Below are 64,843 nucleotides of genomic sequence, written 5' to 3' on the forward strand. Positions count from 1 at the left end.
GAGGTCTGATCTGAAGGTCTGAAAGGAGAAGATGAGGAAAGAGAACATCTACGTCAAAGAGACATCACTGGATGTAAGAGGTATGTGCGCTGTATTACCCTGTATTTCCATTTTTTTTCGAATACAAATCCGATTACTTTGTTAAAAAAGTAAGGACTCTTTATTTTTTCATATTAAAAGAATATTGAGTTTGGATCACTTTGTTTCTTACACCGTTCACACAATTCTTATGTACAGGATTCGTAGGATTCGAGATTCAAAAGATTTGAGAGATTCGAGAACCTTTTCAAAATTCGGATTTGGATTCTAAAAAAATTGGATTCGTCCCACCTCTAGAAAAAACTGTAAAGTTACCCATAGTGTAGCTCCGTCCAGGATGGCACCAACCCCTGGTTCAGCTTGGGCTCCCCTTCCCTCAGTACTTTCTGGCCAGAGGCAAAAATTAAATGGTACCCCCCCCTCATGCCAAATTCTTGACCTAACCCCTTCCCTCCAGCCAGAGGTGTAACTTGACCAGCATGCACTTTCTATAATACCAGTGTTTTCTTATGTGGCACAAGGGTATTTGGGACCCCTCAGGTTACTGGGACTTATCTTTTGCTCTAATCAAATGATGCAATGTATGCGCATTATAGTACATAAAGCTTAAATTGTAAGATTTTGACACTGTATTTGTACTGTTGTATGTATCATCTGCAGGTATGTTCCATAATGGAAACTCATAATGCTAAGAACATCACTGAATTCATCCTAATCGGCTTCCCGACACGTCCAGAGTTGCAGCATGTTCTTTTTGCAGTGTTCCTAATAATATATCTTTTAACTGTCATGGAAAATGTGGTCATCATCATAACTATTAAATGTAATGTAAAACTCCATAAGCCCATGTACTATCTTCTAGCTAGCCTGTCCTTCTTAGAAATCTGGTATGTTACCATTACTGTCCCCAATCTTCTAAACAACTTCTTGACTCAGAACAATAAGATCTCTTTCTTTGCCTGCATGCTTCAATTGTATATTTTTATATCATTGGCCTGTACTGAATGTGTGCTTTTAGCAGCTATGGCATTTGACAGATACATTGCTATATGTTTCCCTCTACTCTATCCAGTCATCATGAACAACACCTTCTGTTTGCAGTTGACCATTGGCACCTGGGTACTGGGATTCTCCACTGCCCTGATTAAAGCTATTTTTATTTTTAGGTTGAATTTTTGTGGCCCCAATGTCATCAACCACTTTTTTTGTGATATTTCTCCAGTGCTAAACTTAGCTTGCACAGACATGTCTTTTACGGAGTTGGTTGATTTCATCCTCGCTATGGTAATTATTATGATTCCTCTTGTAATGATAATCATAACCTACATATGCATTCTCTGGGCAGTAGTCACAATACCTAATAACATGGGGCGTCAAAAGGCCTTTTCTACCTGTGCATCCCATTTAACTGTTGTTATCATATTTTATACAGCAACACTGTTCATATACGCCAGGCCTAAAAGGGCTAGCCCATATAATAGGAATAAACTGGTCACTCTTTTGTATTCTATTTTGACGCCATTTCTAAACCCAATCATTTATTGCCTAAGAAATGAAGAAGTGAAACAGACAATAAAGAAATCATTTGTGACATTATGTAGCATAGTCCTAGGGTAGTTGGCATACTCTCCAGCCAGCTGAAACATGCTTTTACTATTGGAAAATTGTTTTATTAGCATACTGCACTATACATTTAAATCACAGCATAGTTATGGTATATTTATGTTTACTGTATATTTACGGTATGATTGTTGTATAGTGATTGTATGTTTATGGTCATTATATAATTAATATTCACATTCTGTCAAGCTACACAATTCATGACCTGATAAAACATCCTCAAAATACAGTTCACAGTGAATAAAAATCATGTTCTGACCATTTCAGGAAACATTCAAATCGCTTTATGTCTTTCTATGTTTAAGTTAACCTTTGCAACATGACATCTAATATTTGGTATAATAAAATACCAGGGCTGTAAAACTACAAAACTAAACTTTACAGTTTATATCGAACTTTGCAACCATTTTATTATAATGCATATAAAAGGAAATAGAAGCAACTTTGCACAAAGTCTAAAAAGGTTGCAATTGTTTTTGTTGTTATTGTGGTTGTTTTATGTCTATAATACATCTCTTGTACTAACCTATACAGTGAGGAACAGAAGTATTTGAACACCCTGCGATTTTGCAAGTTCTCCCACTTAGAAATCATGGAGGGGTCTCAAATTCACATTGTAGGTGCATTCCCACTCTGAGAGACAGAATAAAAAATATATATAAATCAGGAAATCACATTGTATGATTTTTAAAGAATTTATTTGTCTTGCACTGCTGAACATAAGTATTTGAACACCTGAGAAAATCAGTGTTAATATTTGGTACAGAAGCATTTGTTTGCAATTACAGAGGTCAAACGTTTCCTGTAGTTCTTGACCAGGTTTGCACACACTGCAACAGGGATTTTGGCCCACTCCTCCACACAGATCTCCTCTAGATTTGTCAGGTTCAGGGCTGTCGCTGAGCAACACAGCGTTTCAGCTCCCTCCAAAGATGTTCTATTGGATTTCGGTTTGGAGACTGGCTAGGCCACTCAATGAAGCTTGATATGCTTCTTATGGAGCCACTCCTTGGTTATCCTGGCTGTGTGCTTCGGGTCGCTGTCATGTTGGAAGACCCAGTTACGACCCATCTTCAATGCTCTGACTGAGGGAAGGAGGTTGTTGCTCAAAAACTCACAATAAATGGCCCCATTCATCCTCTCCTTAATACAGTGCAGTCGTCCTGTCCCCTTCGCAGAAAAGCACCCCCAAAGCATGATGTTACCGCCCCCATGCTTCACAGTAGGAATGGTGTTCTTGGGATGCAACTCATTCTTCTTTTTCCTCCAAACACGATGAGTGAAGTTTAGACCACAAAGTTCTACTTTGGTCTCATCTGACCACATGACTTTCTCCCATGCCTCCTCTGGATCATTGCCATCATGATTTGAAACCATGACAGCGTAGTGTTCTACCGACAGTGACCTTTGAAACTGTGGTCCCAGCTCTCTTCATGTAATTGATCAGTTCCTCCCTTGTAGTTCTGGGCTGATTCCTCACCTTTCTTATCATCAGTGATACCCCACGAGGTGAGATCTTGCATGGAGCCCCAGTCCAAGGGAGAATGACAGTCATCTTTAGCCTCTTCCATTTTCTAACAATTGCTCCAACAGTTGATCTATTTTCACCAAGCTGCTTTGAAATTGCCCCGTAGCCCTTTCCAGCCTTGTGGAGGTTCACAATTTTGTCTCTGGTGTCTTTTGACAGCTCTTTGGTCTTGCCCATGGTAGTAGTTGGCGTCTGACTGACTATGGGGTGGACAGGTGTCTTTAAAGAGCTCAGACAGGTGCTACTAAGTTAGATTAAAAAGTGGAGTAGAGGTGGACTTTTTAAAGGCACATTAACAGGTCTTTGAGAGCCAAAATTCTTACTGTTTCTCAGGTATTCTAATACTTATGTTCAGCAGTGCAAGACAAATAAATTCTTTAAAAATCATACAATGTGATTTCCTGATTATTATTTTTTTATTCTGTCTCTCAGAGTGGGAATGCACCTACAATGTGAATTTCAGACCCCTCCATGATTTCTAAGTAAGAGAACTTGCAAAATCGCAGGGTGTTCAAATACTTCTGTTCCTCACTGTGTGTATTCATGGTAACAGGATTTACATGGGACAAATGTCGGGCTGATTTTCGGGAACTGACGTTAGTATAAATACTCGTTCTGAATAATTGTCTGCTGATTATCTGATAAACAAGAAAATGTTCATTCATTGGGTGAAATCATCATTTATGTGGACACTTCATCACTTGTCCCCATACAACAGAGGTGATTGCTGCATGTAAATGCAGTTGCAGTTCTTCATCTTTACTGACAAGGATTGGTTCCTTCCTGATAATTGCCTGCTCAGTCAGCGTGTGCAAATGCTCCTTAACACGTATTGGTTAGGTAGGAAAGAAGTAGGGGACAGATGACTAAACAATCTGTTACTGTAGAACCTCATGGGCCAATATAATAACTGTAGGCACACATTTATTTACTATTTGCAAAGTTTCTCCATTTTTTCATTTTTGATGCACTGAAAGAATGAAACTAAAGTCTCCCCTAGCCCGCCCCAGTGAATACACTACGGATCCATTAAGCTCTATGGGACTGCCGTAGTCCGTCAAGCACTGTTCTAGGGCATTTATTTTGGCAGTGCCATTGCAAACAGTTGCATCACTTTATTCACTCTGGGACTAAGGGACCCTATTCTCATAACCATAGAAGGTCCCAGTGGTCAGACCAACATTGGTTGCTTAGCACTTATCCTGTTGATAGATGATAAATTTATATGGTAGGCAACCCCTTCAATGATGGGGTAAGTAACACTCCTCAGCAAAAAAATCCTTGTTTTGTGGGTTCCCGCTAATTTAGCTAGTACATAAAATCTGACAATTCCTGGACAGTTTCTGACATTCCATGCACAGTTGCCCTCCATTCATTTCTTTGGGACTGCTGAGAATAGCTGAGCGCTGGTTTGGCTATTTTCATAACCCCATAGAAGTGAATGGAGCGATGGCTGCGCTTGCATGGTGTGTTTCCCATTCTAAGTATAGGTGTGGGTCTCAGAAGTGGGACCCATACCTATCAGACATTGGGGGTATATCCTAGTGATATGCCCCCAATATCCAAGATGAGTATACCCCTTTAAAATATAATTGCATCTATTACACAGGCTCCATCAGTTTGCATGCCACCAGGGGACTAAGAGTACATTGCAACTCTTATGCATTTTTTTGAAAAAAGTTGCAATGAGCTGGGTTAACACCATGTGGAGCTATAACAGGTACTGTGCAATAATAAATGTACCAAGGTCAGCCCCCTCCTCACTCATAAATAGTGTCATAGGTAGGTCGAATTGCCTTTCGCGGTTATGGAAAGCTGGGTTAAAACCATGTGGAGCTGTTATAGACTGCAGAATACTAAATATACCATGTCAAATACATCCCCTGCTCTCTGACATGATGCAAAATATGGAAAGATTTTCCTTTCAAAGTCCTGTGAAAGCTGGGTTACCACCATGTGTCATCAGTATCCTGGTACTGTATAGTATACCTGCACACAGGTTGAAGCTCTTTCACAGTGCTCTGAGTGTCCTTTAAAGTGTTTTGGAGATAAGCCCCACCCTGTTCCCAAACTTCAGTTTGGACTGTGAGGTTGTGAGATTGTGGAACAGCTCTTCCTGTATAAGGTTTGTGCATAATTGTATTGGAACTGTCATTTGGCATTTTGGGCACTAGTGGCCGCTGTTTCCCCACACAGCTAAAGTGACTGCTGGATTTGAATATGCAAAGGAGCTGATGACTCATGCTTATGACTCATGCAGGCTGTTTTCTGAGAAGAACAGGAAGGAGAGAGTCAGACATCTTGGGAGGATGGTGTGTGTGAGACAAGCCGGTCTCATCACAGCGTTGGAGTGTCCTGCAGTGATCAGGGTAATATTAGAGAGGGACTGTCACCCGTTCCGTACCCAGATCCTATCCTTAGGAGAAGGGATTGTCTCCAGCAGAGCTGATTGGAGCTTTGAAAGAAAAGGACATCTACTCAGCAAGACCGGAGGTGTGCTTACAGGCCTGGAACTATCCTGATTCGAGACATCCTCTGTTACCAGATGGTATCAGGTCAGTGAACCTGGGTTTTGTTGTGTTCATCGCGCTGTTTTAGTGGTACCCGCAGAATCTGAAACTAAGCTTGTACCTGCCATTAATTAGATAGGTAGGATCTGTATTCGGCAGGCTGCCCTGGATTGTTTGCAGCACAGTATCGACTTTTCAGGCTCTGCTGTGCACGCCACCGAGTTAGGGTCGGCTAGCTATATAGAAAGTATATTATTGGTATATAACACCCCTGCTTCAATTAGTTTTTTTGGGGAGCAACTGGTATATCACACCAGTAGAAATTATTTATTCCAATTGCGTTTGTCACTCTGTGAGCTGAGGTAATGCAGCAAAACCGCAAACAAATGCTGCACTACCTAAATGCACTATATAGAAAGTATATTATTGGTATATCACACCCCTGCTTCAATCAGTTTTTTGGGGGGGCAACTGGTATATCACACCAGTAGAAATTATTTGTTCCAGTAGTGTTTGTTACGCTGTGAACTGAGGTAACACCGCTAATTCGCAAAAAAATGCTGCACTACCCAAATGCACTATATAGAAAGTATATAATTGGCATATAACACCCCTGCTTCAATCAGTTTTTTTTGGGGGGGCAACTGGTATATCACACCAGTAGAAATTATTTGTTCCAATGTCGTTTGTCACTATCTGTAGCTGAGGTAATGCAGCAAAACAGCAAACAAATGCTGCACTGCCCAAATGCACTATATAAAAAGGATATAATTTGTATATAACACCCCTGCTTCAATAATTTTTTTGGGGGGGCAACTGGTATATCACACCAGTAGAAATTATTTGTTCCAAGTGCGTTTGTCACTCTGTGTAGCTTAGGTAACGCAGCAAAACCCCAAAGAAATGCTGCACTACCCAAATGCACTATATAGAAAGTATATAATTGGTATTTCACACCCCTGCTTCAATCAATTTTTTGGGCAGGCAACTGGTATATTACACCAGTAAAAATTATTTGTTCCAATGGTGTTTGTCACTCTGTGTAGCTGCGGTAAGTCCAACAAATCATATAACCCTTAAAATTCATATATTTAATTTCAATCCTTTAAAATCAAAAGACGGTAATCACTGAGGATCCACTCAGATAAGTCCACAATAAGCACTTCTTAAGGTACCAGGGGATATAGGGAAACTGTCCCTATTGTCTCTCCCTGGTCTATTCCTCAGCCCAGGGACGACCCCTAATGGTGGGGACTCCCTGTCCTCGAACCTGGGCTAGTCTAATCCTCACACAACCCTAACAAGGTGGTACTAGAAGGTAAGGAAAAAATATATAATAACTTGAATAGGTGCTTAGAGATGGACAGATACTATACATACAAATAACAACAACAATAACACATACACCCTACCCTATAAATATAGGGCCTATTGGTGAGCTGTGTATACATCCCTAGTGCTGAGATAATACAACTATCTAGGTACACAGTACACCCTCAGATATACAAATATACGTCATTTATAGTACCCTGACGCGTTTCCCCCACTTTGTGGGATCATCAGGGAGTCAGTAGGATTTGGGTGCCGGGTATCAGTATGGATAGTAAGATATCCGTTGTTATGCATAAGATACCCAGAAGATAATCAAGGGGACCATTTCTTAGTAGCTGGAGGAGTCAATCACTCGGACTAAGTACAGACAGTTTAGTAAAAAACACGCCAGGACCGTTATATAGTGTAGCCGGGGTTCATTGCAGGCATAGTCTCTGTACAAACATCAAGGGTCCAGTGGTTAAATGGGTGGCCTCAATAAACATAGATGACCCATAATTCTGTTGTCTGTTTTAGGATCCGATCGTCCCAGCTCCTCGTTTAGCCCATCAATATTATTGGTATATAACACCCCTGCTTCAATCAGTTTTTTGGGGGGGCAACTGGTATATCACACCAGTAGAAATTATTTGTTCCAATGTCGTTTGTCACTATCTGTAGCTGAGGTAATGCAGCTAAACCACAAACAAATGCTGCACTACCCAACTGCACTATATAGAAAGTATATAAGGTATACAGTGGGGCAAAAAAGTATTTAGTCAGCCACCAATTGTGCAAGTTCTCCCACTTAAAAAGATGAGAGAGGCGTGTAATTTTCATCATAGGTACACTTCAACTATGAAAGACACAATGAGAAAAAAAAATACAGAAAATCACATTGTCAGATTTTTTAAGAATGTATTTGCAAATTATGGTGGAAAATAGGTATTTGGTCAATAACAAAAGTTCATCTCAATACTTTCATATATACCCTTTGTTGGCAATGACAGAGGGCAAACGTTTTCTGCAAGTCTTCACAAGGTTTTCACACACTGTTGCTGGTATTTTGGCCCATTCCTCCATGCAGATCTCCTTTAGAACAGTGATGTTTTGGGGCTGTCGCTGGGCAACACAGACTTTCAACTCCCCCAAAGGTTTTCTATGGGGAAGAGATCTGGAGACTGGCTAGGCCACTCCAGGACCTTTTAAAGCTTCTTACAAAGCCACTCCTTCGTTGCCCTGGTGGTGCGTTTGGGATCTTTGTCATGCTGAAAGACCCAGCCACGTTTCATCTTCAATGCCCTTGCTGAGGGAAGGAGGTTTTCACTCAAAATCTCACGATACATGGCCAAATTCATTCTTTCCTTTACGCGGATCAGTCGTCCTGGTCTCTTTGCAGAAAAACAGCCCCAAAGCATGATGTTTCCACCCCCATGCTTCACAGTAGGTATGGTGTTCTTTGGATGAAACTCAGCATTCTTTCTCCTCCAAACATGACGAGTTGAGTTTTTACCAGAAAGTTCTACTTTGGCTTCATCTGACCATATGACATTCTCCCATTCCTCTTCTGGATCATCTAAATGCTCTCTAGCAAACTTCAGATGGGCCCGGACATATACTGACTTAAGCAGGGGGACACGTCTGGCACTGCATTTGAGTCCCTGGCGGCGTAGTGTGTTACTGATGGCAGCCTTTGTTACTTTGGTCCCAGCTCTCTGCAGGTTATTCACTAGGTCCCCCCATGTGGTTCTGGGATTTTTGCTCACCGTTCTTGTGATCATTTTGACCCCACGAGTTGAGATCTTGCGTGGAGCCCCAGATCGAGGGAGATTATCAGTGGTCTTGTATGTCTTCCATTTTCTAATAATTGCTCCCACAGTTGATTTCTTCACACCAAGCTGCTTGCCTATTGCAGATTCAGTCTTCCCAGCCTGGTGCAGGTCTACAATTTTGTTTCTGTTGTCTTTCGACAGCTCTTTGGTCTTGGCGATAGTTGAGTTTGGAGTGTGACTGTTTGAGGTTGTGGACAGGTGTCTTTTATAGTGATAACAAGTTCAAACAGGTGCCATTAATACAGGTAACGAGTGGAGGACAGAGGAGCCTCTTAAATAAGAAGTTACAGGTCTGTGAGAGCCAGAAATATTGCTTGTTTGTAGGTGACCAAATACTTATTTTACCGAGGAATTTACCAATGAATTCATTAGAAATCCTACAATGTGATTTCCTGTATTCTTTCCCCCCATTCTGTCTCTCATAGTTGAAGTGTACCCATGATTAAAATTACAGGCCTCTCTCATCATTTTAAGTGGAAGAACTTGCACAATTGATGGCTGACTAAATACCTTTTTGCCCCACTGTATAACACCCCTGCTTCAATCAGTTATTTTGGGGGGGAACTGGTATATCACACCAGCAGAAATTATTTGTTCCAATGGCGTTTGTCACTATCTGTAGCTGAGGTAACGCAGCTAAACCGCAAACAAATGCTGCACTACCCAAATGCACTATATAGAAAGTACAGTGGATATAAAAAGTTTATACACCCCTGTTAAAATGTCAGGTTTCTATGATGTAAAAAAATTAGACAAAGATAAATCATTTCAGAACTTTTTCCACCTTTAATGTGACCTATAAACTGTACAACTCAATTGAAAAACAAACTGAAATCTTTTAGGTAGAGGGAAGAAAAAATATAAAAATAAAATAATATGGTTGCATAAGTGTGCACACCCTTAAACTAATACTTTGTTGAAGCACCTTTTGATTTTATTACAGCACTCAGTCTTTTTGGGTATAAGTCTATCAGCATGGCACATTTTGACTTGGCAAGATTTGCCCACTCTTCTTTGCAAAAACACTCCAAATCTGTCAGATTGCGAGGGCATCTTCTGTGCACAGCCCTCTTCAGATCACCCCACAGATTTTCAATCGGATTCAGGTCTGGGCTCTGGCTGGGCCATTCCAAAACTTTAATCTTCTTTTTGTGAAGCCATTCCTTTGTTGATTTGGATGTATGCTTTGGGTCGTTGTCATGTTGAAAGATGAAGTTCCTCTTCATGTTCAGCTTTCTAGAAGAAGCCTGAAGGTTTTGTGCCAATATTGACTGGTATTTGGAACTGTTCATAATTCCCTCCAGTTCTTTTGGTGATGTGCAGTGTTGTTTTTGCACCAAACATATCTTTTGGAATTATGGCCAAAAAGTTCAACCTTGGTTTCATCAGACCATAACACCTTTTCCCACATGCTTTTGGGAGACTTCAGATGTGTTTTTGCAAAATGTAGCCTGGCTTGGATGTTTTTCTTCGTAAGAAAAGGCTTTCGTCTTGCCACTCTACCCCATAGCCCAAACATATGAAGAATACGGGAGATTGTTGTCACATGTACCACACAGCCAGTACTTGCCAGATATTCCTGCAGCTCCTTTAATGTTGCTGTAGGCCTCTTGGTAGCCTCTGTGAGAGAATGTGTATGTGGTGTGAACATTCTGTAGTACACATTTTTGTCCACAAGATGGCCGCAAACCAAATGTTTGATCCATGTGTGCATTCTTTTGTTTAAGATCAATAAGGGAGGGGGAAAATGGGGATTACATTACAGTTTTCAAATATACCTATGAACTCAGTTAAAGATGCTGAAACCACTCCTATCAGGTTAAGGAGCCAATAGTCTCTTCTTAAGGAACACCCCTTTTGTGATGTCATGTCTGCTATTTAAGTCAATGTAATGTGAATAAAGTGCGCCTCTGCTACCATGGCTCAGAGAAGAGAGAAGATGCTTTCATGAAACCACCTAGTGTGTCTGGTTTTATTATAAAGCAGTATGGTGTACATATACTTGTACTTCTAATTGATTTGGCACCACACAAAGAAGAAAGAGAAGCGCATGAATTGCGCTGACACCTCCCAGACCAGTTTTCTTCTCGTCTTTTCATCAATTTTGGAGGGACGTCTAGTTCTTGGTAATGTCAATGTTGTGCCATATTTTCTCCACTTGATGATGACTGTCTTCACTGTGTTCCATGGTATATCTAATGCCTTGGAAATTCTTTTGTACCCTTCTCCTGACTGATACCTTTTAACAATGAGATCCCTCTGATGCTTTGGAAGCTCTCTGTGCACCATGGCTTTTGCTGTAGGATGCGACTAAGAAAATTTCAGGAAAGACCAACTAGAGCAGCTGAACTTCATTTGGGGTTAATCAGAGGCACTTTAAATGGTGGCAGGTGTATGCTGACTCCTATTTAACATGATTTTGAATGTGATTGCTTAATTCTGAACACAGCTACATCCCCAGTTATAAGAGGGTGTGCACACTTATGCAACCACATTATATTTTTTGGGTTTTTTGTTTTCTTCCCTCCACTTAAAAGATTTCAGTTTGTTTTTCAATTGAGTGGTACAGTTTATAGGTCACATTAAAGGGATTCTGTCACCAGGATTAACAATATGTAGATATTTATATGTGCCTATCAGTCTTAATCTAGTGTTTACAATGATCCCTTTGTTTATGCTCTGTGTGCCTTATATTCTTATGTAAATAACCTCTGTCAGGAGCCCAAGGGGTTGTCCCACGATCTCCTGTAGCCCAGCCGCGCCAATCGATCCGGAGCCCAGCACCGCCTACTACTTAATTTATTCACTGCACTATCCTGACGTCATGGAATCTCTGCTCCGTAGTCTCGCGCAGGCACAGTGGACACTGTAGTCTGCGCACATGCGGACTGCTGGCACCGGCTTCGACGAGTCAACTGCGCATGTGCCGCTCCCTCTGCGCGAGATTACAGCACTGAGAAGAACTGACGTCAGGGATAGTGGAGTGAATAAATTAAGTAGTAGGCGGTGCTGAGCTCTGGATCGATGGGCGCGGCTGGGCTCCAGGAGATCGTGGGACAACTGAATAGATGTCTTGGAAATAGCTCACCGACCCCACAACGATCGTGGGACAACCCCTTGGGCTCCTGACAGAGGTGATTTATATATGAATAAGATAGCTTTTTATAAGAATATAAGGCACACAGAGCATAAACAGAGGGATCATTGTAAACACTGCATGAAGACTAATGGGCACATATAAATATCTACATATCATTAATCCTGGTGACAGAATCCCTTTAAAGGTGGAAAAAGTTCTGAAATGATTTATCTTTGTCTAATTTTTTTACATCACAGAAACCTGACATTTTAACAGGGGTGTGTAGACTTTTTATATCCACTGTATATAATTGGTATATAACACCCCTGCTCCAATCACTTTTTTTGGGGGGCAACTGGTCTATCACACCAGTAGAAATTATTTGTTCCAATGTCATTTGTCACTATCTGTAGCTGAGGTAACGCAGCAAATCACAAAGAAATGCTGCACTACCTAAATGCAATAACAAAAACAAAGACAGGTGCACACTGCGGTCTTATTAACCCTCATACTGGTGCAAAATTGAGAGATTAGCCATGTCTGAGCCCGAGCACCGCGCCAAGGTTTCTCAAGTAGCTCGGGACCTAACGCTAAACCTGCCTGGGCCGTGTGGGCAATACCAGGAGCCAGTGGGAGAATTACAGGGGCACAAGGTCCGACTCAAAGCAATCTCCCAGTAACCTCCAGCATGTGACCATGCATACAATGGGAGGAGGCAGAGAGCTCTGAGCCCCACCCAAGACTGGCTGATATAGTCCGGGCCTCACATGTGCACCAGAATGCTGCCTGTGGATGGAAATGAAGGCACATTCAGACTAGGAGTTTCTACACCTCCAAAAAATTCAAAATACAAACTACAAATTGGCGTGGTATTAAAAAGCAGGAAGTGCTCAACCCCATATGCAGTGGTGCATCTATACAGGGGGGCAGATCCTGCACTTGTGGTCCGCTGCTAATGGCAATCCCCAGCAAAAATGCATACAATGGAGGATGCCTGCAGCGGACCACATGTACCACAATGGACATCCTACACAGGATAGCAAATGTGTGGATGTGATAAACAGTAAAAATACTATAACAAAAACAGGTGCACACTGCACTCTTAATAACCCTCGTACTGGTGTAAGATTAAGAGATTGCTGCACAAATGCACTATAGTATATTTTCTATGTTAGAAAGTATATTATAAGTATATTACACCCCCCGGTAAGTCACACCTATCAATAGCACACCTATACCAGTCTTTGAAAGCTAGCTAGCGATTGGTGTCCCTAACAGTCTGTCCCTGCTCCACACAGCAACCTCTCCCTACACTGGCAAAAGACTGAATGTAAAATGGCGGCCAGATCAGGTTTATTTATAAGGTAGGCGGTATGTCCATGTGCTGAAACGTCTCAAATGGCTGTCCTGCACCACCTGATGGATGTGTCATGGGTCAAAGTTCTTTACAATGTAAAAGGATATTGCGCCGGCGGACATCTCCATATGTTCGCCTGTTTGGCGAACCCCGAAAGATCAAAGTTCGCCGCGAAACGATCGCCGGGCGAACCGCAAGACCATCTCTTATCGTCACCATTAGTGATCAAAAGAGACGTTCAGGCCACCTGCACATGTTGCGGAATACGTGCAGTTATTCTGCCGAATTCCCGTGTCGAAAAACCGCAGCGTGTTACAATACCAGCAAAGATTGTTTCCGTGCGGAAATTGACCTGCATTGCGGATTTCTAAATCTGCAGCATGTCAATAATGCTTGCAATTTTAGCTGTGGATTTCACCCTTTTTAACTGAAGGGTGAGATCTGCAGCAAAACTGCATCTAATCCGCACCAATATCCTCAATTAGACATTGCAGAATTTAGTGCGGATATGCTATTGAAACGCACATAAATACACATATAAAACACGATAAATGGTGTGTAGTTCTGTGCATTTTTTGTAAGGTTTTAATGCAGACACCCTAAATATCTGCTGCGTTTTTTTTTTTGCATTTCCACAAAAAAAAAAAAAACACAACAAAACTGCGCATATTACATACAGTTTTTGTTGGGAAAAACCAGCAAATTTTACCCTCTCCATTGATTTGCTGCATGAAAATCTGCGACATAAAAGCCACAGCTAGTTAGCAGTGGCGTAGCGCGGGGGGGGGGGGGGGGGGGGGTTTGCGCCAAATTGGAGGCGGCTCCAGGCAGCAGTAGACAGTAGATTACTGTCTCCCTGCAGTTTAGCCTCATAGGCTTCAGGCCACTAGGCCAGAAAGCTATGAGGCAGTAGAAGGGCACAGGCAGGGTAAAGGTTAAACCACATGCACGGTAGGGACCTGCGACTCACAATATCATGTGACATTCCTAGGTCACGTGGGTCAGAAGCTGGCACACAGCACAGAGAAGGAGATTGGGTCACGGATGAGTGCCCAGGAACGTCAGCGCAGGGTGGGAGAAAGAAAGGAGGAGGCACATGTAAATACTGTGGATCTGCTGAGGGCAGGGGGAACTGTGAATTAAGGAGGTTTCTGTGTAAGATTTGAGGGAGATGTACAAGATTGTATGGATGGAGGCAGTGTAGGATTGTATGAAGAGGGGCTGTGTAAGATTGTATGGAGGGAGACAGTGTAGGATTGTATGGAGGGGGGGGGGCTGTGCATTGTATGGAGGGAGGCAGTGTAGGATTGTAAGGAGGGGGGCCGTGTAAGATTGTATGCTGAGGGGGGTACCTCATGTGACCTCCTGCGCCCGGTCTTGCGGGATGACGTGGCACAGGAGGGCACAGTGTGACTTCCTGCGCCAGGATGCTGGAACTCAGGCCATAGGCAACGACAAAGAGAGGATTACAGGTGAGTATATATATATTTTTAAATGTATGTATATGTTAATGCATGCAGTATTGGGGGCACAACGGGAACAGGGGAGAGCATTTTATATACTGTGGATAGGGAATTATATATATTAATAAACAGGGGGCCATTATGTACTAATAAGACAGAAGGGGAACTATATAAACTAACAATACAGAGGAGCCATTATATATATTATCAATACAGAGGGCATTATACATATAGACACTATGGGGTGAGGGGACGTTATAATACAGGGGGCACTGCAGTGGGGCTTTATGAATACTGGGGCTACTACAGGGGTGTCTTATAAATCAGCCTTATTACTTCTGTGGGCTCTATAGGGGCCTTATTGAGGGGTCTTTTTACTGCTGGTAACACTATAGGGTGCCTTATTTCTACTAGGGTTCCTATGAGGGCATTATTAATATTAGGGGTTCTGTGGGTGCATTATTATTGAGCACAATATGGAGGGCATTGCTACAGGGGTTGCTATTAGGGGTCCTGTAGGGGCACTATTACTATTCAGGACAGTCTGGAAGTACTATTACTATTGGTGGGATTATCTGCATGGTACTGTTGTCTGCAGTATAGTATTGGGGAGCACAGTGGGCACAGTATTGCTGGTAGAAGCAGGATGACAATGTTGGGGCACAAGAAGGGGGAGAAGTATAGAAAAGTGAGGAAACTAAGATGCCTGTGTGTTAAACTCTGCAGAAACGAGATACGGCTGGAAGAAATAATCATGGTGGTCTGATCTCCGAAAGGAGAAGATGAGGAAAGAGAACATCTACAGTGAGGTCCATAAATATTGGGACATCGACACAATTTCGAAATTTTTGGCTCCATACACCACCACAAAGGATTTGAAATGTAATGAACAAGATGTTCTTTAACTGCAGACTGTCAGCTTTAATGTGAGGGTATTTATATCCAAATCAGGTGAACGGTGTAGGAATTACAACAGTTTGCATATGTGCCTCCCACTTGTTAACAGGTACAGTATAAGCCATGGTGTGCACAATGCCCTTGTCTTAACATCCTGAGTCTAGCCAGCATCAGGATGTTCTGTGCGAGGGTCTCAAAGCTGGTTCTGCCTCCTTTGGGCTTGTTCACACGGCCGTTGTGGTTCCGTGGCCGTATTGTCCACTGGCCCTTGTGCACTCCGCATCACTTGAATGGTTCCGCAATCACGGATCATGGACCCATTCAAGTTGGGTCTCGATCCGTCCCGGCCACTGCATGGACGTTGCCCGTGCATTGCACGGAATGGAACCACAACGGCCGTGTGAATAAGACCCTCCTCTTATAGCGCTGCTGCTGTGTCTTGCTTAAAGAGGACCTTTCATCGGTCCAAACATTGTAAGATAACTATCAGGCTGTGTAGAGCGGTGCCCCAGGATCTCACTGCACTTACTATTGTTCCGGGGCGCCGCACCGTTCTCCCGTATTTTCGCTGATTTGGTTATACTGGGAGGAACCTGCCCTTTTTCTCCTGGGCGTCTCCTTCTCCCAATCACAGCGCAGAGCTCACGGCCTGGGAGAAAAAAAACTCCCAAGCTGTGAGCTCTGCTCTGTGATTAGCCAGTTTACACAGCTTGATTGTTATCTTACAATGTTTGGACCGATGAATGGTCCTCTTTAAAGAGAAGTACAATTCAGATGACATCTATTATCTGTACTCAGAGCATTATCACTGTTTTATCTGCGGTGTTACATAGGATTGCAGGTTGGTAAAAAGAGGCGTGTCCACTGTTTGGGGGGGCTCAATACTTGGCTTGCCCCAGTCGCTGGCAACCCATGCTACTCCATTGCTAGTCAGTCATGTGTGGCCGAGGCCTAAAACAGCTTAGAGTTATTCCATTATTCCACATGCACACGGTGCATATTACATACAGATTTTCTCACAGAAAGTCCACAGTGTAAGGTCTCCTGCACATGACTGGATCTGTTTTGCAGTCCACAAATGCAAAATACAGATGTGGTCCATGTGCATCCTGCAATTTTCATGGGATCAATTGTAAAAAAAACCTATTCTTGTCCGCAAAACAGAAAAGAATAGGACAGGTTCTGTCATTTGTAGCTTGGCTGCACATATGTCATCCGTGAGCTGTCCATTTGTTTTTAATGGACCCACGGAAATGATAATTTTTTGCACACGGTGGAGAAATTTACCATATAGTAAATGACCTGTAATAATGATTTTGTAATCTGTGGTATGTCAATTGTTTCAAATTTTTAATAAAGAAATCTGGAACATCCTAAAACATTTAATGTGAAAATGGCTTAATGTAGCTTAATGTGCCATACTGTGCCTAAATCTCAATCAATTGCCTTGAAACTTTGCACAACCTAAGTTCCCAGCTTCCCAAACCTATCCTGGAAGTTTCATGGATTTTGGCTGCTCACAAGGCAAATGAGTGACATTAAGCTTGTTTTTTTGGGGAGATTAATGTGGCTTAACGTACAAAAAACAACTTAGATGTTAACCGATTTCCCCCAAACTTCCTATACTACAAGACTCTATGCCAACATATTCTGAAGATTTGGGGTCATTTGAGAAACCATACCAAAAGTTATTCACATTAAACAATTTTATTCCCATCCTAAAACATTTAATGTGAACAACTTAAAGGGACACTGACAGGCCATATAAACATATTTAGTTATTCCTATGCAGTCATAGGTCTATTAAAGTGTATTCCAAAGATATAAGAGTACCCCCTGTCCGCATTGTAAACCATGTAAAAACAACTTTATATTGATCTGTCAATCACATTTCTTTATGCCCAAAAGGCGTTATTTCACAATTCTTTATGCCCAAGGGGCGTTTTTTCTCCTACCTTCGTGCCCAGCCGCGCCTCAACTGTCGATTCCTAGCACCGCCCAACTCATTATTATTCACTGCGCTGGGCGGCTCTTACATTCCCCGATCCTGTCAGTTGCCGCGCATGCCCGATAGATACTTATGGGCATCGGCCTCAATCGGACCATCTGCGCATGCGCCGGCACCCTCCCAAGCCTGTAATTGAATCCAGCGCTCTTCTCTCGGGCGCTGGATTCAATTACAGGCTTGGGAGGGTGCCGACGCATGCGCAGATGGTCCGATTGAGGCCGATGCCCATAAGTATCTATCGGGCATGTGCGGCAACTGACAGGATCGGGGAATGTAAGAGCCGCCCAGCGCAGTGAATAATAATGAGCTGGGCGGCGCTAGGAAGCGACAGTTGAGGCGCGGCTGGGCACGAAGGTAGGAGAAAAAACGCCCCTTGGGCATAAAGAAATGTGATTGACAGATCAATATAAAGTTGTTTTTACATGGTTTACAATGCGGACAGTAGGTACTCTTATATCGTTGGAATACACTTTAATAGATCTATGACTGCATAGGAATAACTAAATATGTTTATAGGGCCTGTCAGTGTCCCTTTAATGTAAAAAGAGCTTAATGTACCATAATGTATGTTAGCGGTTTTCTTCAGGCAGGTTTATGCTGGTATAAGATGAGGCATCAGACCTCCAACCCGTGAATATTTCCCTGTGCAACGAATATCCCATTTGCTTCTGATCAGAGAGATAAGACAGCCCAGACTCAACTTAGGTTGTCAAATATCTCTGATCAGAAGCAAATGGGATATTCGTTGCACAGGGAAATATTCACGGGTTGGAGGTCTGATGCCTCATCTTATACCAGCATAAACCTGCCTGAAGAAAACCGCTAACAGTTTGGTGTCAGAAGTGGGATCCACCAAAATACAGTATTGGGTAAGTGATTCTATATTTAAGATATATATTATTACTGCCCTATACTGTAAGAGTGGATTATTTGAACCCGGTAAGCGCTTCTGATAAGCGTCTCCCAGGAATCTGATATTCCTAAAGAAATAGAGGGATCTGAAGTCCCCCAGGAATCTGATATTCCTGAAGAAAAAATGGGGTCTGTAGTCCCCTAATCTGAAAAACAGTGTTGTGTGCAACGAATATCCTTTGCTAAAACCTGTATATAGCTGTATAGTTGCTTAAGCATTTTTAGTCGTTATATATATAAGGTTGAATTTTACTGTATAGACTGTGTATAGATTATGTATAGATTGTATGTGAGTTCATGCTGAAATTGAAGGTATAAAATTGGCCATCAATAGTTTAAAATCTGCCATAAATTCAGGAGTAGTATGAGCCTGAATTAGAAGTAATACCATCTAGAATAGTTTAAAATTTGCCATAAATTCAGGAGTAGTTATGAACCTGAATTAGAAGAAATAGGATAAAAAAAAACCACATAAACTGATAAGCATAAGGTTTATCAGTAAGTATTTTTGCACTGAACACAATCATCCTTTGATAAACCTCCAAATTCAGCTGATCTCACTGTATATTTTAGCTAAGTAAAAATGGGCAATTCTTATGGTAAGGAGGATCCCAAAAAGAAACTGAATTTTAAATTTAGAACTGAAAATCATGTCCCTAAGTCTGCTGCGAATCACTCTATGGTAAAACTGTCTCCTAAAAATGAATTGGGGGAAAGTCCAAAAATGTTTGTCCAGAGGTGTTTAGGTCCATTTTGTACTGATCCTTGGGTTGATAATATGTGTAAATGGACAGAAGGAATGAAATGTACTGACCCGTTCCCAAAAGAAGGGTCTTTTTCAGACTTTCATATGGCCATGATCAAGGGCCTATGTCTGAATGACATAGACACTTTTCCATGGTACAAAGGAGACCCTCATTGGAATAAAATGTATATGAAAACTTGTGGCCAAGCATGGCTATCTGTGCAAAAGTTTTGGACTGACTTGTGCAGTTCAAACACAAGACAACAGAGTAAACCCCCATTGTAACTCCACCTCCTGTCCCACCCCCATATCTGCCATTGTACAATTAGATGATGGGATATGCGCACACTTGACACTACCACAGGTTCCTGGCTTTACAGAACCTGTGGAACAAGTTTTTTCTGAGCATGCTAATCAGCCTATTGTACAGTCTGCACAGCCCAGTAGAACAATATATGCAAGGGCATTAAAGATTCAAGGCCTGACCAAAGACTCTTAACGGTCTATGGTCAAAGGGAGGAGTAGTAAATTGGATGGGAAGACCCTTCCCAACCCCATGGACAATGAGTCCATTAATTCTGATGCCTAGAGACTTGCAGCAGATATAAGAGGAATATTTGGCAAAACTGATTAAGAAATTAAACATTGACTATGATGATATTTCGCTCTTGTTTCCCTTGCCAACAGGTGCACCAATCCACTTACAGGAATAGATGGCGCTGGATTTTCTTTTAGCTTCTTAGGGGGGTTTCTGTGAGTTTATAGGAGAGGACTGCAGATACTAGGGATAAAGTCTAGGCCCATATGGATAAGATCACTGTAATTGAGATAGGGCTAAAACTGAGGGATAGAATCCTTTCGCAGCTTTGGGTGGTTTTGGAGATTTCCTGTTTTCCATAGGTAACTGGTTGAAGGAAGTAGGAGTATATATCCTCATGTTGTTGTTTTTCTCTTTATCATATATATCCTGGTGAGATGCTCCTGCTGTTTGATCGATCGGATCGCCCAGTCACGTGCAGATAATCACATCCTCATCGCAGTTCCCAGATACACCATGGATCAACCTATGTCTTTGATGGAAAGGATGTCCAACTAAACGTTCATTGCCACGCCACACCTTACCACATCAGGACCTGCCTCAGAGTCAACTCCCCAAAGAATCGAACCGAAGGATGGAGCATCATCATGGAGGCAATAACACCCAAGGAGCACCACAATTGACGAGGGCAGCTGAGGAAACCGAAGATTCAGCAAGAGACTCAAAGAACACAGGGGACATATTACAGAGAGGAGGGAACTGTCGTGGAAAGTTTTATTAAGCATAGAATGACTATAGTAGACTTTCTTTTTGGCTTAGGAATGGTATGTAGGTTTATTTTCTATATGCCTCCCTGTGTAAGGTCTGACCTGATTATGGTTATGAGAGCGTGATCGGGTCAGGTCGTTGCAAGGGAAATTCTATAAATCAGCACTCTGGTCCCTACTTCCCATGTGAAAGCCGCCACCGTTGGTTTGAGAGGGATCCAATGGCTGCTTGCTCTGAGAGCAATGTTCTTAGTAAAGGCTACCAGCGGGTACTCATCAGCAACGGTGGGGTATGGCACACTGATACCGGTCTCACTGAATCATGGGCGCCCCAACATGAAACATTGGTCGGTGGGACTGGTGTCCATGTGAATGCTATATCACCTTTATTGGTCGACTCTGTTTTAAAAGACCTTCCTCAGGGACTGATCCCCCCTGTCGGAACCATGTCTAACGGAGATTCACTGTGGGTCAGTAGCATATTTGTACCAGATTAAATAGATGTTGTCCGATTAGGGCCACGTTTGTTTAAAAGAAGGCTGATTCATTTGGGAGCATTTGCGCATGTTCTGGGTGTGGTAGTGGATGGTGAGTGTTTGAGCGCCACCCACCGCCACTCTCGGGGAATGTGTGCCTTCCAGGTCTAAAAAGAATTTCTATTGGTCAAGGCCTATCTATGTGTAGAGCTTGCATGCCTTTTTACTTTTCTTTCTTCTCTCTTTTCACTATGCAGGAGATTTTTTCCTACTGTGCGCCAAATTACACAGAAGGTTTTTTTTATCTCCTTCATAGTCTTCAGTGTCTTCATGTGTCACACACACACACACACGCACGTTATATATATACAGTATATATACATACATACACACACACGGCCTTAGATGGAGGAAAACGTACAGTGATCCCGTTTTTATATATATATATATATATATATATATAAAAGTTGGGATCAATGGTTGGATTGAAAGGGATTTTCATAAATCTTTTGATACATCACAGATAAGACATATATTATACAAGCCTCATCTCTTGTGCATGCAGCACATCGAATTAGCACATAACACACCCTCTGCCAGTGCTGGACACAATAGCAGCATCTCTGAACAAAGGAGCTATTTAACATCTCACCTCACATACAATGACAACGAACTGAGATAGCCTATTCAACTTGTTAGCATATAGAGGAAACCCTGTTCAATGTAAAATAGCTCTTTTGCAAGTATTGTATACAGCAGATACCAGCATTGTTTAACAAAGTTTCAACTGTAATTTGGTGACACATGTTCCCAGGGCCTCTTTAGAAATACCAGGATTGTTCCAATTGGATCTTGAGAAACAATATGCGCCCACCCCCAAAAAGCCCTATAAGTATGTGATGAAAAATAAAGATGTCAGATATTTAACAACCTAAGTTCGGTCTGGGCTGATATTTATCTCTCTGATCAGAAGCAAATGGGATATTCGTTGCACAGGGAAATATTCATGGGTTGGAGGTCTGATGCCTCATCGTATACCAGCATAAACCTGCCAGAAGAAAACCGCTAACAATGTACATAAACCTCAATTAATTACCTTAAAAATTTGCACAACCTAAGTTCTCTTATTGAGTGACGTTAGGCTCGCATAGACCCTACTACCTTTTGTGCAGTGGCTATTAGAAATGTAAAGGATATATATATATATATATATATATAGATATAGTTATAAAAATGTATAACTGCAGGGAGGCATTATATATACTGGCAGTATGGGGGAGCAGCGGAGCATTACATGTACTGTTACTACAGGTGGGAGCATTATACATGCTGGCACTACAGGGGAAATTATAATACAGGAGGCTCTACAAGCTAGTTATAAAAGCACAAGGGCATTATAAATACTGGAAGCACTATGGTGGCATTATTACTACTGGGAGTACTGTGGGGACATTATTGTTGAGCACAATATGGAGGGCATTAATGAGGGCACTAGGAGAGTGGTGGGACTTTGGGGAACACTAATACTATGTGGGGACTATCTGTATGGTACTGCTATTTCTGCAGTATATTACAGGTTGACAATGTTGGGACACCAGGAGGAGGAGGAGGAGAATGATGGAAAAATTACGAATCTAATATGTCTGTTTGGCAAACTCTGCAGAGATGAAACATGGCTGAAAGAAATCATAATGGCGAGAAAATGAGTAAAGAGAATATCTGCATCAGAGCAGATGTCACTGGATGTAAGAGGTATGTGGGGCTGTATTACCCTGTATGCTCTGTAGTAAGGTAATATTCATCCAAATATGTCTTTAGAAGTGTGTGGGTGGGGTGGGGTGGGGGGCGCAATTAAAATTTTTGCCTTAGGCAGCCAAAAACGTAGAATCGACCCTTTGTGAACCTGACCTTACTTTGCTCATGAATACAACCAGACTCAAATTATGAGCTGTATTCTTTGTGTGCTGCTATTAAAAAATTATAAAAATGGCAAATCCTTTGCAGCCATATGTTCCCTCTTTACAGCTGTCTCCTACCTCTTGTTAATGTACTTTAGTTCAGCAACTTGACTCAGTTTTCAAACACTCAGGGGCACATTTATCAAGCTCGCCTGTTTTTAGGCATAAAATTAGACTAGCGTATTTGATTTGTATGTCAGTCTTTTGCCCAGTATTTATTAAAAGTCGCAGTTTTTATTAGTCTGACCTCTGGTGGTTCTTTTTCAGTTAGACAGGATCATATTCACTTAGACTGGTTTCATTTATTTGCGCATGAAAAATAGTTACATCTGTGCCTAGAAAAGTCACATGTCTCCCTTTAAAGCAAAAAATCACACTTTACCACTCAAAACTATTGAATAAAAATAAGCCAGTCCTGGAGTAGAGTGAAAATTAGTCTGCTTTTGCACCTAATTTATGTTTGAAAAAATACACACCTACATAAATACATTGATAAAAAGTGGCAAAAATTAGACAACTCCTGAATTAATCTAATACTCAAACAAAATAGTCAACCGAGGTGCAAAAGACTCCAAAACTGGTAAAATTAAAATTAGAATGTCTAAAACAGTTTTAGCATTTTTTTCAACTAAAAACAGGCATAAACACTATAGTAAATGTGCCTCTCACTTTTTCTTCAGCTTGATTTCTAAAGGTTGCATCTTGTTGCAGAACTGAGAAAATATCTTATAAAAATTGAAATGAAAAAATAAAAAAAATATTTAATTATCATTAAGATAATACAGGGAGTGCAGAATTATTAGGCAAGTTGTATTTTTGAGGATTAATTTTATTATTGAACAACAACCATGTTCTCAATGAACCCAAAAAAATCATTAATATCAAAGCTGAATATTTTTGGAAGTAGTTTTTAGTTTGTTTTTAGTTTTAGCTATTTTAGGGGGATATCTGTCTGTGCAGGTGACTATTACTGTGCATAATTATTAGGCAACTTAACAAAAAACAAATATATAACCATTTCAATTATTTATTTTTACCAGTGAAACCAATATAACATCTCAACATTCACAAATATACATTTCTGACATTCAAAAACAAAACAAAAACAAATCAGTGACCAATATAGCCACCTTTCTTTGCAAGGACACTCAAAAGCCTGCCATCCATGGATTCTGTCAGTGTTTTGATCTGTTCACCATCAACATTGCGTGCAGCAGCAACCACAGCCTCCCAGACACTGTTCAGAGAGGTGTACTGTTTTCCCTCCTTGTAAATCTCACATTTGATGATGGACCACAGGTTCTCAATGGGGTTCAGATCAGGTGAACAAGGAGGCCATGTCATTAGATTTTCTTCTTTTATACCCTTTCTTGCCAGCCACGCTGTGGAGTACTTGGACGCGTGTGATGGAGCATTGTCCTGCATGAAAATCATGTTTTTCTTGAAGGATGCAGACTTCTTCCTGTACCACTGCTTGAAGAAGGTGTCTTCCAGAAACTGGCAGTAGGACTGGAAGTTGAGCTTGACTCCATCCTCAACCCGAAAAGGCCCCACAAGCTCATCTTTGATGATACCAGCCCAAACCAGTACTCCACCTCCACCTTGCTGGCGTCTGAGTCGGACTGGAGCTCTCTGCCCTTTACCAATCCAGCCACGGGCCCATCCATCTGGCCCATCAAGACTTACTCTCATTTCATCAGTTCATAAAACCTTAGAAAAATCAGTCTTGAGATATTTCTTGGCCCAGTCTTGACGTTTCAGCTTGTGTGTCTTGTTCAGTGGTGGTCGTCTTTCAGCCTTTCTTACCTTGGCCATGTCTCTGAGTATTGCACACCTTGTGCTTTTGGGCACTCCAGTGATGTTTCAGCTCTGAAATATGGCCAAACTGGTGGCAAGTGGCATCTTGGCAGCTGCACGCTTGACTTTTCTCAGTTCATGGGCAGTTATTTTGCGCCTTGGTTTTTCCACACGCTTCTTGCGACCCTGTTGACTATTTTGAATGAAACGCTTGATTGTTCGATGATCACGCTTCAGAAGCTTTGCAATTTTAAGAGTGCTGCATCCCTCTGCAAGATATCTCACTATTTTTGACTTTTCTGAGCCTGTCAAGTCCTTCTTTTGACCCATTTTGCCAAAGGAAAGGAAGTTGCCTAATAATTATGCACCCCTGATATAGGGTGTTGATGTCATTAGACCACACCCCTTCTCATTACAGAGATGCACATCACCTAATATGCTTAATTGGTAGTAGGCTTTCGAGCCTATACAGCTTGGAGTAAGACAACATGCATAACGAGGATGATGTGGTCAAAATACTCATTTGCCTAATAATTCTGCACGTAGTGTATTTGTATAAAAAATCTAACATGCAGTAACCACTAAAATGCAAAAAAAATGATACCCATGTTGTACACTACATATAAATAAGCACCATCACACCATAAAAATGTAGCTGCAGTCAACAATATTTTAATCATGAAGGCCCAATGGTAAAACTTTTACGTATACTTTTACATCTATTTATGTTTCCTATGTATTATTATACACTGAAAAGAGGTCTGGGAATTTTTTTTTGTGGCACAAATATTTTATTAATGTGTCCCATATTTCTTTGTTACGGAGACAGTAAATGAAAGGATTAATCATAGGAGTGAAAACAGCATACAAAAGAGATATCAACTTATTTGCATCCACTGATTTGGCTTTTTTGGGCCTTGCATACATAAAAAGTGTAGTTGAAAAAAAGATGGTGACCACAGTTAGATGAGAGGCACATGTCGAAAATGCCTTTTGTCTTCCATCAGTTGACGATATTTTTAAAATTGTGTAAATTATACAGATATAGGAAATAGTGGTCACCAATAATGGGATGAGAAGAATAACCAAAGCTAAGATGAAGTCTACCAGCTCAGCTAATGACATGTCTATACATGCAAGATTAAGAACAGGAGAGATGTCACAGAAAAAATGGTTGATGATGTTTGGGCCACAAAATGATAGTTTGGATATAAAATACATCTTTATAATAGTGATGGCAAATCCTGACACCCATGAAGACAAGGCAAGCTGAATGCAAAGCTCATGCCTCATAATTTTAACATAATGTAATGGAAGACAAACAGCAACATACCGGTCAAATGCCATTACTGCTAAGAGAACACATTCTGAGCACATAAGAGAAATGAAAAAGAAGAGCTGTGTCATACAACCGGAAAAGGAGATGGTTTTCCTCTCTGCCAGGACATTTACTAATAAATTCGGAATGGTGACCGAGACATAACAGATCTCAAGGAAAGCCAGGTTGCTAAGGAAGAAATACATAGGCTTCTGGAGTTTGGGATGAAGTTGTACGGTGGCAACGATTATGATATTTTCAGATACAGTCAGGACATAAATAAGTAAAAAAAATATAAAAAGGATTATCTGAAGTTCAAGTAAAGAAGGAAATCCACAGAGAAAAAATTCAGTGACCTCTGTTTTATTTTTATACTCCATATTGAGATGAGAGAGTATCTGTGGAAAAATATGTATTTTTCTATTATGATTTTTACACTTCACTGACCAGGAATACTTTTTGGGCACTGATAGCATTTTTTTGTAATAAAAAGGTCTAAAACACACATGCATCCCACACACATTGTTGTAAAGCTACAGAGCACAAAAGACATTGAATTATAGTTTTATTCAACCTTTTTTGCAAATGCTGTTTTTGATGCAATAAAAATATTTAAAAAATATGCATATCCAAGATGACTGCAGTTTTTGGTGAAGGTTCTTTTGCTAGAAGGGTAGTCTGTGGGTAGAAATAGCCTTTAATAATGACAGAACCAGGGCATTTAGAGTTTTGGAAAAAAAATTCACAAAGCTAAGAAAATGCTACAAAATCCCCTGATGGCTGCCAACAGAAATCTAGATATTTTCAGCAACTAAATAGCATGTGAAACAAATGCCATTATAAATGCAAAAAAAGAGTAAAATGACTTAAATATGTGTGAAATCCACCTTGCTATAGTGTTCTGTGTCTAATAGTAGTGAACTTTACAACTGTATAGGTTGTTTGAACCTAGCTGTGTAAAATAATCTGTATTTGTTTCAGAAAAGTACACACATGCACCAAATGTTTTAAGCATGTGACGACAATGTGAAGGCAATGAACATATACTGTCCATGAAATACAAGTAACTGACCCAACTATTCTTTAGTTATTCACCATTTGTCTACTGTACAAAAATAGCACGAAAATTCAACAATATAAAGTAGTGCATGCTCTATTTTAATCGCATCTGTTAAATCAGTCACATATAAATATGCTGCAAAAGAAGGAATCCGAAGATAATACTTGTTTAAGGTTGTGATTTTACATTAAAATGTGTTGCGCTTTACACTAATATCCTATTTAAAATTATAATATTCTGAGTTCTAATTTGAAGGACAAATGTTGAAAATAATAAAAAAAGAAAAAATGTAAAATGTCAAATGAACTAGATAATTTGTAACTAAAATGTACAGGCATGAGATATTGGACAATAAATCAGGCACAGGAACAGCTTTTTCCCTCAGGCAGTTGCCTTGCTTAATGCCGAACTACGCTAAAGCTGCTATGACTCGAAAGCATTACAGCATAGAACTGGAAACGATCACTTCTCCCTGTTTATTGCCACTAAAACTCACATACTGTCCTTGTCCTGCACTATCCATACTGTCTGTCCTTGTACTGTTTTGTTTGTGTCTGTCAAGCAACTGCCAAGTCAAATTCCTTGTAAGTGAAAACTTATTTGGTCGAATAAATTGTTTCTGATTCTGATTATGGTTACCTTTTTATATTCAATAAAGGAAAATTTGGTTCAGGAAATTAATAGTTGAACCATGCAAATCCTGACTCCTGTAAATGGTCATTCATACTGATTATCTTCTTCACTGATGCTGGCCTTAAATTAATGCTGTGTTAGTTATGTCAGTATAGTAATGGTAAAAATCCCATGATAATTATAGAAGAGATTTTATGCAATTTAGAACTAATGGGACTAATTAAGCCAAGAAAAAAATGAAACAGCTTTGCAATAAAAAAAGAGTCAGTTTTTTTTAAATCAGATATCTCTTTATTAACGGTTTTTAATGTTTTTTTAACATAAGGCATGCTCATTATCAGTCAAGTACAGTATACACAGTATAAAACATATGACTACAAAAGACATGACAGACATCTATGTATAAAGTCATATATTATAAACATCCTTACGGTAATCACCAAAATCACCCACTAACAAGTAACCTCTTAACCCCTCCCCCCACCCAGACCCTACAAGAGCAGAGCTCATTTATAACGACCTCTCTTCATCAGCACCCCAGGGGTGTCGGCACCGTAATACTCATTAGTAAACTAACATTCAGCACCAGTTTCCAATCACCTACGTGTCAATAGAGTATCTTCACCCAGCATCTATCCTCACATTCAGCCATACCCTGATTCCATGTAAATCAATCATCAGCCAGATTCAGTATACACACCTCACACATACTACCAATTATGGACTTTCCCATCCCTCCCCCCCATTCTCAGATACACCTCGTAATCATATGTAACCTCCACATACAATACACTCACCTGGCACACAGAAAGCTTCTTGTAAGTGCTAACCAAGGGCTGCAGCACCCAGAGTTATCAATCCAACTGCCCCATATCGCTTCAAATTTGGACAGACTCTTCCTTTTTTGGTAAACTCCCCTTTCTAGGCAAATCACCACATTTAATCTAGCAACGCATTCCGAGATATCTGGAGGTATTGATTGGATCCGCAAACGTTTTCCTAGCCTGATATAACATTCTCCCTATTCCAGTGGCTATAACAGACTGCAGGTTATCTTCTGGTATTATGCCTAATAGGCACAGTTTAGGATTTAACTTAAGATTAGTGCTATATACCTTGTTTACAAGATAGATGTAATACAGCCTTCCAATAAGATGTCAGTGAGGGGCATGTCCACATCATATGTAATAGATCAGCCTCAGCACTTCCACATTTCGGACAAGCCGGACTATCTCTGTAACCTATTTTATGCAAAAACACCAGGGTTTTATATACCCTATGTATTAAGTACAGATGGGATAGACGTGCTGCCTCACTAAGGGATAAAGTAGGGGTGAGCTCTACCACCTCCACCCATTGCTCATCTGTGAGATCACCTAGATCTCTTTCCCAATGATGTCTGCTTTTCAGTGGGTACCCTTTAAGAAAGTCTTCTAATAAGGCTTGATATACCATGGAGATCGCTCCCTTTACTGGTCCTGCATTAACCACTGTACTTAGTATCTGATTGGATATAAACGTCACCGGGGCTATTTTGGATTGAGCTTCTAATGCATGCCTGAGCTGCAGGTACCTATAGAACTGCGAAGAGGGCAGCTCAAATTCAGAACACAACTGTTGGTATTGCTTTAAGATCCCATTAGAGTAAATATGGCCTAAATTCCATATCCCTTTATTATTCCACTGGGAGAATCCACTCAGACCATCCAATTCATGGAGCACAGAATTATTCCATAAAGGCGAGATGTTCATTAGCCCCGTTATCCCTAAGATAGTCTTTGCCTTGCCCCATACTTTCCTCATGAGTTGTAGGGTTGGAATACACCCTATTTCCCCTTTTATCTCTCCTTCAATAGCTACTAACAAGGGAGACCTATTTGATGCCCATCCCATCAGCTGACCACTCTTCCCTCCCAGGTCACCTAATACTCCCCACCCCTTGAGATGCTGCAGTTGGGCTGCCAAGAAATAGAGCATAGGATTGGGTAGAGCTAAACCACCTGCATCCTTATTCCTCTGTAAAACTTCGTACCTTATTCTGCCTCTATTATTTTTCCATATAAAGAATCAAAACAGTTGTTGTATCTTATGGAAGTAATGCGCAGGGATCCATATGGGGGAATTGTGCAAAATATAGAGCAGCTGCGGCATGAATATCATTTTTAGCAAGTTACCTCTACCTATCAACGATAGCAGCAATTTATGCCAGATGGCAATCTTACTTTTAAATTTCCCTATCAGGGGTAGCAGGTTATTAGAAATGTAATCTGCAGGATTCAGTGATACTGTCACTCCGAGATATTTAAAAGAACGTACCACCTTGAGTTCAGAGAAACTAGCATAATGAGTTTGCTCCTGAAAAGACACTGGAAGAATCACCGATTTATCCCAGTTTATAAGAAGTCCAGACTGGTCACCAAACTGTGATATTATACAGGGAGTGCAGAATTATTAGGCAAGTTGTATTTTTGAGGATTAATTTTATTATTGAACAACAACCATGTTCTCAATGAACCTAAAAAACTCATTAATATCAAAGCTGAATATTTTTGGAAGTAGTTTTTAGTTTGTTTTTAGTTTTAGCTATTTTAGGGGGATATCTGTGTGTGCAGGTGACTATTACTGTGCATAATTATTAGGCAACTTAACAAAAAACAAATATATACCCATTTCAATTATTTATTTTTACCAGTGAAACCAATATAACATCTCAACATTCACAAATATACATTTCTGACATTCAAAAATAAAACAAAAACAAATCAGTGACCAATATAGCCACCTTTCTTGGCAAGGACACTCAAAAGCCTGCCATCCATGGATTCTGTCAGTGTTTTGATCTGTTCACCATCAACATTGCGTGCAGCAGCAACCACAGCCTCCCAGACACTGTTCTGAGAGGTGTACTGTTTTCCCTCCTTGTAAATCTCACATTTGATGATGGACCACAGGTTCTCAATGGGGTTCAGATCAGGTGAACAAGGAGGCCATGTCATTAGATTTTCTTCTTTTATACCCTTTCTTGCCAGCCACGCTGTGGAGTACTTGGACCCGTGTGATGGAGCATTGTCCTGCATGAAAATCATGTTTTTCTTGAAGGATGCAGACTTCTTCCTGTACCACTGCTTGAAGAAGGTGTCTTCCAGAAACTGGCAGTAGGACTGGGAGTTGAGCTTGACTCCATCCTCAACCCGAAAAGGCCCCACAAGCTCATCTTTGATGATACCAGCCCAAACCAGTACTCCACCTCCACCTTGCTGGCGTCTGAGTCGGACTGGAGCTCTCTGCCCTTTACCAATCCAGCCACGGGCCCATCCATCTGGCCCATCAAGACTCACTCTCATTTCATCAGTCCATAAAACCTTAGAAAAATCAGTCTTGAGATATTTCTTGGCCCAGTCTTGACGTTTCAGCTTGTGTGTCTTGTTCAGTGGTGGTCGTCTTTCAGCCTTTCTTACCTTGGCCATGTCTCTGAGTATTGCACACCTTGTGCTTTTGGGCACTCCAGTGATGTTGCAGCTCTGAAATATGGCCAAACTGGTGGCAAGTGGCATCTTGGCAGCTGCACGCTTGACTTTTCTCAGTTCATGGGCAGTTATTTTGCGCCTTGGTTTTTCCACACGCTTCTTGCGACCCTGTTGACTATTTTGAATGAAACGCTTGATTGTTCGATGATCACGCTTCAGAAGCTTTGCAATTTTAAGAGTGCTGCATCCCTCTGCAAGATATCTCACTATTTTTGACTTTTCTGAGCCTGTCAAGTCCTTCTTTTGACCCATTTTGCCAAAGGAAAGAAAGTTGCCTAATAATTATGCACACCTAATATAGGGTGTTGATGTCATTAGACCACACCCCTTCTCATTACAGAGATGCACATCACCTAATATGCTTAATTGGTAGTAGGCTTTCGAGCCTATACAGCTTGGAGTAAGACAACATGCATAAAGAGGATGATGTGGTCAAAATACTCATTTGCCTAATAATTCTGCACGCAGTGTAGAGATTATAGAGTCCATGGATTCCACTAGATTACCTACATAGATCAGCATATCATCTGCGTATAAAGATACGCGTTCTTCAAAAGAGCCCCTCACTAGCCCTTCCATCAGCGGAGTAGACCGCAAAAGACATGCCAACGGTTCTATTGCTATTGCAAATAGTAAGGGAGACAACGGACAGCCTTGTCTCATCCCCCTCTCCAGAGAAGAGTCAGTTTTTAAGTTTGTATTCTTTAACTAGTTTGGTAACAACTAGTGTTGAGCAAATTGAAGTGAAGTGGACTTCGATCCGAATTTCAGGGAAAATTCTATTTGCTGCGATACCAAATTTCCTCATACTTTGTGAATTGATTTTCCCTGAATGACGGTAAAAAAATAAAATAAAATACCTCCTGTTTGAGCACAAACAGATGTGATGAAGTAATCAGGGGCCGTGTGAAATTTTGAGATACAGTCAGGTCCATAAATATTGGGACATCAGCACAATTCTAACATTTTTGGCTCTATACACCACCACAATGGTTTTGAAATGAAACGAACAAGATGTGCTTTAACTGCAGACTGTCAGTTCTAATGTGAGGGTATTTACATCCAAATCAGGTGAACGGTGTAGGAATTACAACAGTTTGCATATGTGCCTCCCACTTGTTAACCCCTTAAGGACACATGACGTACCGGTACGGTATGTTTCCCGAGTCCTTAAGTACACATGACGTACCGGTACGTCATGGGTTTAAAACGCGATTGCGGCACGGCGGGGGTTAATTGAAACAGGATGCCCACTGAAATCACAATGTATCGGCGATCGTAGCAAACCGCAGGTCAATTCAGACCTGCGGTTTGCAGCGCTTTCTGCAGTTTCTGATCCGATCAGAAACTTTAAAATGTCCAAAATAAAGATTTTTTCACCCCCCCTGCACCCCTGAATGATTTTATGCCGGCGGGTGGTGCAGGGAGGGGGGGTTGCAGGCAGTGCGGGAGGTGCAGGAGGCAGGATCACGATCCCCTGCCCGCCTCCTCTTGAATATTTATTGGTCTCCAGTGGGAATACCAGAGTGTCAGCACATGTGCTGTGATGTCAGCCGTTTAACCCTTTCCATACAGCGGTCCGTACGGACCGCGGTATGGAAAAGGTTAACAGTCAGGGAGCTCCCTCCCTCTCCCATCGGGGGGCTGCTGTGCCTTTGCAGCCCCAAGACAGGATGGTGTCACAGAGGGAGCCCCCCTCCTTCCCCTTCCCCGTCTGCTCAGTTGTGGCACACGGGGAAGGTTCCCATGGCAACAGGACGCCTTCTCTGGCATCCTGCTATCCATGGTGCTGAACAGATCTGTGCTAAAGGCATATATCTGTTCAGACAAAGTGTAAGTAAAATACAGTACAATACACTATATAGTGTACTGTACGGTGTTATACAGACATCAGACCCATTGGATCTACAAGAACCAAGTGGGTCTGGGTAAAAAAAAAGTGAAAGAAGTAAAGATAAAAAAAAACACATTTATCACAGAATAAAAATTAAAAAAATAAAATACACTACACATATTAGGTATTGCCGCGTCCGTAACGACCTGATCTATAAAACGATCATTTTACTTTCACCGGACGGCGAACGCCATAAAAATAGAAAAATAAAAACTATGAGGAAATTGAAATTTTGCCCACCTTACGTCCCAAAAAAGGTAATAAAATTGATCAAAAAAGTCGCATGTACGCCAAAATAGTACCAATCAAACCGTCATCTCATCCTGCAAAAATCATACCCTACCCAAGATAATCGCCCAAAAACTGAAAAAACTATGGCTTTTAGACTATGGAAACACTAAAACATGATTTTTTTTGTTTCAAAAATGAAATAATTGTGTAAAACTTACATAAATAAAAAGTATACATATTAGGTATTGCCGCATCCGTATCGACCGGCTCTATAAAAATATCACATGACCTAACCCCTCAGGTGAACACCGTAAAAAAAAAAAAAAAAAAAAAAACGGTGTAAAAAAAGCCATTTTTTGTCATCTTTTGTCACAAAAAGTGTAATAGCAAGCGATCAAAAACTCATATTTACCCCAAAATAGTGCCAATCAAACCATCATCTCATGCCAAAAAAAATGCTGCCGGAGCACAAGAAAAACAATCATCCACGATATCTAGCTTCATGTCCCAGTTTGCAGGGCGTTGCAGGACAACGCTCTTGAAGTCAGACTAGTGTGACCAGGTGGTCGGTTGGATTGCAGTAGATAATGCTTCCAGTCGGTTAAGCACCACCCTGTCTACCACCAAGTCGAGTCTCAGTATCCAAGAGTCTGGTCAACACAATCCTCACCCTGATCCTCCTTCCTCCCACCATGGAGATTCTTGCCAAACAAGTGATCCCATACTCGGATATTCTGAGGAGCTCTTTTCAGCGCCATTCCTTCATTTGGGCCTCTCGACAAGCCCGTTTGAAGAGGGACATGAGATCATGTGCCCTGATTCCCAAACTCTTGAGCATCCACAGTCACAAGAAGATGACGGTGGGGAACGGCAATTAGTGTTTCATGAGGTGGATGATGAGGATGAGACACAGTTGTCAATAACTGAGGTTGTTGTTAGGTCAACAAGTCAGGAGGATGAGCAGAGGGAGGAGTCACTGACCTAACCTGGGAAGGTGGCAGGCCAATAGAGGATAGCAGTACAGAGGGGGAGGGATCCACAGCACTGCAACAGGCTGGAAGAGGCAGTGGGGCATCAAAAGGGACAAGTGTACCGTTAATAACCACCCTTTGTTTTCTATCACTGAGCTAGTTATTTACCCACATACAGACATTTTCTCCCAGTCTAAGCATTCTCATTTTATATACTAACCTTTTATGTGGTACAGTGTCAAATGCTTTGGAGAAGTCCAGATATACGACATCCATTGATTTGCCGCTGTCAAGTCTAGAACTTGACATGACCGTTCCCTCATGAAGCCATGCTGATATGGCGTTATTTGCTTATTTTCATTGAGGTACTCCAAGATAGCGTCTCTTAGAAAACCTTCAGTTTACCCACGACAGATGTTAAACTTACCTGCCTATAGTTTCCGGGCTCTGTTTTTGGAACCTTTTTGAATATTGGCACCACATTTGCTATCCGCCAATCCTGTGGAACACTCCCTGTCAGTATAGAGTCCTTAAATATCTTAGGATACGGGGTTGTATGCCATCTGGTCCTGGCGATTTGTCTATTTTAATCTTTTTAAGACGCCGCTGTACTTCTTCCTTCTGAGCTGTTCTAGTCCCTCCTTCCATTCCGCCCTCAGTCCCATTACCTTGTCCCGGTCTCTATCTGCACTCTCTTCCCATCCTATAACATAATTATCCTCCCCCCAGTCCCTAGTTTAAACACTCGTCCAACCTTCTAGCCATCTTCTCCCCCAACACAGCTGCCCCTTCCCCATTAAGGTGCAGCCCATCCCTACGATAGAGCCTGTAGCCAATAGAGAAGTTGGCCCAGTTCTCCAGAAAACCCAACCCTCTCCTTCCTACACCAGTTCTTGAGCCACTTGTTAACCTCCCTAATCTCCCGCTGCCTTAATTGTGTGGCTCGTGGTACCGGTAGTATTTTGGAAAACACTACCTTTGAGGTCCTTGCCCTAAGCTTTTGACCTAAATCCCTAAAATAATTTTTAAGGAAGGGGCAATCCGTTGGACCCCGAAACGCGTCTTGTCTACACCCCCTGCTTATTTATATTGAAAGATCCAAGCACCTTTAATCGACCATTTGACAGACTATACCTGGACATCGCTCCCGACGAGAAACCTCTGATACAACACTGCTGCAAAATCTCCGGTATAATACTATTGCGGAATCCTTCACTCAGAGGCCGTAAGCCGGAGACCCTGGCAGTGACGTGAAATACAACTACAGAGCCGTCGAGGAAAAACCTCTTGATACATTGTGCTGCGCACATCAAGGGAGAGGAAATATATAAAGTCTGCGGTCGGATACAAGGTAACTAGTTTAAACTTGCAAGTAATCACGTAGCGGGACGCCGCTACTTACCTCGTTTCGGTGGGACGCTGCCGATATCGAGGGTGGACACAGAGACTGGATTTTTATACATTTGATTTTTATACATTTTGTTATTATACACCTGATCTTATATATCGATACCCAGGTGCAACAACCATGATTTGAATTTATGATCGATCAACTTATTCAATATATTTTTGGGACCATTGGTCTATAATCACAAGTTGTTTCATATTATTGCATTATCATCAACATATTGTCTTGCAATAATTTATTGTACAAATTGATGTACCTATTGTGTTAATCGATTTATTTTTATTTTTGCTGCCAAATATCAATTATCTTATTGATTATACAACCCAATACCAGCACTTGATTATAACTACAAATAAAGCATTTAACTGTATTCACCACATGGTCACGGTTTCTTGAGTGCCCTGTTATATTATTTATTATAATTTTTAAGGACGCTCCACCTACCTCTAACTTTGTCATTGGTTCCGATATGGACCATGACCACTGGATCTTCTCCAACCCCTCCCAGTAATCTGTCAACGCGATCTGCGATGTGTCGAACTCACACTTGCACTTAGACATTTAGTGTCCACCATTATTACCTATATGTCACGTATGTTTGGTGGATATATTCACTTTTATAACAGATGTAATTTAATTGATAGATACCAAAGTCCTCCGTTAGTGATCATATACCACTTCCCACATATTACGAGTGTCCACCATTAGATATCACTGATTGATTTTGATGAGGTTGTGGTGATTAATATCACCTACTCACTGTTTGTTGATATCGTCCTTGGATTGTGGCATCCCATGTAATGGGTATTCAGATAGCGACTCGTGGTAAGGGTGGGTATTGGTGCCTGTCGGGTAGTGTAACTCAAACAAATGTCCAATAGGACTACCTTACACCTATTATCCTACACCTCCTAGATCCTAAAACTTAACCTTTAATAGTTGATCTTTAATATCATCTATAATAATTTATTAAAATGATCAGCGGTCACTCAGTCTTATATTATACTAATACTAGCCTCCTGCCTATGATATCTATCTGGAGTGAGACTAATTGGCTTAACTGGCTGCACGCTGCCAGTATTGGTATAAGCACAATGTGATATGTCTTCTTATATAAATAGGCTAGGTGACCTCACTGCTTTAAAACTAAATGTCCACGCTGCCCCCCGACATGTTTCGCCGTGCTCCGGCGTCTTCAGGGGTTTGGGCAGAGTGTGAACGTATACTGGCTCGGCTGGATTATATCACTTCCGTTTGTGATGTCATAGATTGTGGGCTGGCTTAGGAGGGTGCATACGTCCATCTCCCAGTGGCTGATAGGCCGCTTGTCAGCTGATGTCTGCGCCCCCTCCAACTTTAACCCTTACTTGATATGCGCCGTGCTGTGTCATCAAATTGCGCGGCGCATGTCTGGTAAACATAGACTTTGGGATACTGCACGCTGGCTTATCTTTGACCCGTTTCACTGCGCATGTCCTCTGACTTAGTCGCCGCCGCATCTACTTGGTATACTCCATCTACGCATGCGCCAATACTTAGTTATCGGACTTACGTCCCAGGGCTCAATGTGTCCTGTTGCGCATGTCAGAGCACTTAGCTTTCGGCGCTCTCCACGTCGGATACCAAAGTGCGCTTGCGTGAATACTTAGCCGTGATGCGGCGCTTGTCTTCGGACTTTGTAAGTATTAACCACTTCCCCATCTAGTGTGATGTTATGTTATGAGTTGTTATCACTAGGACCTCCATTCCTTGATGATCCAATAATACAATAACAAATATAAATAGCGAGCAGACTATGCAGATCATAAATAAAACTGAGATAGATTTGAAACCTATATAAGCCTGATACAGAAAGGGTTATCATTCACTCCGGCACCTCAATTCAATTGCTTCCTGTGGGTAAAAGATATCAACCTGTTTGCCCGCAAATTAGCATTACATAAAGAATTTAATACTAGGGATCATGCACTAGAATATATACAGAGACAAGAGAGAGAGGCAGTTGACACCCTAGAACAGCTAATGAGGGAAGGAGAAGGTGAAATTGTGGCCCCTACCCCCCCCTTCAGCACATTGACCCCAAAATCCAAGTTCACCCCGCCATTCGGAAAATACGCAAATATACAAACATTTGTGGACGTGATAACTAGAGACCTACAGCGAATTAGGTCCTCTAAACAAAACATGCACAAAAACCTGACCCCAGAAGAGCAGGGAGCAATGAGAGACCTAATGGGAAATGACAATCTAGTAATAAAACCGTCGGATAAAGGGGGAAATATTGTACTAATGGAAAGAAAATACTATGAACAAATGATTATGACCCTTTTGAATGAGAACAGTACATACAAGGAACTAGATACTGATCCCACTGAAAAATATGTGTCGGAACTCAAGCAATTACTTAAAAATGCAAAAGAGAAAAATCTCATTACAAAGGAAGAATATAACGTTATGTTTAGACCACGACCCACGAGAGCAACATTTTATGCTATCCCCAAAATTCACAAACAAAGGGAACCTATCCCGGGCAGGCCTATAGTATCGAGTAACCAAAGCCTGTGTGAAGGCATCAGTGAATATGTGGAACAGGTCATCTCTCCATTTGTTAAAACACTACCATCATATCTGAGGGATACAAAAGATATTGTCGCCAGGTTGCAAGAGATCCAGGTAAATTCACATACGTATATAGCAAGCCTCGACGTAGAGGCTCTATACACTAGTATTCAACACCATTTGGGAATACAGGCAGTCCAATATTATTTGAGCACCAAAGGGATCCAATATCACGAGCACAATTGTTTTGTTGTTACACTTTTAAAATTTCTGTTGGAGCACAATTATTTTACGTTTAATGGGAAATATTATTTACAGACAACTGGCACCGCTATGGGCACGATTTGTGCACCAAGTTTTGCTAATTTGTTTCTAGGGTGGTGGGAAGACCGTATAGTTTTCACAGAGACACATGAGAGATACACACAGCACATATTATTTTGGGGTCGTTATATTGACGACATTTTGATTTTTTGGGATGACACAGAGGCACAATTTCATGAATTTGCTTGTCAATTGAACGACAATCAAATTGGAATGAAATTTACCGCTGAAATACACAAGAGCACAATTAATTTCCTGGATCTTAAATTGATACTGCAACCTGACGGCAGTATCCAGACAAAAATCTATCGAAAACCGACATCTACTAATAATTTGCTGCATTGGCAAAGCCACCATCCTGAACCCCTCAAAAAGGGAATCCCTGTGGGGCAATATATAAGAGCTAGGCGCAATTGCTCCACAGAGGAAGCATTCCAAAAAGAATGTAATATACTCTATTCACGATTCCTGAGTAGAGGATATTCCAAGAAATGCCTGCATAAGGCGTACAATAAAGCAAGGAAGTTAGAAAGGCAGCAGTTGCTAGGCAGTAGAACTCAGAAAGGAGGTGAAAAAATCATACGCTGCATTGGCACCTATGACACTGAACATAATGCCATTAAACAGGTGTTGAGACGACACTGGCACATATTACAAGCTGATGCCGACATACAGAAAGTAATACCTAGTTACCCGGCAATAACCTATAGAAGAGGTAAAAATCTAAGAGAAATGCTGGTTCACAGCCATTATCAACAGAATAAAATAACAAAAACTACCTGGTTAAATCATAAGGGATCATACCCATGTGGGGATTGTATATTTTGCGGCCGGATGGCAACTACAAAAATGTTTGAGAATCCAGCAGATGGGAAAAGTTACGAAATAAGAGATTACATTAATTGTAAAACAAAAGGAGTGGTGTACGTCATCAGGTGTGACTGTCCTAAGCTGTACGTGGGGAAGACCACCCAAGAACTAAGAAGGAGAATATCTAGACACCTGAGCAGTATCAACACAGGGGAGGACACCAGCCTAGCCAGACACATTAGAGAAAAACATAAAGGAAACAGCTCAGGGATAAAATTTTGGGGAGTGACAAAGGTGAACCCAGGTCCACGTAAAGGGGATATAGATAGGAAACTCCAACAAGAGGAGACCAAATGGATTTACCTGCTCAACAGCTTATCCCCAAGAGGTCTCAACGAAGGGTTCACATATTCATCCTTTCTGTAGATTATATCCCCACCTAAAAAGAAAAGGAAAGTAAATGATAAGATACCACTAACAAATGATAAATACAGTAAACAACAAACTAAGAAGCATACTTGGCAAGGCTAAAAATAAAATATAGGGAAATAAAAGAACCCAGATAGGCAATAATGGCAAATAGGGGAGTTCATTCGTCCGTCTCCCCCCCGGAGATTGGGGCCCTACAAAATGTAACATAGCCAGATGACTACTAGAAGTGTCATAAGGGATGGACAAGTCTGGTTGAGAGAGGAAATTGCGATCACAGTGTATACAGAGTGGCCTAAATATGGAAGAACTTAAAGCCAATATGTACACTATTGATAGTAGTGGTAAGGCTACCTAAGCGTGATCCCTCTAACAGCCAGACAATCATCTTGGGATATTCAGATCAGAACCCACTGTAAGTGACAAGAAGCAGAGGTGGAAGTATTACATTATTAGTATTTATCTCGATGATTGGTAAATATACCAGATAAACCCTGACACAACAACATCTGTAATTGGATGCAGAGATCACAGCACGCTGGCATGTAATACCCAACTAGCATATGATATTAGATTAAAATACTATGAAAATCATGGATGATCCTACCCCATCTCTGCATATTATAGGCATGGGAGTACACATAATGAAAAAGAAGAAAATTGGATCATCAAGGAATGGAGGTCCTAGTGATAACAACTCATAACATAACATCACACTAGATGGGGAAGTGGTTAATACTTACAAAGTCCGAAGACAAGCGCCGCATCACGGCTAAGTATTCACGCAAGCGCACTTTGGTATCCGACGTGGAGAGCGCCGAAAGCTAAGTGCTCTGACATGCGCAACAGGACGCATTGAGCCCTGGGACGTAAGTCCGATAACTAAGTATTGGCGCATGCGTAGATGGAGTATACCAAGTAGATGCGGCGGCGACTAAGTCAGAGGACATGCGCAGTGAAACGGGTCAAAGATAAGCCAGCGTGCAGTATCCCAAAGTCTATGTTTACCAGACATGCGCCGCGCAATTTGATGACACAGCACGGCGCATATCAAGTAAGGGTTAAAGTTGGAGGGGGCGCAGACATCAGCTGACAAGCGGCCTATCAGCCACTGGGAGACGGACGTATGCACCCTCCTAAGCCAGCCCACAATCTATGACATCACAAACGGAAGTGATATAATCCAGCCGAGCCAGTATACGTTCACACTCTGCCCAAACCCCTGAAGACGCCGGAGCACGGCGAAACATGTCGGGGGGCAGCGTGGACATTTAGTTTTAAAGCAGTGAGGTCACCTAGCCTATTTATATAAGAAGACATATCACATTGTGCTTATACCAATACTGGCAGCGCGCAGCCAGTTAAGCCAATTAGTCTCACTCCAGATAGATATCATAGGCAGGAGGCTAGTATTAGTATAATATAAGACTGAGTGACCGCTGATCATTTTAATAAATTATTATAGATGATATTAAAGATCAACTATTAAAGGTTAAGTTTTAGGATCTAGGAGGTGTAGGATAATAGGTGTAAGGTAGTCCTATTGGACATTTGTTTGAGTTATTAAATAAAACACCACATCCTAACACCATAAGGGAAATATAGCGATTTTGTCGGGTAGTGTAGATCGTATGTGCTAGTTGCGAGGTCCTCCTCCAGTCTTGGCATCCCACGTGTTGCCGGCGTGTCACGTGGTTAGATGCGCTGGTTTTGATCTGTCCTGATCTTCATACAGTGCAGTTATTGGAGTTTTCATGGAGCGCTCTACAGTCCTCTATAGAGATGATTGTCTTGCGTGGGCTGTAGATCCTGCAAACATAGTTAGAAATCCCAGATGCGTTTCGGAGTAATCATAACTAGAGTTGAGCGGACACCTGGATGTTCGGGTTTGACGGGTTCGGCTGAACTTCACAAAAAAGTTCGAGTTCGGGACCTGAACTTGACCCGAACTTGACCCCGAACCCCATTGAAGTCAATGGGGACCCGAACTTTTGAGCACTAAAATGTCTTTAAATTGTCATGGAAAGGGCTAGAGGGCTGCAAATGGCATCAAAATGTGGTTAAGAGCATGGCAAGTGCTCTGCAAACAAATGTGGATAGGGAAATGGCTTTAAATAACATAAAATTTGTAAAAATAAAAAATAATAATCTTGATCTAGGAGGACGAAGTCCATATGGAGTAGGAGGTTGAGGAGGCGGTTGATGTGGCGGTGGATGTGGAAGCAGAGGTGGAGGAGGATGAGGTAGCCTACACTGCTTTTTGGTTTTAAATTTATTTTTCTTTTTTTAAATTAGGGTACACCCCAAAACATTGGGAAATATAACCTGTAATAACCCCCTCCAGTCGTGCTAAACACACTTTCAGACAATACACTGGCTGCAGGGCAGGGCCAGCACCTCCAAGGGGTAAAGGGCAAGCTCAGGACATGTGCCCAATTTGGAGACCCAGAAGTTGCAGGGGCTGACACCTGTCAGTCAGTTTGTGTAGGCGTGTGCACACTTACTGCCCCATCATGTCGCACGTCCCTGTGATGTTCACAATCCAATTTGGTATCTGCTCTATCAACTTTCGATGTTCTTTTCTGCGCCTACCATGGTGATCACGGGTGGCGGGGAATCAGGGTTCCAGGCCGGAGAGGGAGCCTGAGAAAAGGATACCACATGCAAGGGAGGTCAATGGATGAAATTTAATTCTGATTGAGCGGAAATGTGGGAGAAGCTATTAAAACGGAAGAATTTTGAGGAAATTAGGGGGCGCGCGGCAATTACCTACTCCCGACGCGGGGAGGTAGTGATGATAAATAACAATACAGGACTCTTAAGATGACCTGTTATTGGAATGATTAATAAAAAAGTATAGGGAATGTCACTGTGGTATTTTTTATTTGGAAACGTTAGACAGGAGAGGCCCTGCTGCCGCTTTGTTGACTCTAGCTAACTTCTGCCTGACGTCCACCATCCATTTGGATATCTTCTCTATCAACTTTCGATGTTCTTTTCTGAGCCTACCATGTTGATCACGGTTATCAGCGAATCAGGGTTCCACTCCGGAGAGGGAGAGTGAGAAAGAGAGACCACATCCAAGGGAGGATTAATTGTTTCAAATTAAAAATGTGTCACGACCATGGTCATGGTCGTGACTCCTGATCCGCAAGCAGTTGCCTGTGGTTTGGTTTTTGTCAATCACATTGTGAGGGCGGCTGGATTGTTGCCTCACATGTGGTTGCTGCTAGCAACATGTGTGTACTTGGCAGTTTTAGCAGCCTGAGCTGTTGCTAGGCAGCTTGCTGCAATCTGCATGCGGTTGCACCTGGCAACCTGTCTTTGTAGGTGTGCCTTTTATATGTTTGGTGTGCATGAGGTTTGGGTGTATGCACTGTGACATTTTCCCTTCACTTGTGGCTGCCCAAGGCAACGTGTTGTATTGTGTACATGTGGTGGCAGTGTCTCGGACTTCTGGCTGACTCCCAGGACACGGTTGCCACGCATGTCATTGCCTGCGGTAACAGCTGCAGTGTGATAAGTGTTTGTACACTGCCCCTGTATGTGGCTGTTTTCCCTTGCCTGGTGTAGGAAGGGTTAACTCCCTTCTGTGTGTGTGAACACTGGGTGTATCTGTGTGGGTGTGGCTACTTGGGCTATTTAGCCTCTGCTGAGAGCAGTAGTCAGAGGGGTACTTCAGCCATGGTCTGCTGGAGTCGTCCTCCTACTTTATACCATCTGCCAGTGAGGGCCACCCTTGTGGTCATAGATGTTTATACGTTAAGTTGATGTTGTATTCCTTTTGTTATTTAATGCAGCTATGGATCTGGGTTCCTGTGTGTGTGTATGTGTGTTGGCTGTGTCCATTTAAGTATGGTGTGGACATCAGCGTGTCAGCACAGGGATCCAGTTAGCAAGGCTGTGGCAGGTAGGTGGAACTAGTGCAGTTCACCTGCCATATCCATAGGTCTGTTTTTGGTACCCCTTTTACTTGCAGCTTGGCCAGTGAGACTCCTGTTCCTCCGTGCCTAGGAGGAACAGGTCGTCTTACCCTGCTCCTTGTTCCAGGGCAATCCTGAGGGCTAGCAGGGATTATTAGGTTCCGGTGTATGAGCTCTCCCACCATCAGGGTTGGCTCATATGGTTAGGAGTCAGGGTCAGATTAGGGACGCGATAGAAGCTGACCTGCTCCCTAATTCTGTCGTCCTGGCCGAGCAGCCACTTACATCTTCTGGTATCGCACGGCTGAGGGTTTTCCCAATCCTCAGCCGTGAAAGTCCGGCGAGGCACAGGTAAGCCCTTACCTGTGCCGCGAGCCGTCTGAAAACAAATGCGGTTACAGGGAGCAGGCAGTTCCGAGAACAGCCTGATGAAGGCCCCTGGTGGCTGTTCTCGGATCTGCCTCCTCACGCTGACCGCACTTGTTTTCAGACCGGCTCGCGCACAGGCACATGTAAGGGCTTACCTGTGCCTCGCCGGACTTGTGAAAAAAGATGGCAGCCCGCATATGTTCGCGGGTGAACAATGCAAGCTGGCCATCACTGCGCTACAGTATTTGGGGTTTGAGCATTTCCTCCCAGTTAGGCCACTCTATTCTGTGATTTTTCTTGATATGTATAGAATGTAGAGACGCTTATCGTTGGTAACATTCTGCACCTGGTAGCCTGTGTCACATAAGCCTTCTATAGGTGGGGCTTGCAGCCTCCTCCTCCTCCCATTGTATTAGTGATCTTACTTTGCAGGTACAGCACAGACCAAAAGTTTGGACACACCTTCTCATTCAAAGAGTTTTCTTTATTTTCATGACTATGAAGGCATCAAAACTATGAATTAACACATGTGGAATTATATACATAACAAACAAGTGTGAAACAACTGAAAATATGTAATATTCTAGGTTCTTCAAAGTAGCCACCTTTTGCTTTGATTACTGCTTTGCACACTCTTGGCATTCTCTTGATGAGCTTCAAGAGGTAGTCCCCTGAAATGGTCTTCCAACAGTCTTGAAGGAGTTCCCAGAGATGCTTAGCACTTGTTGGCCCTTTTGCCCTTACTCTGCGGTCCAGCTCACCCCAAACCATCTCGATTGGGTTCAGGTCCGGTGACTGTAGAGGCCAGGTCATCTGGCGCAGCACCCCATCACTCTCCTTCATGGTCAAATAGCCCTTACTTTCAAAGTTTTCCCAATTTTTCGGCTGACTGACTGACCTTCATTTCTTAAAGTAATGATGGCCACTCGTTTTTCTTTACTTAGCTGCTTTTTTCTTGCCATAATACAAATTCTAACAGTCTATTCAGTAGGACTATCAGCTGTGTATCCACCTGACTTCTCCTCAACGCAACTGATGGTCCCAACCCCATTTATAAGGCAATAAATCCCACTTATTAAACCTGACAGGGCACACCTGTGAAGTGAAAACCATTTCAGGGGACTACCTCTTGAAGCTCATCAAGAGAATGCCAAGAGTGTGTAAAGCAGTAATTAAAGCAAAAGGTGGCTACTTTGAAGAACCTAGAATATGACATATTTTCAGTTGTTTCACACTTGTTTGTTATGTATATAATTCCACATGTGTTCATTCATAGTTTTGATGCCTTCAGTGTGAATCTACAATTTTCATTGGTCTGTACTGTATGTGGGAATTTGGCTGTGAGTCTGACCTTGGCACCTATCTGACAGTGTTCACACACTATAGGTAGGTTTGTGGTAGGTCCCGCACTACACTAAGATAACTTGGTGGGGTGCGCAGGCTCCAATAGGTTCCTGACAGGAATATATTGGCTAAAATCTAATTTTTTAACATCAGTGTCAGGGTTTAGCCTTGTATTATCAGTTGCATACTATTGTTGTGCACCATTTGCAGTGATCTATTTACTCTTATATTTTGATCCACACATTATTTCATCTTGTGTAGGATATTTTTGTGGAACATGTGGTCCACTGCCGGCATCCTCCATTGTATGCATTTTGCTGGGTATTGCCGTTAGCAATGGATCACATGTGGAGGACCTGCTCCCCCAGTTATAAATACGCTACAGTATTTGGGGTTTGAGCATTTCCTCCCAGTTAGGCCATTCTATTCTGTGATTTTTCTTGATATGTATTGAATGCATGGATGCTTATCATTGGTAACGTTCTAGTGCACCTGGTAGCTTGTGTCACATGACCTGCTATAGGTGGGGCTCGCAGCCTTCTCCCATTGTATTAGTGATCTTACTTTTGAGGTATGTGGGAGGTTGTCTGTGAGTCGGACCTTGGCACCTATCGGGCAGTGTTCACACACTATAGGTAGGTTTGCCGTAGGTTCCGCGCTACACTGAGATACCTTGGCGGGGTGCGCGTGCTCCGATATGTTCCTGACAGGAATATATTGGCTAAAATCTCATTTTTTAACATTAGTTTGAGGGTTTAGCCTTGTATTATTAGTTTCATACTATTGTGGTGCACCATTTGCACTGATCTATTTACTGTTATATATTCATCCACACATTATTTGATCTTGTGTAGAATGTTTTTCTGGTACATGCGGTCCGCTGCCGGCATCCTCCATTGTATGCATTTTTGCTGGGGATTGCCGTTAGTAATGGATCACATGTGGAGGATCTTCTCCCCCGGTTATAAATACCCTACAGTATTTGGGATTTGAGCATTTCCTCCCATTTAGGCCATTCTATTCTGCGATTTTGCCTCTGTCAGTGTCCTCCGTTAATGTACTGCCACTCCCTGAACCAGTGACCTCCGTGACTATTCCCCTAAAGCTGCAAATTGGGGTTCTGCATTCTGAGATGATTTCCTTCTATGTGCTACCAGCATCCGTGAATCCGGTAATCCTCGGTCTTCCCAGTTCTGGACTGAAACTCAGATTCTACGTTTTGGATCATCCTGTCATTCCTCCTGTCTATCAGAAGTCCGACCTGCTTCCTCACCTTTGTTGTTGCTGTTATTTATGCGACTCCCTTCTTCTTTGTGTGGCGCCAAATCAGTTAGGATTATAAGTATGAGCTCATACAACTTTCTCAATGAGATCAATACAGTCTTGTATCATGGAAAATATGCAATTCTTTATTCAAGTAACATACACTTATATATTCAATGTGAGGTAGACTAAAAGGGTGGTCCTAAATGAAAGTTTATTTTCTCTGTGACAAAAAGGGACTAGATTGCTAACTTTATTCCTGAGTTTTATTGGCACATTTGAAACTAGCAACTCAACTCCCCCTCCCTTTCCCCAATAACCTTAACCACCTCCGGACCACCTAACGCAGGATCGCGTTCCGGAGGCGGCAGCTCCAGGCAGAGACACGCATATACGCGTCATCTCGCGAGACGCGAGATTTCCTTTGAACGCGCACACGTTCACAGGAAATGCAGGTAAGCGAGTGGATCTACAGCCTGCCAGCGGCGATCGTTCGCTGGCAGGCTGTAGATGCGATTTTTTAACCCCTAACAGGTATATTAGACGCTGTTTTGATAACAGCGTCTAATATACCTGGTCCTCTGGTGGTCCCCTTTGCTTGGATCGACCACCAGAGGACACAGGCAGCTCTGTAATAAGTAGCACCAAGCACCACACTACACTACACTGTCACTTATTAACCCCTTATTTACCCCTGATCACCCCATATAGACTCCCTGATCACCCCCCTGTCATTGATCACCCCCCTGTAAGGCTCCATTCAGACGTCCGTATGTGTTTTACGGATCCACGGATCGAATCCGCAAAACACATAAGGACGTCTGAATGGAGCCTTACAGGGGGGTGATCACCCCATATAGACTCCCTGATCACCCCCTGTCATTGATCACTCCCTTGTAAGGCTGGCTCCATTCAGAGGTCCGTATGTGTTTTGCGGATCCACGGATCCATGGATCGGATCCGCAAAACACATACGGACGTCTGAATGGAGCCTTACAGGGGGGGATCACCCCATATAGACTCCCTGATCACCCCCCTGTGATTGATCACCCCCCTGTAAGGCTCCATTCAGACGCCCGTTTGTGTTTTGCGGATCCGATCCGTGGATCCGCAAAACACATACCGACCTCTGAATGGAGCCTTACAGGGGGGTGATCAATGACAGGGGGGTGATCACCCCATATAGACTCCCTGATCACCCCCCTGTCATTGATCACCCCCTTGTAAGGCTCCATTCAGACGTCCGTATGTGTTTTACGGATCCACGGATCCATGGATCGGATCCGCAAAACACATACGGACATCTGAATGGAGCCTTACAGGGGGGTGATCAATGACAGGGGGGTGATCACCCCATATAGACTCCCTGATCACCCCCCTGTCATTGATCACCCCCCTGTAAGGCTCCATTCAGACATTTTTTTGGCACAAGTTAGTGGAAATTGATTTTTGTTTTTTTGTTTTTTCTTACAAAGTCTCATATTCCACTAACTTGTGACAAAAAATAAAATCTCACATGAACTCACCATACCCCTCACAGAATCCAAATGCGTAAAATTTTTTAGACATTTATATTCCAGACTTCTTCTCACGCTTTAGGGCCCCTAAAATGCCAGGGCAGTATAAATACCCCACATGTGACCCCATTTCGGAAAGAAGACACCCCAAGGTATTCGCTGAGAGGCATATTGAGTCCATGAAAGATTGAAATTTTTGTCCCAAGTTAGCGGAAATGGAGACTTTGTGAGAAAAAACTAAAAAATATCTATTTCCGCTAACTTGTGCCAAATTTTTGTTTTCTATGAACTCGCCATGCCCCTCATTGAATACCTTGGGGTGTCTTCTTTCCAAAATGGGCTCACATGTGGGGTATTTATACTGCCCTGGCATTTTATAGGCCCTAAAGCGTGAGAAGAAGTCTGGGATCCAAATGTCTAAAAATGCCCTCCTAAAAGAAATTTGGGACCCTTTGCGCATCTAGGCTGCAAAATAGTGTCACACATGTGGTATCGCCGTACTTAGCAGAAGTTGGGCAATGTGTTTTGGGGTGTCATTTTACATATACCCATGCTGGGTGAGATAAATATCTTGGTCAAATGCCAACTTTGTATAAAAAAATTGGAAAAGTTGTCTTTTGCCAAGATATTTCTCTCACCCAGCATGGGTATATGTAAAAATACACCCCAAAACACATTGCCCTACTTCTTCTGAGTACGGCGATACCAGATGTGTGACACTTTTTTGCAGCCTAGGTGGGCAAATGGGCCCACATTCCAAAGAGCACCTTTCGGATTTCACAGGGCATTTTTTACACATTTTGATTTCAAACTACTTCTCACGCATTAGGGCCCCTAAAATGCCAGGGCAGTATAACTACCCCACAAGTGACCCCATTTTGGAAAGAAGACACCCTAAGGTATTCTGTGAGGGGCATGGCGAGTTCCTAGAATTTTTTATTTTTTGTCACAAGTTAGCGGAAAATTATGATTTTGTTTTTTTTCTTACAAAGTCTCATATTCCACTAACTTGTGACAAAAAATAAAAACTTCCATGAACTCACTATGCCCATCATGAAATACCTTGGGGTGTCTTCTTTCCAAAATGGGGTCACTTGTGGGGTAGTTATACTGCCCTGGCATTTTAGGGGCCCTAATGTGTGAGAAGTAGTTTGAAATCAAAATGTGTAAAAAATGCCCTGTGAAATCCTAAAAGTGCTCTTTGGAATGTGGGCCTCTTTGCCCACCTAGGCTGCAAAAAAGTGCCACACATCTGGTATCGCCGTACTCAGGAGAAGTTGGGGAATGTGTTTTGGGGTGTCTTTTTACATATACCCATGCTGGGTGAGAGAAATATATCGGTAAAAGACAACTTTTCCCATTTTTTTATACAAAGTTGGCATTTGACCAAGATATTTATCTCACCCAGCATGGGTATATGTAAAATGACACCCCAAAACACATTGCCCAACTTCTCCTGAGTACAGCGATACCACATGTGTGACACTATTTTGCAGCCTAGATGCGCAAAGGGGCCCACATTCCGAAGAGCACCTTTTGGATTTCACAGGGCATTTTTTACACATTTTGATTTCAAACTACTTCTCACACATTAGGGCCCCTAAAATGCCAGGGCAGTATAACTACCCCACAAGTGACCCCATTTTGGAAAGAAGACACCCCAAGGTATTTCGTGAGGGGCATAGTGAGTTCATGGAAGTTTTTATTTTTTGTCACAAGTTAGTGGAATATGAGACTTTGTAAAAAAATAAAATAATCATCATTTTCCGCTAACTTGTGACAAAACATAAAAAGTTCTATGAACTCACTATGCCCATCAGCGAATACCTTAGGGTGTCTACTTTTCAAAATGGGGTTATTTGTGGGGTTTTTCTACTGTCTGGGCATTGTAGAACCTCAGGAAACATGACAGGTGCTCAGAAAGTCAGAGCTGCTTCAAAAAGCGGAAATTCACATTTTTGTACCATAGTTTGTAAACGCTATAACTTTTACCCAAACCATTTTTTTTTTTTACCCAAACATTTTTTTTTTATCAAAGACATGTAGAACAATAAATTTAGAGAAAAATTTATATATAGATGTCGTTTTTTAAAAAAAAATTTACAACTGAAAGTGAAAAATGTCATTTTATTGCAAAAATTTCGTTAAATTTCGATTAATAACAAAAAAAGTTAAAATGTCAGCAGCAATGAAATACCACCAAATGAAAGCTCTATTAGTGAAAATAAAAGGAGGTAAAATTCATTTGGGTGGTAAGTTGCATGACCGAGCAATAAACTGTGAAAGTAGTGTAGTGCAGAATTGTAAAAAGTGGTCTGGTCATTAAGGGTGTTTAAGCTAGGGCAGCTGATGTGGTTAAAACAAAGAAAATGCACCGAGGCTCTTGAGTGATTTGTTGCCACCTTGTGGACAAAAATGTGTACTACAGTAGAGAGAGAGAGAGAGAGAAATAAAACCCTGTCTCTCACAAATCCCTCCTTTTGCTGTAAATAGATAGATGAATAAGCAAAGTGAGGTACTCTCCCAATGCCCTAAACGGCGAAGAGCTGGACTTTCCTTATTGCTTCACCAGGTCCCCCCAACTCCCTTTCGGGTTTGCTTTCATCTGGTTCTATTTAGTCCGCAACTATCAACAAGGTTTTATTTGTCTTAGGACTGAATTGCATTCCTCAAAGAGGTGCTCATAATAATCTTTGAGTTTGACAGTGTCACAATGCATGTACATGGTGTTTGTAGGTATGGTTGAATTGAACATTTTAAAAACTATTTTTCTAAAACAAGAAACCAAAGCACACAACACCCTATTAATGCCAATACCAAAAATACTACCACCAGAGTAATTAACAGATTAGCCAACACACTAGACCAGTTCCCAAACCACTGTTCTAGCCATGAAGTAAATGAGTTATTCATTCCAGAGTTTTTCTTTAGTTCATTCGATAAAGACGTCAGTCCTTTCAAAGCCTTTGTGATGCTTCCGTCAAGGGTAGTGTTGTTCGGAATAAAGGTGCAGCATGAACTTCCAATCATCTTGCAGACGCATTCTTTTTCCGCCAGGATCATGTAGAGGGACAGTCGATTCTGTAACGCCATCACCGATGAAGAGCTCAGTTGTCCCGCTATTCCTTTCACCACATCTCGTGTATAATTTACGAATCTCTGTTGATTATAATACAAATAGTTAATCCAACCTAAAAAAAAATTATGCCAATTAACTGTATCTAGTTTCTAGCCTTGAATTCATCAGGAACTCCTCTAGGTACTTCTATAGCATCTATATATACATCAGAATCAAAAGATGTAGGGAGTGACCTCCTTAGCTGTGACCGGACACTGGTTTGTTTACTGACTTGATCCCACTCAAGAGTCAAAAATAGAACAAATGGCATCAGCACCTTAATCAGGGTACATTGGCCAATCCATTCCATTTGTATCCTGGGTCGGAGTTTCAGGTCTCCACACAACCACCAGATATCCAAATGTTGGTAATCTTGGTGGACAAACCATTTGTCAGGGTAAGCGTTAGAGTCACTACTTGTCTCATTTAGATAGATGCTATAGGAACAATATCCTGGAGGGAAAACACCAATCTCTTTGCCTGTACCATTGCGATTAAAACAGGTATAATTTCCAGGGTATGGCGTTATACCGAAACCCATATGGTCTTTATCATAAACAATAGGATAAAGTAATTCTAATGTCCTGCAGCGGGAGGTGTCATTACTGGAAATAGTTTCAGTATACATCTAAAGGATGCACTTGAAACCCTCAGGATCGGTAACCTCATTCAAAGGGAAAGGTACCGTACCCAAATGAGGTCGAGCTGCAGCACAGGCTATGCAGTTGGATCGCTTCTGGGAAAGAACCGTAGAGCGGATCCACTCTAGCCATACATTTGTATCTGAAAACCCTGTCTCTAAGGCCATTTTGTCAATCGTGGGTAAAGATGTAGGAGGTACAAATCCAATTACACTCTGATTCCTTTGTATTAGTATTGCTCTAAATACGGAATATGGGATTTGATCTGACTGTGCCTTTCCCCCTGTACAATATGAAATGAATATTAAGGCATGCAAAAACATTACGGCCCTTGCAGTCATTCCAGCACTTGAGGTTCTGGTACTTTTTTGCAGTGAGATGCGTGGACCCAATTTGGCTTTCCTTCCAACTTGACAGCAGTGGCGGTGGTTAATAGTACTTGATGTGGACCCTCAAACCGTGGCTCTAGGACTTTCCGCACGTGTCTTTTCACCACTACCCAATCTCCTGGTTGTAGAGAATGAGTTGCCTCTGTACTATCGGCATCTGGAAGAGAAGCAAAACCTTGGGAATACACATTAGACAGTCTGTTTGTAAGACAGATAACATACTTTGAAAGACTATTATGCTGCATCTGGAGTTGTTGTGTAAAATAGAGTCCTAATATAGGGGCATTCCCAAAGAGTACTTCATATGGACTCAAGCCTGTCTTCCGGTTAGGGGTATACCAGATGGAGAAGAGTGCCAAGGGTAGACACTCTGTCCATGGCTTATTCAGTTCAGCCATAGCCTTCTGTATTTTTGATTTAATTGTGCTGTTGAGTCGCTCTACTCAACTCACCCACACTGCTTTGTGGGTGATACGCAGTATGGAAGGCTTGTTCAATACCCAGGGCTCCCATAATTTCCTGCATGACCTCCCCTGTAAAGTGAGAACCTCGGTCACTCTCAATTGTCTCTGGGACCCCATACCGGCAAACTATCTCATTCAGAAGTTTCTTGGCTGTGTTTTGTGCAGTGGCTTTGGCCACAGGATAGGCTTCTGGCCACCCCGAAAACAGATCTACACATACCAAGACGTATTCTAGGGTCCCCACTTTGGGTAGTTGGATATAATCTATCTGCAGTCTTTGCAAGGGGAAATCGGGCCTGGGAGTGTGCCTCAAAGTTGTTTTTACCATCCTTCCTATGTTGTGATGGGCACAAATAATACAAGCCTGAGTGAATTTGGCTGCAGCTACACTGAATCCTGGGGCATACCAGTGATAATGAACAAGAGCAGTCATTGCAGTTTTGGACAGGTGAGTATTCCCATGAGTGGCCTGGGCTGTGACTGGGAACAAGGCACGCGGCAAACACAGCTTTCCTCTAAATACCCATGTTCCTTTTGGGGTCATCACAGTTCCTTTCTCTAGCCATACTGCCTTTTCCTCTTTGGTTGCTTGAGACTGTAAGGTTTTGAATGTTTCATAGCTATCTGGCAGGGAGATTTGCTGTTGTGCTGCTGCTATCCCTACAGGATCATCTCTGGGTTCCTGTGCAGCAGCTTTTGCTGCCAGATCAGCTTGATGATTTTGTCGAGCTTCAATGATTTTTCCTGACAAATGGCCTTTAATTTTTATAATGGCCACCCTCGTTTGCAACAGCAGAGCATCCATTAGGGCTTTCACCCCTTTGCCATGTTTAATTGGCTTGCCATTTGCTGTAAGGAAATCTCTAGCCTTCCAAATTGAGTGATCCCAAAAGGATACCTACAATCCATATAGATCAGGGGTGTCCAAACTTTTTTCGAGGAGGGCCAGATTTGATAAAGTGAACATGTGCGAGGGCCGACCATTTTGCCCAACATTCTTTGAACCATTAAAATTACATGCAAATTAACTATTTTATGCAAATTTTATTGCAAACGGCATACCTTTCATTTTGTGACTTGGATGACAAATCTGAACAGGTGTTAAATCACTCTGCCTTCAATATAAAAAACAGGAGGCAGAAATATGTCGGAAACAGTACATTACAAGGTTGTCTGTTAACTTTTAAATTCCAAAAATGTGAACTGGAACATAACACCAAGTATACTCATATGTTCAAATATATTTATAACTGATTGACCAACTGACATTAAAGGGAACCTGTTATCAACTTTATTCCGCCCATACTATACTAAAGGCAGAATAAAGTAGAGACAGGTGAGTTGATTTCAGCGTTCTGTCATTTATAAGTTAAAAGTAAGTGGTTGCCGAGAACCAACATCACAATCATTGCAGACTGGGCCTGGAAAAGAGTCCCGGCCACCTGAGAAGAGTCCTGGTTATTCATAGATTCCTGCTCTCCCGCCCGCCTGCTGATGACTGACTGTCTTCTACCAAGTTCCCTTTCTGTCTAGGAGAGAACTGTCAATCATCAGCAGATGGACGGGGAGAGCAGGAGATTATGAATAACCAGGACTCTTCTCAGGTAGATCTGACTCTTTTCTAGGCCTGGGCTGCAATGATTATGATGCTGGTTCTCAGCAACCACTTACTATTAGCTCATGAGGGGCACACCGCTGACATCAGCATTTCTGTCACTAATTTATGCTGCCCTCAGTGAGATTAGCATAAAGTTGATGACAGGTTCCCTTTAACTGAGATTTTACAATGTATTCATTTCAACTGAAAAAAATCTTGCCTGCACTAATGTGAAGGTTGAAACTGAGATCTGGACTGCAGCAGATAGGCTAGATCTGGTCCAAAGGCTGTGGTTTTGATGCGCAAAATATCACGCAAGTGAGAGTCACTTAGTCTTGTCCGCATGCGATTCTTGTTAAGGTTCATAACAGAGAATGTCTTCTCACACAAATATGTTGAGCCAAACAAGCTCAGCATTTTCTTTGCCAATGTTCGAATCTCTTTAAAATGGCTCTTATCCAGTTGGCTGTAAAATTTCACAAGAGAGAGCTGTTGGTGCCGACTGCGTAACTCACTGTCACAATGCAGGTCAATGAGCTTGAGCTGCAGCTGATCTGGAGCATTGTCGGGGTCAACAGAGAATGGAAAGGAGAAAAGGGTGATCTCCTTTTCAATAGCTGCAAAATCTTGAAAGCGCCGTCTAAACTCCCCAGCAAGAGAAACGATGTCTGCTGCATACCTGCTCGTTTGCGCACTGATATCATCCTGTGGAAAACTGTTCATTATTTCCTGCAACGCTGAAAAATGAATGGTATTGGGCGGTGTTTGTGACAAATGCTTTTGGAAAAGTTGCAGCTTTATTCCAAAGGCTTTGAGGTGTGAATAAAGCTGGTTCACCGCTGCATCTTTGCCCTGAAGACTCGTGTTCAGTACATTCAGATGCTTTGTTATGTCGACTAGAAACCCCAAATCAGCCAGCCAAATTGGATCAGCTAGTTCTCGCATCGGTTGTCCCTTTGTTTCCAAGAATTCTCCAATTTCTTTTCTGAGAGAGTAGAAACGCTGCAGTGCAGACCCCCGACTGAGCCATCTTACATCGTTATGATATAAAACATCTTCGTATTCAGCCTGGATATCCAGTACAAACTGTTTAAACTGGCGGTGGCACAGGGCTCTAGAGCGAATAAAATTAATGGTCTTTAGCACCGGTTTCATAACATGGTCATATTTGAGATGTTTAGCACAGAGAACTTGTTGATGAATGATACAATGCAGTTTAATAGCTTTGCCTCCTTCTTCGATCACCTTGTTACAGATTAGGGTTGATAATCCACTTCGTTCACCAGCCATGGCAGGTGCCCCATCAGTAATTATCCCAGTAACTTTGTTCCAAGGCAGTTTCATGTCATCTATGGCAGAACTAACAGAAAGAAATAAATCTGTTCCTCTTGTTTGGTCCTTAAGGCTCTGGAGGTCAAGTAGCTCTTCAGTCACATTCATTTCATCGTCCACCCCTCTCAGAAAAATCAGCAACTGAGCTGTGTCGGAGAGGTCCGTGCTTTCATCACAGGCTATTGAAAAGAAGTCAAAATCAACTCCTTTTGACGTTAACTGTCTCTTAATATCTGATGAAATTTCTTCTACTCTCCATGCTACAGTGTTACGAGCCAGACAAATATTGGAAAACTCTGACTTCTTCTCGGGACAGATATTCTGCACCATTTTCATAACGCATTCTTTAATAAAGTCACCCTCAGCAAAAGATTTGCAATTTTTTGCAATTAACGTTGATACTTCATAGCTAGCCCTTGTGGCATTTTCATTTGACTCACGGGCTCTTCTAAAAAATCGCTGTTGTGACATTAAAACAAGTTCAAATTGCTTCACCTTGTCACTGCGGTCGCGCCCTGTTAGCTTGTCGTATGTGCTGTGTCTCGACTGGTAGTGTCTCTTGACATTAAATTCCTTATTAACAGCCACAGTCTCTTGGCATATTAGACAAACACAGTGATTCCGTATTTCAGTGAAAAAATATTCCACTTTCCACCTGTCCTGGAAGCGGCGTCCCTCACTGTCAACTTTTCGTTTCTTATTTGTAGTTGCCATTATAGAAATTGGCCAGATGGGGAGAAGTTATTTGTAGAGAGTACTAGGAGCACAATCAGATAATCAGATTCTAGCCCAGTGATGTACAGTGAGGGGTTAATGAAGGGTATGACAGCTTGCTACCACTGATTCGGATTATGCCCCCTTTTCTGCTTTAGTTCACAGCCCAGCCTGCAAGTGTGTGTTTTTTTTTTCCTCAATAGACTCAAATAGGCTCAATAGCCCTTATGGTCGCTCTGGCCTTGTGGCTGTAAGTGTCGAGGCGCAGGGAGAAGGAAAGGCGACGTTAATTGGTGATGACTTTGATTATTATGTTTGGACCTGGAACTCAGCGCTAGAACGCAGCCAGAAATGTTTAAATAAATTTTTTCTTCTACATTTGGGACCTTCACACTGTATAAATGTCCTCTGGGGGCAGGGCCGGATTAACGTAGGGGCTGATGGAGCTGCAGCTCCAGGCCTCTACCATAAAATAGGCTCATCCGCCAGCCAAAAGGCCGTCGGGAGCGGCCTGTGCTAAAAGTCCTCTGTTGTCAGCTGTCACATAGCACACAGATAATGCAGAGACGCTCACCTCACGCTGGCAGCAGGGAGCCTGAGGGAGGGACTCGGGAGGAGCGTAATATGATCCTAGAGTGGAAGCTGCTTCTGCCAGCCCCTCCCCTCCCCGCCCACCAACCAATCAGAGCTGAGGCATGGCAAGCACTAGCAGCTCTGAGTCGTCGGAGTAGTACAGGGAGTCTAAGAATAGAAATGAATCGAATGAGTCACAAGTTAAAAGAATCTAAAGATCCGATTAGTTAGTGACTCATTCGATTCTTTGAGTTAAAAGAGCCGTGAGTCAGACTCTAGAACAGGTTACACTGAGGCTGTCGTGAGTCAGAGTCTAGAACAGGTTACACTGAGGCTCTCGGCTGATGCTTTTGTTGCAGCAGTGTCAGTGATAAGATTAAGGGACAGGAGCAGAGATAACAGAAGTGACAGATGACACAGAGTTTAGATTACAGGTTGAATTAACCCTTTAGGATCAAATTGGCTTCTCAGGAGATATATATGTTAAAGGCATCTCATTCAGTAGCTATATAACTAAGGGTGGGTTCACATCTCCTTCATGGATTCCGTTAAGTGGGGACTGTGGGGACTATTTTATTATCAGCCAGTGACTGTGTTACTGTAATACTGTTATCAATTCAGCACATAGTTTTCCCTGTGCGTGCATTCACATTTCACTTCACTTGGTTCCTTGTACTACTGTCAGTGTCAGACTGTTGTCACTGTGGGTAACAATGCAATAACAGACAACAATGCACACCACAGTGACAGCTCCTGACTCCTGTCCGGCGTCAGCCTCAGCTTCCCTTCACTATCACTATAATCAATAACTCTTCCTGATCCGGACTCACTCATTAGAGAGCTGAAGAGCCGACTGAGTCAGCAGCAGCAAGTGAATCGAATGGATAGCATCTGCGCATGCGCACCGGCACCTAGAGTCTTCGGTTCACTTGCGAGTCAGCTCAGCAGTCAGATACTCAGCAAGTGAACCGAAGATCCGATTCATGAACCGATTCATCTGAAAGATCCGAACTTCCCATCACTACTGAGGTCATATCCGGCGGGCCGCGGCATTACAGGAACAGCACCAGCTGCTCTGACGTCCTGCCGCCGGATATACGCCACAGGATATCTGGCGGCAGGACGTCAGAGCAGCTAGTGCGGTTCCTGTAATGCCGGCCCGCCGGATATGACCTCCTACACGCTGCGCTGTGTACAACCTGCTCAGCAGTTTCGACCAGCACACGGCCCACAGCGCTCAGCCACACCAGCCCGCGAGACAGCAGGAGCTTCTGGAGCAGGTATCAGATAAACTCATCCAGTTGGAAGGGAGGGCAATCATAGTGCTGTTATGATTTATGGACACAGCTCTCAGCATGCTTAGCCAGCCTTCTATCTGGCTTTGCATCTTGAGAGTCACAGTCCACAGGCTGTTTCTGAGCCTGTGGACTGTGACTCTCAAGAAGCACAGCCAGATAGAAGGCTGGCTAAGCATGCTAAGAGCTGTGTCCATAAATCATAACAGCACTATGAAAATTACTGTTTCTAGCTGCTGTTGTCCACAGTCCACAGCAGCTAGAAAACAGTAATCTTCATAGTCATGTTAAATGATCACTATAGTGTCAGGAAAACAAAGCGGTTTTCCTGACACTATAGTGCCCTGAGGGTGACCCCACCCTCAGGGTCCCCCTCCCGTGGTCCCCCTCCATGTTGCCAAGATAGACGCCAAATGAAGAGGTAGTTGCAGGAACAAAATACTTTAATTAAGTGTAATTAAGACACTGAGTGCAGTTCCATAAAAAGGCCCAGCAAAATCCTCAGCACCAGGCCCATGATGCACTTAATCCGGCCCTGTCTGGGGGTAATGTGACCGTGGAGGTAGGAGACCTCAACAAACTGCAACTTAATGTGAGTGCCTCACTCTCCTTGTTATAGTGATCAGTGGGGGCACTCAGATCCACCAATATAAAATTACAGGAAAACTCCTATAAACAAAGAGAAGGGCACCTGATGTATGAAAAGTGTGACTAAAGCGGTGGGTAAATGAATCAGACACCCAGATTCTATTAGGACTGTTTGGGTCATAAACCACCCTATTGTACTGCATTTATCACTGTTCAAATGCAGTTGCTAAAATTATTCTGGTAAAAGAAGAGCTATCCACATTGCTGTCCAAATCCATCTGTCTCCTGTCCACCTGCATCTTTTATGGTGCCCTATTAACTTGAAGCTCCTGTATTACTGCTGTCTTATAAGAAAAAAGGGCCTTTGGAACGTTTTAGATACCAGATACCAGAGTCCTGACTCAACTCTGTGACCCTGGCTTCCAAAAAAAATCAGAGCTGAGATACAGCCGCGTGGATGAACTTAATGGCCGATATTCTGGCCTTACAGAGAAGAAAAGCCGAGATCTTGCGATGTCCGAGATCTCGTGACGTCAGAGATCTTGTGACATCTGAGATTTGGGCTTTCCTTCTCCCTCAGCCCAAATCCCGCGAGATCTCGGACGTTGTGAGATCTCGGCTTTCCTTCTCTGTGAAGGCAAAGACCAAATCTTGCGTGATCTCGGACGTCGCCGCGAGATTTGGCCTTTGCTGATGCAGCCTCTTCCTGTAAGCTGTGGGCTCCTGGTGAGCTGGCGGTGACTGGTGAGAGGGGCCGGGGGCCGGAATACCCACGATTTAATCAAACCTCTGGGGGGCCGTTTTACTCCGGACCGCGGGCCGCAATTGGCCCGCGGGCCGGACTTTGGACATGCCTGATATAGATGTTTTCAGTTTTTCCCTCCGCATACCTGCAGGCCTCTTCCAAAGCTTTAAGTTCAGCTTCCTGTGCAGACATGTGAGAGGACAGTGATTCCGCTTTGATCGTATCGTGCTGAGTGACAACTGCATACCTAGTATAAAACTTCCCCTGGACATCATACCGCGATCCATCCACAAAGAGCTCCAAATCTGGGTTTTCTAAGGGAGTATCTACCACGTGATCAAACCCTGCTGTCTCTTGGGACATTAATTGGACACAGTCTTGTGTATCTTCCGGGTCAGGAAGATACTCAGCTAGATGACTCATACTACTACTCCCTCTCCCCTCCAGAGGCAGCAGAGTAGCTGGATTCAAAGTTGTGCACCTTTTGATGGTGACATTTGGTGGCATAAGTAGTGCACGTTCTAGTGATAGGTGTCTGTCGGTGGACAGGTATTAAAGCTGTACTTGTGTGAGAATGGCCGAGATGTCATGAGGGACAAAAACAGTGATTGGATAATTGAGCACAATCTCAGAGCTTTTGTCAAGCATGAGTTGTACAGCCACTACTGCTCGGACACAAGATGGTGCTCCTCTAGCCACTGGATCAAGTCTGGCAGAGTAATACGCCACTGGACGCTGTTGGCCAGCCCTAGCTTGGGTGAGAACAACTGAAGTGTGGCCAAGACATTCAGTGCAATAAAGTCTGAAATATTTTTTGTAGTCTGGTAGACTCAATGCTAGTGTGGAACTGATGCGTGATGACTAGTTTTAATGTATGGCCTACAGTATGAGACTAGACCCAAATAAATTCTCAGAGCCCCCACAGTAGTAGGCAAAGGAATTTGTTTGATTGCAGTTATACGGTCTGGGGTGAGATGTCTAATCCCAGCAGATATACAGTGCCCTAGAAAGGTAACAGTGGTACAACAAAATTAAAGCTTTTTGCGGGAAGCTTTACAGCCATTTGCAGCCAGGAAGGTGAGAAGAGACACCGAGTCTTGTTTACACACCTCCTCTCCTGGGCAGCAAAGAAGTAAGTCATCTATATATTGAAGTAAGACAACTCCTTCAGATGGAATAGGCCAATCCGCTAAAACTTGGGCTAAGGTAGTACTGTACATACTGGGGGAATTATGTACACCTTGTGGTAAGACCGTCCAGGTGTATTGCTTCCTGTCATGAGTGAAAGCAAAAAGATATCTGCAATCCGGATGTAATGAAACTGAGAAAAATGCATTTGCAAGATCCACCACAGTGAAATGGGTAGCACTGTGGGGAATTTGTGCCAACAATGTATGTGGGTTGGGTACCATAGGGGTATTAAAAACTGTAGCTTCATTAACAGCCCTAAGATCATGTACAATTCTGTACTGCACTGGCTGACCTCATCCCCCCTTTTATTAATGGGTACAAGGGAGTGTTACATGGAGAGGTGGTTTCAATTAGTACCCCATTACCGACAAAATAATGTACTGTTTTGGTGATAGCATCCCTTTGTTGTATACTGAGGGAATACTGTGCCTTTCGAGGTAAAGGAGCACAAGGTTTACGTTCTATCATCATTGGAGGGACAGATAAATGGCCAACATCTGTAGGTCCAGAGGCCCACAGAAGTGCAGGTACACACCCTCTTCGCAGAGTGTAGACACGTACATGTGGAATGGATTATAATCAGAGGCTGCTAAGAGACATATATCCTCTTCGCCTAGTTTGCCTTGTAACTTCACAGTACAATCAGGAAGATATGTTATCTGCGCATATATTCTCTGCAACAAATCTGCTCCTAGCAAATTAACAGGGGCTGTGTCATTGACTAGGAGACGACTTAGCATTTGTTGGTTTGGGGCAAATGCAATTTGTATTGGCTTTGTGAGAGGAGTAGGAACCTCATTACTATCTACTCCTACACATGGAATACTATCCTTAAACATGAGGGATCTTTTTACATGTTTGCTGCGGATAACTGTTTTGGCTGCTCCAGTGTCAATCAAAAAGGGGATGGGCTCCCTCCATTGACTGCCAAGGAGACAACAGGGGCAGGCCCTAAGGATTGCATTTTTAATAGGGGCACAGCATTTGACTCTGGATTGCCAACTCCCTTTGGGTGTTGCACTTGAGGGGGCTGAGCATTCTCCTCCTCTTCCTCCTCCCATGGGCGTGGAGATCTGCAAGTTCGTGCCAAGTGCCCCACCCTGCCACAGTTCCAACATCTTAGGGAATTATAATATGGTTTCCTTCCCCCTTTTTGGGGAGAGGGCTGGTAATCAGCCACGCCCATCGTAGGTCTTTTGTTTAACTCAGCTTGTACCCCCTTTGCTACTTGCAACAAAATGAAGGGCTGTATAGTTCTCCATTTAGGCCTAGCCAATACCAGACCATTGCGAATGCTTTCCCTAAGAGCATCCACAAAAGCAGCACTCAAAATTCTCCCATGCATGTCTGAGGTGTACTCAAAGCCCAAATGCACCCATCTTTGCTAGAGTCTAGTGTAAAATTTCTCCACACTTTCTATTTTGTCCTGATGCATATCCGACAATGTAAAAGACTGATCACCTAATCACTTTCTCCCCCATTCTGTGAGCTTCACTATGTATTGCTCATCGGACAACAAAGTAGTATCATCTCCCTCATAAGATCCCACTGCAGAGGCTATAATCTGAGAGAAGGAGTCACCAGCTTTACACTGGACTAAATCTTCCAAATTCCTCCAACAACATGAGAAAGTTTTCCGTATTTTCGCTAACACCCTACAGAACGGCATGGGTAAGTCCTCTGGATTGGGGATTCTACTCATCATGGCCAGCATCTCACTGGGGGACCAAGGGCGATAAACAGGCTCATCAGGGCTGTCATTTGAATCCCTTAAAGGAGCAGCTCCAGGGGTTAGGTGCCTGGGCGTACAATAGGGTAGATTTGGTCGGGGTGGATTTGGCGTAGATGATATGACAGGGGAAACTGGGTGCATCAGATTTTGCATATCAAACAATGATGTTGGGAACCCCACATTTTCTTGTGATTGAAATCCACTCAAATCTACCAGTGGACTTAAAGTGGGTGCATCCATAGATTGAGTAGACAGGTCTGAGATATTTCCAGTAGGCATCATAGAGGCAATCACTGCAGGCACATTTGTAACTGGTGGGACATACAATTGGGAAGGGTTATTTGCAGACATCACTGGATATAATCCAGTGCTGGGAGCTGTGATAGAAATCGTGCCCTGTCTTTGAGATCTACAAACAACGCACATGTTACTAGTTTCAGCATTTTTGTGCCTGCAAACATACTCCCATCCCCCTTAAGGAGGCGGTTGGTTTCCTTAAGGAGGGAGTTTTGGGGGATGGGGAAGAGATGGAAGGAGAAGAAGGTACAGTGGGAGGTGCTAAGAAGCACATTCCAGAACATGGTGAAGAGGAGGGGCTGACAGAAGAAGCAATAGTAGATTTTGTGGAACTACAAGACCCATAATTACTATTGGAAGCTACAGCAGATGTGGTGGGTGAAGGGATGCCACATGGCAGACTCCCCTGTTCTTTGTTTACTACCACATCCAAATTCTCCATCTTACTATAGAAATATTGTCCATTCTTCTCAATTTCTTCAACTTTCCATCAGTCACATCTGTGGAAAACTTCCACTATAACTCTGCTTGCACCAGCTTATTATTATCTCTCAACCAACCTTTCTTTTCCTAAATCTTCCAGTTTCAGACCTACCAATTGCATGCATGAATGATTTTAACTTAATTACTGAAACCTTTCTTTCTCTTTCTCTCATCAACTGAGCTGCTGTTAACATCTCCTCACTATATCCTGTAACATTAGAGTTACTCATTTTATATGTTAAATTCTACATTCTTCCTAGTCGGGGAAACCACAATTTTTTTTTAACCTAGTTTCTTCCTAAACGGGAAATAAAAAAAAATTCAACCTAGATTCTTCCTAATTGGGAATTCACAAAAAAAAAACTGAAAAAAATATTCAAACTTAAAGTTATCCAATTAGGGGAACTCAAAACCATATAATCTAGATTCTTCCGAATAGGGGAACTCAATATTATATAATCTAGATTCTACCGATTTGGGAATACAATCCTTCCTTTTTCCAAAAACTCTAGTCAGAGTCTGGCTGGGATCCAATTCTAAGTCACAGGATATGCAACTATCAGCTGTCTAACAACTTCCGCTTAGTTCCAGCATGTCCTACCACACAAAGAAGGAATATTTAAATGGGTTCTTTCGCTCTAAAGGACAGATCAGCTATAATTTGAACCCTTCTATCGCAATAACACCAATTCAACTCTTGAGAATCTACTTGGGCAAAAGACTCAGAGGAGGTTTGTAAGAATTAAACTTCTTACCTTTGCTGCAGTTTGTGACCTCGTCTGATGGTTTTGCGCAAGTCCTCTCCTGGCGTTTGAATCGGAAATTACGCAAGCTGTCTGCCCCACGTTCGGGCACCAATTTTGTTGTCGCTGTTATTTATGCAAATCCATTCTTCTTTGTGTGGCACCAAATCAGTTAGGATTATAAGTATGAGCTCATACAACTTTCTCAATTAGACCAATACAGGCTGGTATCATGGAAAATATGCCATTCTTTATTCAAGTAACATACACTTATATAGGCAATGTGAGGTAGACAAAAAGGGTGGTCCTAAATGAAAGTTTATTTGCTCTGTGACAAAAAGGGACTAGTTTGCTAACTTTATCCCTGAGTTTCATTGGCACATTTGAAACTAGCAACTTAACTCTCTCTCCCTTTCCATAATAACCTTAAAACAAAGAAAATGCACACGAGGCTCTTGAGTGATTTGAGTGAGTGGACAAAAATGTGTATTACAATAAAGAGAGAGAGAGAAATAAAACCCTGT

At 42.4% G+C, this 64,843-nt stretch overlaps 2 protein-coding genes across 2 annotated transcripts; one reads left to right on the plus strand and one right to left on the minus strand.

Annotated features, from left to right (window-relative positions):
* Nucleotides 1-711: 711 nt before the first annotated feature.
* LOC120991467 (olfactory receptor 6-like) lies at nucleotides 712-11,234 on the plus strand (the record flags this gene model as incomplete). Its single annotated transcript, XM_040420275.1, has 2 exons — nucleotides 712-1,622; nucleotides 11,216-11,234. Coding segments are annotated over exons 1-2 (930 nt in total), but the record flags the coding sequence as incomplete, so codon positions are not given.
* A 14,335-nt stretch (nucleotides 11,235-25,569) lies between these two features.
* LOC120990796 (olfactory receptor 6B1-like) lies at nucleotides 25,570-26,535 on the minus strand. The gene has a single exon (XM_040419699.1). The coding sequence runs from the start codon at nucleotides 26,533-26,535 to the stop codon at nucleotides 25,570-25,572; it is 966 nt and encodes a 321-aa protein (XP_040275633.1).
* Between the last annotated feature and the right edge of the window lie 38,308 nt (nucleotides 26,536-64,843).

The sequence above is a fragment of the Bufo bufo genome, chromosome 2, assembly GCF_905171765.1.
Source record: "Bufo bufo chromosome 2, aBufBuf1.1, whole genome shotgun sequence".
Taxonomy (NCBI): Eukaryota; Metazoa; Chordata; class Amphibia; order Anura; family Bufonidae; genus Bufo; species Bufo bufo.

Bases quoted from the DNA above. Each gene is read 5' to 3' on its own strand.
- LOC120990796 (XM_040419699.1), bottom strand. From the start codon at position 26,535: ATGGAGTATAAAAATAAAACAGAGGTCACTGAATTTTTTCTCTGTGGA.